A 72,089-nucleotide genomic window follows, 5' to 3' on the forward strand; every position below is an offset into this window, starting at 1 on the left:
GGAGGGAGAACTTAAGCGGAAGAGATGGAGGAGACGGAGACGGTGCGGCGAGATGCAGAGGGTGAAAAGCGAGAGCGAGTAGTATTGGATGCAGGGAGAAAAACATAAAAAAGGCACATGATATGCACATGTTGACCCGTATACTTGTGTGACCCGACCCGTCTCATGGATGGAGATCCGTGAGACGGTCTCACACAAGTTTTTGCCTATTAAAATACTTTTTAAAATAATTTTTTAATATAATCTTCGTTAAGTCAGTAATAACTAGAAAAATATGTCAATTTTGGTTAATAATTAGAAAAATAGGTCATTTTGGTTGAATTGCGTGATTTTGGACAGTTCAACGATATAATTATACATTTTTTTTAATTAAATGGTCAGTTACATTTTCGCATGTAGTTCGATGACTAATTTAAACATTTTTATCTCGTTTCGACCCCAAACTCACACAACTAATCCAGGCATTATGCAGTGCCCTAATTCCCAGACAAGTTATACCATGACTAGGGCACTGCATAATTTGTCCATGGTATAACTAATCCAGGCATTATGCAGAGCCCTAACTCATAAAAGTAAAATGCAAAGTGGAAAGATCATACTTATATCAGCTATTTGAATATAAATTACATATGTTTACACTGTCAAAAAAAAAAATCTGTAAAGAAAAGTAGGAGAAGACAAACAACACCTTTATTGGAACATAACATAAACATGATGAAACTTGAAAGAGCTAAAAAGAAAGAAAAAAACTTTAGGGGAGTTGAGCACTGATTGATTTAAGGCTTTTGCAAAAGAAAGAAAAAGAAACACAGCCCAAATGGCACATCATCTAGTATTCTAGCCATAGTTAATTCACCAGCCCATATAAAAAGCAAGAGAAAAGAGATGCAGATAAATCACAGATAACAATGCATGAAGAGTTTTACTCTATGTTATGCTAACTAGTAGGCTCATAGCAAGGAAATAAATTATCATATAAAACAATATTCAACTACTCACCCCGATCTATACTGCAAAATAGACCCTAATCTATGGTATAATTTTACGGGACCCTAATGAAATCTTGAATACAAACCCATGCATAATCATAATTCATACGGAACATCCCATTATTAATACAAACCTTTATAAACCAAATTGTTAATATGAGCCCAATATTAGTCCAATCTGAAGGTTCCTACACAAAGAGGATATTGTGAGGCCAAGCCTGCTAGGTTTCTGGCGGCAAATTATATGGTGAATGATAAGTGTATTTATGTTCATGACTTCGATCATGCTTCCATTTTATATATAGACTTATTTTGAGTGAAAATACTTTGGTTTTATGCAAAATGTATCTTAATTCATTTGTTTATATCTTTAGGTGCATAAACTGTTGAATGGAAGACAATCGTAACCTTTTAGGACATTTTGAATGATTCTCGAGTCAATAGGAGACAAGGCGAAGTTAAGGATGTTGCTAAAATACTTCAAAAGGAGCTAAAGGGTGATGTCTTCAATAGTCTTGATCACTTGGGCAAACTAAGGCAAAAGTGAAGCAAAAGAGCAAGAAGTTAAAGTTCTCGCACAAATGGACCATTGTTCGGTATTTGGAGTATATCTCAGCCTAGGAATATCCAAATGAAGTAATTTTAACATAATTGGAAAGAAGATTTAAATGGCTATAACTTTTAAGAAAACATCAAAATGTATATCAAAAGGGAAAATGGTCAAAATCAACCTACAAAACGGACCAGTGTCGCAGGAGGATTATGATGAACACGTCGAGAATTATTCTGAACGCGTCGATAAGAGTCAGAATGGCCCCGACTTCACTCTAAATTAGCTCGACGCATCGAGACCATCCAGATCTGCGATTTTTGCTGCTCGAAATTCTCTGTTTTGCCCTCATTCTCCACCCCAACTACATATAACATCATTTTCTCTCAACCCTAAGTTGAGGCTGCGGTTTGGGAAGACAAAGGGAGTGAAGAGAGGTGATTCTTCACACTCCAAAGGAATAAGGAGGGATTCCTACACCTTGGAAGAGTAGAATCATTGCAAAAGCTTGGCAGAAGAATTGGAGGATCAAAAGATACCAACAAGAGAAAAGAGAAGAACTTGGAAGACACATTTGGGAGAATCTCTTCCTCTCTTCTTTACTTTAAGCTACCATCATTATTTTCTTTGTTTATTTTTATCTTTATTAACAATTTTCTTTTGTTTATGGATGTATATGATTTTCAAGGAGGCATTTCACCATTTTACCTTCCTTCCCATGGTTATGAGATGAGTTGGAATATGAACCAGGGAATGGAACAACAGATACCTTTCTCAAATTTTGCCAACTCAAGAAGAATATTTTCAAGAAGGCTCATCTCAAGCATTTATATCACAAACCCCTATGGTGCTCGATCATTTTGTGGTGGGAATCACTTTGTGGAGAATTGCTATATATTCAACTCCACCAATCACGTTCCTCAGCAATCTACTCAAAGATTTTGTGCCAAAATGAGTCAAGCCACTTATCAAGGACCTCAAGTGCATCTGAACTAAATGAGTTAGTTTTTTTTTTTTTTTTTTTTTTTTTGAGTACTACTATACTTTCTCAACCTACTGAAGGTACAAAGAGTCAACAGTTGCATCCACTGAGGCTCGAACCCACTCCCATCATGCATGTGGGAGTGTAAACCACATGGTCTTTGGCTCACATTAGTTAAACAACGAATATGAGTGTTTGGTTAATCAACATTTTGTAACAACTTATTGCTCTAAAACGCTAAAATTCAAAAAGCTGCTCAAAGTAGTTTTTTTATCAGCTTTTTGATAAAGTCATTTTGCATGTAATCAACTATCAGCTATAAATTAGTTAACAACTAATTTACCAAACATCTTTCTACAATCAGCTAATGTTATCAACTAGTCAAACTCACTAACCAAATCAGCTATCAACTAACAACTATATACCAAACACCCCCAAGTCTTTAAAAGAATTAAAAAAAATTAAACAAATTTTAAGAAAATAAAATACACGAGCACTAGGCGCCGATTAATTACCGCCTTGGCGTCGATTTTTGCAACTATTCCTACGGAAAATATAAACGTATAATTTAATTGCACTTTTTTACTTCTTTAAGGGGTTTAGATCAAGTTTCTTTCAGTTAGAGACTTATTAATTACACTATTTACTTGACTTATGGGCTTATTTATATCATTTTTTAATCGTTAAGTAGTGTGTGTATACAGAAAGACACACACGTGTATTATTACTTTACATTACACGTGTGTGTATATGTATAGCCGTATAGGTAAATGGAAGACAGCAAAAATAATCATATGCCGGCATCGACACCATACCGAGACAAAATCCTCGAGTTGCCCTCGATAGGGTGCAAGTGTGCAACCTTTTGTAAAGAAAAATGGAAATAATTCAAAGAATTATTGCTAGTAGTTAGGAAAGGACATTGTTGGTTATGTGACAGGACAGAACTAAGGATGATGTTTGGAAGAACATCATCATCATAAATCATAAGTAATGAACATCATCAAAAAAGCATGCAGCAAAAATATTAAGTTAAGAAAAGCTGGAAGGGGAATCAGCTTGTAGCACATTCAATTCATATTGGTTGTTACAACGTTAGGTAACCAAAAAGTAGGTGAGTGTTATATGCTTCATCTATATCAAAATACTAGCACATTTTTAGCACATTATCACAGTGCGTGCTAATAATTAAAGAATGTGACATGTTAAAGTATGGTGTCATTTGATTAGGATTAGTTTTACACTGGTGTAGGAATACAAATATCGTATACAAAAGAAAAAAGTAACGAGGTAAAATCGTAAAATGAAAATACACACTACATCACGTACTCTTAAAAAATAACACATTTTTAATGCGTGATTTACCTCGTGCACACTCTTGATTAATGATTTTGAGTTTCTCTAGTCACTCAAAAAAATTATACATTAAAAAAAAAAGTATTAAAAGCTTACTTATTATTACCCCTCTCAAATAAAAATGTGAAGCAAACAAAAAAAACATGTAAATTAAAGAAAAAGTTTTTATTTTGTTTAAATTTTGTTTTCTCATAAATACACTGACCAGATCATTATAATTAAGTTGTATTTATGGTAACAAAAGAAACATTTTACATATATCCTACCAATTGTGCGTTTCACCTCAACTGAAAGGTTAAACTGATAGTTGCATTTATGTTTATATATTATATGTTCAACACGTGGACCATGTTGCACACTTATGTTTATATATGACCTTTAGGATGTGTTTAGCTCTGATACCAAATTAAAACATGTGTTGCATCTCAGCTAAAAGTCTAAGTTGATAGTTGGATTACACATATATGTTTATATATTATATATGCTCAACACAACATTGTATTTATTTTACAACGCTATATGTCCCACTTCCAAATACTCCACCCGTGCCATTTTGCTTGTCTGGTTCAGTTAAAGAGGCTTGACTAAGGTTATTTTTAATTTAATTTTTCATAATATTAAGTTTAGTATTAGTATATAAAATTTATATATTTAAAAATTATATTAAAAGTACTATTAAACACACAAAAAAAACCTTCAGAGAAACACAAAAAAATTAAACTTAAAAAATAATTAAAAATTACATACTAAAAAAAAACAATGAAGACACAGTTAATAGTAAACAAGACATACAAAATGGGACATAGAGATTAGAGAGTAGGAAATAACTATGCTTCAACATAGAAAAAGACTAAAAACATAATTAAAATGGCAGAGGATATGATTCATAAGTGCATAACCCATCAATTTTCATCGAAACCATTGGGCAAAAATAAGAAGTAAAATTAAAAATAAAACTTACTAGCCAAGCTAGGCTTGAAGATTAAATAATGTTACATTTCAGTTCAGTTCTGCAACTGCAACTATATATATGTATATATGTTAAACTATATAGGAAGTTTATTTCTGTAAAATTCTCACTTCGTGGAATTTACTATAAAGGTTAGACGGACCAATATATATAATTTTAATTTCCGGCCCGGCCGATTGCAAAAAATGGATGAAAAAACTGCTGCTCGATCGCATATATGGCTACAGTACGCTCATCATGTCTAGACTCGACAGAGATTGGTCCCAGAAATAAGATCCGAGGAAGTTGTTTTCGTCGAGGAAGGCGAGATCGGCGTCGTCGTCAAAGGATGATTGTTGTAGTGGAGCAGATTTCGGCGCCGTGTTTTCCATGTAAATCAAGGCCATGAGATTCGCCTGTTGGCATTGCATTTGGATGTTGACGAGCTCGGCTTGAGCCACGGCGAGCTGCGCTTGGAGCTCGTTCACTTGCTTCTGGAGGTGGCAGATCGCGCCGGCGCTGCCGTACACGGGGTCTCTCAGCCGCGCGTTCGCCTCGTACACCAGGCTGCTCACGGCGTCCGCCCTCTGTGCCTCCGGCAAGTCCTGACATTTTTTTTTTCAAAATCCAATATTTAATTTAATTTATTTATTGACTCATTTTTTTTCATACTAAATGCCATAAGTAGTTGGTGGAAGGTGGTATTAATTAAATTTGATTGGTCTTTCTAATTGTTTGACTAATTCCAATCATGTGGATGCAATGTAGACAAAGGAAATAATTAGTAAAGAAAATATATTTAACCATCTAGTCCTCCACCTAAATATATAGACCACGCAGTCTTACAAAGTCACAAATAGTCAAATTTAAAATTTGTGGTTACTGAGCTAACCTTCAATTAACTCTACTTAGAATTGCTTCCAATTCAAACTATAATCTTAATTAAACTTTGAAGGGGTTGTTTGGTTCAAGTTATCTTACATAACCTTAAAAATGTGAATATTGTAATGTCGCATGTACTCTCTTGTTTAGTTCAAATGAAGAGAACGTGACATCCATAAACGTTATTTTTAGTTCATGTTTTGTAACAGTTATGAAATCACATTCTCTCACATTTTTAAGCTGCTTATGATTCTCGAGAATCACAAGAAAATGTGTACCCCTAGACTTTTACCGGTCAATCACAAGTTAGTAATTAATATTACTAATTGGTATGTATTTCTTTTGCTCTAAAAATATTGTTATATTTGTTTACCTGCAAAATTTTGATGATATTGCTGGCTCCAAAGACACGGTGAGCCGTGGTGAACTTTAGTGGATCGTTGGGAGGAAAATAGGGCTTAAGCACACATTTCTCGGCGCATCTCCGCCTTAGGATCTTACAGGCGGCGCAGGGGCTGACGACCGGAATCGGTGGCGGAGTGGCAGGAGGCGGAGGAGAAGAGGAAGACCGTGAGGAATTGGTGGTGGTCTCACTCGATGACTCCATGAATATAATGCTCTGATCTTCAAGAAGCTAAGTGTACTTGAAGAGGTGAAAATGGAGAAATTTTGACTGGACAGGGTGCTCGAGCATGTTGGCACAAAGGGGTATATATATACACAAGGGCAGTCAAGGGTAGTGTTAGGAAACCTTCTACGGAGACATTTTATCAATTATGACCATTCCATTATTTCCATATTCAAAGGGTTGTCTGACATTTAGTAATATTATATCTATACTTTTATTTTTCTTATTGTTTAAATTGTTATTCTGATTTATTCAAATTTAAAATATATGGATCATAGTTTTTATTCATATTTTTCTTTTTATCATAACATATGATAAGAATTTTACTTCCTAGGAGTTCTATCATTTTTTTATATATAAATAACAATATAATAATCAAATTGGTCTAATTATACTAATTTTAATTAAAAATCTTTTAGCATATGACGTGACCAGGGACAGAGACACAATGCGGGCAGCTGCCCCCTCTCCCACCTCCATCCCCTTTATATATATATTATATGTATAGGCCCATATATATACATAGAATGCGCATAAATATTAAATGTACAAAAATTTAATCAAAAGATAAGTAAGCTTAGATTGTTAGATTTTTGTTACTGTGTGATGGTCATGGGTTCAAAACTTAGGGCATTGATTTTTAAAATTCTAGTTTTTGACTTTTTAAATATTAATAGTGAGATTATAATTGTGATTTATGATATTAATAATTCTAATTTGATTCTTTATATGTAACACTAGGGTTTTCTTTTAAATCTTAATATTGTTGACTAGGGATAAAAAATAAAAAATAAAAAACATTAAAGCGCCGTAAAAATTATTCTAATTGTAGTTGAATTCTTTATATGTAACACTAGTTTTTTTTTTTTTAAATATTAATAGTGAGATGAGTGATTTATAATGTAATTTCTATTTTAAGTATGGTTTTATTTTGAATAATTTTTATCGAGTTTTAATGTGTTTTTATTTATTTATTTTTATCCTTAGTCAACATTACTTATGGCTCGACCACTAAGTATATCATTTTATTTTTATTTTGCCCCCACCGAAGAAGATTTTTGAATCCATCCCTGGACGTGACCATGGGTCCATGAATGATCATGATACACGACAATACATAACAATACTTATGCCAATATAAATCTCCGGCACATATATACGACAACTTTTTAAAGATCATATAAAAGGAAAAAGGTTCAAATTAGCTATCAAACTATACATAAAAATGCAATTGAGCCATCCAACTAAAATAAGTGCAATTAGGTCCTTGAATTGTTCAACATTAGGCAATTGACCAAATTTGACATGCTCATCAAATTATTGTTAACGTGATAGTAATCCTATTAAAAAAGCATTTTTATAATTTTAATAATTTTAAATAAAAAAAACCCGACCCCTCCCATCTTCATCTCCAACCCATTCGTCTCCAGCCTAGAGACAAAGACAGGGAGAGGTATTTTTTTTATTTATTTATTTATTATTATTATTTTTTTTACTTTAATCCAGGAAGATTAATCCAGCAACAATGGATCATTCATCATACAGAAGAAAAGAGTGATTTATGATTGAGGTTAGAAAGGCAAAACATGTTCCCCTTAGATAATGCTCCCTAAATCCCTCGCTAAATAATAATCAATGTTAATTGCTTTATTCAACATATCCCAGTTGTCCTACATGTTCCCTAATGTTAATTTTCCATATTGAAGAATAGAACATTAAAAAAGATACACAAAAACTTGTGTGAGACCGTCTCACCGTGAGAAGAGTCAGGTCAATATGAAAATATAATACTTAAACACACAAATGTAATACTAATTATGAATAAAATATTTGTTACTTATATGAAAAATGTAATACTTTTACATTTTCATTTAAAAGTATTACATCTTTTACTCAAAAGTATTATATTTTCCCTTATAAGTAATAAACACTTGCCAGCATTACTCATTAGGAAAAGTATAATATAATACTTTTGATGGCAAATATAATACTTTTACATCAAAATGTAAAAGTATTACATTTTTTTCACAAAAAAGTATTAGGAAATTTAGAATTAACACTCGGGAGTGTTTTAAGAATAAGGGCCAAATAAATTATTGAACTACATGCAAAACTAAAATTAGATCACTCCACTAAAAAAAATACAATTAAGTTCATAAATAATTCAAAATCATACAATTAAACTTAAAGTGACATGTTGCCTCGATTCATACTAACATGACAATTAAATCAATTTTTAAAAATTACCCTCTCTGTCCCATTTTATCTGTCATATTTACTATTCATTGGTCAAATCAACTCTTTCTTCTTTGGTTATTTTCTTTATTATTTTTTTTACTTATTCTTAAATTTAATTTTTTTTGTGTTTAATAGTACTTTTAGTGTAGTTTTTAAATATATAAATTTTGTATATTAATACTAAACTTAATATTATGAAAAATTAAATTAAAAATCACTTCAGTCAAGGTTCGTTAATCGAACCAGACACATAAAATGTGACGGATGAAGTATTTTTAATTTATTTTAATAATTTTAAATAAAATAAAAATAAAAATGGTCTTCATCTCTGACCAAGACGAAGGTAGAGGAGGGGTAGGATTTTCTCTCCTTTTTTTTAAAAAAAAATTATTTATTTTAAATTATTAAAATACATATAAAAATTATTTTTTTAGATTGATTTAACTGTAACGCTGGTAGGAAGTGAGAAAACACGTTACTTTTGATTTAATTGTATGATTTTGAATTGTTTAGGAACTCAGTTACAATTTTTTTAAGTGAATGACACAATTATAATAGTTTTAATTACTTGTAGTTTGATGGCCTATGTAACTATTATTATGAAGTTTTATTTATTTATTTGGGAGTGACACTTCCAAGATAGATGTTTTCAAGTATTCTGTGTTAGGACTCTATGTATTTGAGTTGTATTATGATTCACTATTCTACTATCCCTGTACCTCTGTCATGTATATATATATTCTCCCTATCTCTGTAAACTATAGTGGTTATCTTTCAATACAACAGTATAGTTACGTTCTCATCTGGTATCAGTTAGCCTAGGTTCCTACATTTTTTATCCAATGGTTGATAATTCTGTGGAATTGTATGAGCGAATTGTTTCGGATGTGGCTGTCTCCTCTGTTACGATCGTGGTGAATTCGTTGTCTACTGTACACCACTTCATCAGTATCAAGTTAACCTATAAGAATTATCTTTTTTGGAGGACGCAGGTGGTGCCCTTCCTTGTTGGTCACGATCTCATAGGGTTCATCAACGGCACTAATCCTTGTCTGGTCGCGACTCTTCCGACTGCCGATGATAATTCGCTGCCATCTCCTAATCTTCAAGATCAGGCCCTACTGTCCATGCTCGTCACTTCCCACTCCGATGAGGTGATGCCGCTCGCCGTTGGGTGTCGCACCAGTCGTGCTTTGTGGGATGTTGTCACCTAGTCGCTGGCTTCGTCTACCTACGCTCGGACTCTCAACCTGATCGGCCAGCTCCAAAGTCTCCGTTCAAGGAGACTCGTCTATTGTGGATTACATCGGGCGCGCCAAGGTGATTGTTGAAGAGCATACCCTTGCCGACTTACCGGTGACCCTCGACGAACAAAACTTATACATTTTTCAGGGGTTGCGATCGGATTTGCGGGCTTTGACAGCTTCTCTTGTTGTTCGTGGGACTGCAGTGATGCTCCAGGAGCTTGCTGATCATCTAGGTGCTCAAGAGTTCATTGCCGCCGAAGATTATGGTGGTGGTGTAGCGTCGGCGGTTTACAGTGTGCAGCGGGGTGGTCGCCGATTTTCGTCATGGTGGTCAGTAGCGAGGTGGGCAGCGTGCTGCTGGTGGTGGATAGCGTGGTCGCGAGTTGTCTGGGTGAGTGCAGGCCGAACGCGGTGCTCGTGGTCGCGGTGGCTCTAGTGGTGGCGGTTGTGTGATCTGCTAGATTTGTGGATGAACGGGGCATTCGTCGGCTGCATGCTATGATCGATTTAATGAGGCAATACCTCCTAGGGCCAATTTGTCCTATAATGACAGTGGTATTCTTGACTCTCAATTGTGGATTCCTAACTCGGGTGTAACAAATCATGTGACTCTTGACACTGTTGTGTTATTCGTTCCTGAGGAGTATGTTGGTATTGGCACGCTGTGTGTTGGTGATGGTATGGGTCTTCCTATTAGCCATGTTGGTCATGCCTCGTTTAGTAACCCCTCTCGTTCTTTTCAGTTGTCTAATATTCTTCATGCCCCTTCACTTTCTACATTTCTTTTATCTATTCAAAAGTTTACAACAGAAAATAATGTGTTTTTTGAGTTTCACTCGTCATTTTTTGTTGTGAAGGATATCCAAACCATGGAATTTCTCCTGCGGGGCAATAGCTCTGGTGGCTTTATATGTTGCCAGTCTCAAGTTCTAGTTCGTCTCCTTCTGCATTTCTTTCAGCTCGCGCCTTTGTCTCTTCGTGGCATAGTCGTCTTGGTCATCCTCATGATCGTGTTCTTAGTACTGTTTTACGTCTTTGTTTAGTTAGTGGATCTAAATCTTCTTTTCGTTGTAATTCGGGTCTATGCAGTGCTTATCAATTGGGCAAATTTGCCCGTTTTCCATTATCTCGTATTGATTCTTCTAGTTCGGATATTTTGGATTTGATATATACTGACATCTGGGGCCCTGCTCCTGTTTTATCTTCTGATGGTTATCGCTATTTTGTTATTTTCGTTGATGATCATTCCCGTTATACTTGGTATTATCCTATGAAACAAAACTCTAATCTCTATGCTATATTTGATAAGTTTCGTGTCATGGTTGAGCGCTCTTTTAATTGTAGGATTAAATCTATTCAATTTGACTTAGGGGCTGAGTATAAGAAGTTGCATACTACTCTTGCTCAGTTAGGGAATTTCCATATACATTCTTGTGCTTACACTCATGAGTAGAATGAGCGAGTTGAGCGCAAACACAGGCACATTGTTGAAACTAGTTTGACTCTCTTGGCTCATGCTTCTGTTCCTTCTAGATTTTGGGATTATTCGTTTGAAATTGCTGTTTATCTCATTAATCGCATGCCATCTCCTACATTGAATAATTCCACTCCTCATTATCTTCTTCATAATTTTCCGCCGTTTTACTCTTTTCTTCGAGACTTTGGGTGTCTCTGTTATCCTCATTTGCGTCCCTATAATCGTCACAAGATGTCTTTTCGGTTGTCTCTGTGTGTCTTCTTAGGTTACCCAAATTCCTTCCGGGGGTATAGGTGCATGGACTTACTGACTAATAAGCTAGGTTTATGTAATGTTTGTTTTGATGAAACTAAGTTTCCTTTTGCACAGCCTGCAGTACATGTGTCTTCATCTCCTCGTCTCATGTTGTGTGCTGAGTTTGTTTTTCATCCGAATTCTATTGTTGCTCCTATGGTGTGCTCTTATCCTCGGAGGCTCGGATTGACGAGCCCAATGCCGCGGTCACAGCAGTTGCCAGACCACGAGGCAGGCCACGTGGAAAATCAGTTCGACCCACTACTCGTACTCATGCTATGGCTACCCGGAGTCGTTCTCAGGCGCCTCCTTTGGTTCTGACTGCTCAGGTGTGTCCCACTGATCCGACTTGCTATACACAAGCAGTTAAACATTTAGAGTGGCGTGATGCGATGGATCAAGAGTTCAATGTGAGAACCAAAGTGGTGAAATTATAATAGTCAAGAGACCATTTTAGGTAAAAATTGCATAGTTAGGGACGAAATGAAGCAATTTTGGTAGTCGGTGACCAAAATGATGAAATCTTAATATTCGAGGGACCATTTTAGACAACAATTGCATAATTAGGGACTAAATTGAATAACTGTAATAGTCAAGAACCAAAATCGTAAAATCCTAATAGTCAAGGGACCAAATTAGGTATTAACTCATAAAAATACCAAAAATAAGGAAAAATATGATCCATTAAAATCTCTATCTTTATATCAAAATTTCAAACCTTGCAAATTTGAAAGTTGTTATTGGCATGAAAATTTTGGGAGTGTTTAGGTGGGAGACGAGGAAAATGCAAATTTCCATTCCATTGTTATTGGAAAACGAGAGGTTGTAGATGAGATGAGATCCATATAAGATAAGAATTATTGAAACGTATGAGGTTTGGGGGAGCAATAGTCAGCTGGTTTGGCACATGCCATTAGAAATGTTAATCAAATCCACACATTTTATCTTACTTTTCTAGTCTTGCCTTAAACTATTCTATTCTTTAGTAGAGTAATTAGGCGTGTACTAAGAAAAATTTACTCTAAAGCAATGTTACTAGTCTAATTAGGCGTCATTATTGACAAGGATTTGATATACAAACAAAAAAATGTATGTGTATTTTCGAATTTACTTGTGAATAATCATGAGTTCCTATTAATTTTCTCTTAATAGAAACAATTACAACGAAAAGTTACCTTAATTAAATTCACGTAAAGAATAAAAATAAGATAATATGAAAGAACAAGATAATATTTGTATTACCGTAATAATTGCTCATTCAGTGCAAGAATTGTGTGTTTGTAAGAAACAATAATGTGTCCCTATCTAGACAATGCTCAATGGATATAATGTGTCCCTATCTAGACAATGCTCAATGGATATATACAAGCTAGTGTCTGTAACGGACGTCTGATGAGCAAGGTCCTATTGATCAATTGTTATACCCTACACCACGGTGCACATAGCAATGTGCACCACGTACGTAAAACGACGTCGTTTCGGTGTTAGTAGACGCGAACGCGAATGACTCAGGGAATTCATTATCTATAATACACAGAACGTTTGCCTAGAATACACATAATATTTGCCCAGAATACACAGAATATTGACACAAAATACACAGATGTTAGTGGACGCGAATGACTCCAGAGAATTCATTATCTATAATACACATAATTATTATATAGAATACACAGAACGTTTGCCTAGAATACACAGAATGTTTGCCCATAATACACAGAATATTGACGCAAAATACACAGAACTCATCCTCCTAACATTCGAATGCACAAACACATCACAACTTGTGTTAATAACATGAATACACATAATATTTACACAAAATACACAGAACTCATCCTCCTAAACATTCGAATGCACAAACACATTACAACATGTGTTACTAACATGAAATCACAACATGTGTTACTAACATGAATACACAGAACGGTTGCCTATAATACACAGAACGGTTGCCTAGAATACACAGAATGATTGCCTGGAATACACAGAATATTAACATAAATACAGAGACCGGCTAAAACGGGAAACGTGATTTCCAAAAAAACCGGACAATTAGTTTACAATGCTCAAAACGACATCGTTTAAGTACGTGGTGCACATTGCTATGTGCACCGTGGTGCACAGTATAATTTGCCCCTATTGATCTAGACGTCCAAATACCACATTGTGATCAAAGTTGTGAAAATAAGAACTGGATATTGTTACATAGGCCAAAGTTTTCTTCATTGATGCGGTGATGAAATTCTTTTTATTCATTAGTTACCATAAATTGACCGACATCGTCTCACAATAAAAAAATTATTTATTAATCATATACGAATCATATATTGCATCATTAGATAAAAAATTTTGGTGATTTTTTTTTACCATGTAGCATGATCCATGATTCACCACCACCACCACTTATTATTATTATTATTATTATTATTATTATTATTATTATTATATAACATATAATATGTACATTTTTAAGAAATTGAATCAAATAAAAAAAATGTAATTTTCTTAACTTTCAACCAAATAAAAAATAATAAAATTTTGACTTTCAGTCAAACACTAAAAATTTAAATAATTTCAAAAGAAATTATTTTCAAGATTGTATTTTTAAAAAATATTTTTCAGATTTCCAAAACGCGAAATTAATTTTAACAAAAAATACCAATACAAATATTGCATTAACCTTATAATAAAATTTGCACAGTTGTATGAAATGTCAACGGGAATATATATAGTACGTCCAAACAGAAAAACACTTATTTCCAACTTTTTTTTTTTCCATTCAACGACACATGAGAGGTACTGTTTTTTTTTTTTTTTTTTCCCAACCTTTCAAGTTTTTTTTTTTTGGTGATCATTTGTCTAATACGAGAAGTATGTTTCATCATCACTCCATCACCCTTTTAGCTTTCGAGCTTTCAAGTTTTTAGTTGGAGCAGTTGGACACTTGGACTCCTGTCAGTTTCCATATTTGGACTTTTATTTATTTCTATTTAATTATTTATTAATTTATTATTATTGGATCTATAAATATGTTAGTCCTTTGCGTGTGGACCTGACGCAAGAAAATGTGGAAACGAAAATTGAAAATCTATTATCAAGAAGTCTGCTAATCTTTTGAATTTCGATCAATGAGTGTTAGGCTTCAACATTTTAATATTAATATCAGAAAGTAAATGATAGGGTTTTAATTTATTAGGCCTCGTGTAGAAATATTCAATCTTTTTAATACCTAATATGCAGTTGTAATTATAATATAATTACATTTTTTAAAAATAATTTTAAAAAGTTGTTTGGATTATATATATTAGACAAACTGATAAATTAGTTTATTCACTCTTGTTGAATCCTTATTTCAATTGAAAACGAATATGATTATAGAGTTACTTTTAGTCTTATAATAACTATTGTGTTATTGCTTCATATAGTTCTTATTTTTAGTTTGGTTACGTTTTGTCCAATGACTTTGTTGACATTAACATATTAGATTATTTGTTACAATTTTTGTTCAATTGGCGTTTAACTTATGAAACAATAATTTCATAATTTCAATATTTGATCAGGTAAAACATGGGGATAATTAAATTTGAGCAGTTGATATGTCCAGATCAATGACTCTAAAAAATTAGTCTTCTAATATACTGTCTTTACATTCTGTTCAAATCCTGAAAAAGCTCAACAATATGCACTAGAAGACACAATAATGTGTACTGAAAGACACGAAATGTTCATTAGTCTTCACGAGATTATTAAACCCATTTCTCGAACTTGTTTCCTTCCCTATTTCACGGGACTTAGCAAAGCGTCCGTTGAACCTATTAAACCAGCATGTTAACAATGTGCACTCGAAGACAAAAATAATAATGCACCCAAAGACAAAAAAAAATGCACTTAACAACAAGCTGGGTCTGTTGAATCAGCCTGTTAAAAATGTGCATTATTGAAGGCACAACAATGTACACTCGAAGGCAAAAACAATGCACTCAATGACCAAAAATACGCATTTACGTCAAAAATTACCAAATTGCCATTGTGTGTGTGTGTGTGTGGGTGTGTTTTTTTTTTTTTTTTTTTTTTTTAATTTCTTCATTATGGACGGTTGATCTGGATTTAATCAATGATTGAAATTTAACCCTATTTTTTTTTACCTAGGGACTCCTTCACAACTGGTCCGTTATATATATATAAATGGGTTCCTGTGTGGTTGGCTTTCTCTAGTGCGGTTGCTTAGGTGCATGAGTTTTCTTCTTAAGGTGCGTAGTTTTTCTTCTTAAGGTGCGTCGTTTGTGTGCTTCAGTGTTGAAACTTAACCTAAAGCTTTAAGTGCGTGGTTTTCTTTTTTAAGGTGTGTGACTTGTATGCTTAAGGTGCTTTAGTGTTGAAACTTAAAGTGAACTATTTTAAAACTTTAAGTGCGTGGTTTGTATTCTTAAAGTGCTTTGTTTGTGTGCTTAAAGTGCGTAGTTTGTGTACTGAATGTGCACCATTTAAAACTTTAGGTGTGTGGTTTGTGTTCTTAGCTTAAGGTGCGTGGTCTGTGTACTTAAGGTGCTTTGTTTATGTGTTTAAGGTGCGTAGTTTGTATATTGAAGGTGCACCATTGAAAAACTTTAGGCGTGTGGTTTGTGTTCTTTCTTAGCTTAAGGTGCGTGTCTTGTGTACTTAAGGTGCGTTATTTTAATGCCCTTACTAAAAATAGAAAAAGTCATGAGAAGGACTAAAAGTGTCCAAAAAACAATAGTCTGAGATGTTGAATGACAAAAACGATAGTCTGGGACTAAATTTGGAATTGTCACCAAAGACAAATGACCTTGGTGGAATTAACTCTAATTATTTGGTAATTACTAATATTGTGCAATTATACTTTTAATTATTGTGTCCCATGTGTGCTATATGAGAGGTTGCAAGTTCGATTTTCCTTGGCAATGTCCTCCTTTTATATTTTGCACCAAGGTTTCTAACAGCTTACGCACAAATGTAGGAATAAATATATTAAGCAGCGATTAAGTAACTAATTGATGTAGTGGCTTAATGGACAAGGGTGTATGTGGTTTAATGAAAGTTTTGAGTTTAATTCTTGTTGGTAACAACTTCTATTCATTTTTTTTTCCAACTTCTATTCATTTTATTCCAAGACAACACACAAACGACAACAGTTAAATAAAATCGTTATCTTTTATAAAAACAAGATGCACATAGACTATTGTCTTTGAGGTGTTCTGTATTAAAATGCGCTTAGTAACAACATACCAATGAGAACGGCTAAATAAAACCGTTGTCTTTTAAAAAAATAAACGTGCGTCTTTGTAGTGATGTGTATTTAAGTGCACTTAAAGACAACACACCAACAACAACAGTTAAATAAAACCATTGTCTAAATAAATAACGGATGCACTGAGACAATGGTTTTAATAAACCGTTATCTTTGAAGTATTGTCTATTCAAGTGTGCTTAAAGACAACACACAAACGACAACAGTTAAATAAAATCGTTGTCTTTAAAAAAAAATCGCGCAAAGACAACGATTTTAAAAAACCGTTGTCTTTATAGTGTTGTGTATTCAAATGCACTTAAAGACAACACGCCAACGACAACGGTTATATAAAACCGTTGTCTTTTATAAAAACAAAATGCACATAGACAACGGCTTTAAAAAAATCATTGTCTTTGAAGTGTTGTGTGTTAAAATGCGCTTAGTAACAACACACCAACGAGAACGTCTAAATAAAATCGTTGTCTTTTAAAAAAATAAACGTGCGTCTTTGTAGTGATGTGTATTTAAGTGCACTTAAAGACAACACACCAACGACAACGGTTAAATTAAACCATTGTCTAAATAAATAACGGATGCACAAAGACAATGGTTTTAATAAACCGTTTATCTTTAAAGTGTTGTCTATTCCAGTGTGCTTAAAGACAACACATAAACGACAACGATTAAATAAAACCGTTATCTTTTTTTAAAAAATAAATAAATAAATAAACGCGCAAAGACAACGATTTTAAAATATTATTGTTCATCAAATGTTTATTCTATTATTGCAGTCAACTCAACCATACTATCAAATGTTGATTCTATTATATATTGCACTCAACTCAACCATACTATTCTATTATTGCACTCAACTCTACTACTAGTACTATGACTGTCTTTGAGGTTTTGATTTACATGTTTTGATCAGACATGAGTTTGAAGCAACTGGTGTTGCAACTCTTTCAAGGCAGAAGGGATTTTACGTCACGAGGAACTCGTGATCATCAATTTCTAGCGGTACTTTAAAACAGTTTCAATAAATGCCTGGAGGTGATCTTATTATGTAAATGTCTATGTCATTATACTTAAATATGCTTAGTAAATTTTGATTTTGATATAGGCTTGTGCCCTGCGAATTCAACCGCGTTAATATCTTAGTGTCAACTTGCATTTATTTTATCTACTGCGCGTGTTATAAATACTTAACATCAAGACCCCAGTCTCTCATAAATCTTGGATTTATCAACTGCCTCTTCACAATATTTGTGCAATGAGTATATAATTTCACTAAAGCATAATCAAGTCTTTAATTAATACATAAAGGAGGGTAATATTCTCAAAATCCTGGATAAATTTGAGAGCTCAAAGCTCTTGCAAGAGCATGAGCCATTAGATTAACATGTCTAACAATGATATACCATATAGAACTAATAAGAGTTGAACATACAATCGCGAAAAACTAATCATGCATAAGAAACATATTCTCCAACATTGTTGAATGTCTTACTTTTTCACCGAGTGTATTATGCTAGGTCGTTTTATATTAAGTCATTAATAACAACATCAACTAATGCATGCATAATGTTTAATAGCATTTCATATATATTGTTGTCATAATATTTGTTTTATATGTTTATAAATTTGTGATCTAGTGGCACCCGGTGTCCCGGTTAACACTCTCACATGGATGATGGGTAGGGATGACAATTTCAATCCGCCCCGCGGATATCCACCCGAATCCACTCCGCATGGGTCGAGTTTTTTTGGGTGATAGTGGGTGGTGGGTCGGGGGTGGGTCTTAAAAATGTAAATCTGCGGTGGGTCGGGTTGGATTCGGGTTTTATGTACAAAACCCGCATAGCACCCCACCCGACCCACCATGTGTGCATACATATATATAATAGTAAAATAAATAGTACTAGTATATAGTTAATTATAAAAGTTTCAATAACTTTGGGTAACTTTTTACTATTTTTATATCTAAACAACTAAATTTATTTTTAAAAATTAACAATTTAATTATTATATTATAATATTTCTATTATTTTATGTGTTAGTATAACTAATGAATTTTGTTGTTTAATTATGTGTAAGTAATTTTGATATTATTTTTTGAAAAAATAATAAGTTGATAAGTGGTGGGTACCCTAGTGGGCACCCGCACCCGGTGGGGGTGGGGATGGATTCTAAAAATGTTCATCCGATGCGGGTTGGGGGTGGGGGTGGGTGGAGAAAATGAAAGGTGCGTCATCCACACCCGACCCATTGCCATCCCTAATGATGGGAGTGGTTTCGAGCCTCAGTGGAGGCGACTCTTTGTGCTTCAGTAGGTTGAGAAAGTAGCTATGAACAGATACTACATTGTAATAGAGTCAGTAGTACTCAAAAAAGTATAAATACTAATTAAACTGTAGATATATTATAGTATACAACTGAATACCATACCGTTTGTAAACAAAGAAATTTGAATATTATAATATTCAAATTTCTGTTCAATATGGGTGTATGTAGGTGCAATATCTCTGGATATATGATTCTCGTGTGAGTGCAATATCTCTGGATATATGATCCTCTGATTCTTCAATTGGATGCCTAAACACTCCATTAAAGGGCCTCCGGATTTCATGTGGCTTGATCTTCAAAGAAGGACTTGTATATATAGCTTGTTCTTCCGGGTTCATATGACTTGATCTTCAATAGGGTTTAGAGCAATATGATTGACATGGAGGAGCTTGGGGCTTTTAAAACACGAGGCTTTTATTATGATTTTTCCAAGATGTTTACATAGAAATAAAAGCTTCTATTTATAGTTGTAGGATAGAAGAGTTTTTTTTTAAGAGTAGGATATAAGAGTTTTGATAAGTTAAAACTCTTTTGATACTATCTAATTAACAAATTAGATAATATCAATATTATCCAAAATATATTTAAATGTACTAATATTGATAAAATATACTAATATTGATAAATAATAATATTTGTCAAATTTTTTGGGTCAACATCGTTTTATATATATATATATATATATATATATATATATATATATATTATATGTAAATTCAAATATTTCAAAAAATTACATGAATCTAAATCAGACGATACCAATAAAATTGTCGTGTAGCAACGATGGAATACTCAAATTATTGAAAGCATAGAGTCCAAACTGTAAGTCATTAATGTCGCAATCTTATACATTGGTTCTCCATGGCCACGGCCATGCTTTTCAGCCGTTGCGACATTTAATTTTGCGATGTATTTTTCTTTCATTCCGATGGGAGTTATCTAGAATCTGGGAATTTATTGAAGCTGATTAGCTAAGCTAGCTGATATTGTTGGTCGCTGACCAAAACCAGTAGCAGTCATCCACATCACTACAAGCTTTCTCATACTGGCTGGAAAACGCATTTATTATTTCAAATCTTTGGAGATCCTTAATTTGACCAAATAATTATTTTCATAAATTCTATATCATGATCTCATTCTTTTTTTCTTTTTTTTTTTTTTGTGTTTGACAATCAAAAACAAAATTCTCTTATTAAATGTTAATGAGAAAAAAAATGAACGAACACAATTGGGTGGGACGCAATTCTAAAGGTAGGGGTCGGTCTGAAAGCCAATTGCCCTAGCTAATGTGTGGGCTGGTTCGTTAACTTTCTAATATAAACACAATCTATCAAATCAAAGTTGGTCATGAGCCTAATGCAAGACCAAACAAAAAGACTTGTAAGAGACGGATTTACATTTTTATTTTTCAGTTCATTGGGGCATTATTGTTGAGCACAAATATAATATATAAACAGCAGTCCAACTATCAGTTTAGACTTTTAATTGAGATGGAGCACATGCTTCAATTATTATCCACTTTAAAATAAACACACATGCATTTTCAATTCCCACCCTTTAATTTTCACATTATCGTCAATAATTTCTTAATCCAGTAATTAAGACGAAAACTCAAATTTAAAGTTGGATAACGTTTAGTTCCTGTAGTATAGTGATTGTTGTCGTATTTGGTTGTTGTTAGTTGCTAATGAGTTAATGCATTGCTAGCTTTTACAGATTGATAATTATAACTGCATTTATAGCTTGTGTAGTTGAGTTACTAAACTTAAAATGTGTATAATTGAATCATTAAATTAAACAAGTAAAAGTTTGTCACAAAAAAATTAAAGAAGTAAAATATATGTAATTGAGAAATTTTTCTAATTTCTCCTAATAAATTCAATTGCATTACTTACATGGTACCTATTTGTATGTATTTCATTAAATTTCAAAATTAAAATAAATAAAGAAGACAATGGTAAAATATAGAAGTAAATTATTTAAAAATGATTAAGTAATAAGAGTTTGAACTTAATAAACATTTTATGTCTTGAGGGACGGAGAAATCAATAGATTAAAATGACAAAATTAGTAAAAAAGACAAGGAAATGTGAGAATACCTAAGGAATGTAAGGGTATCTAACATTCTCTTCAAATAGCTAAAAATCTTAGGTGAGGGCTAAGTTATATTCCATTGAAAAATTACATAACCTAAACCAAATATAAGAATCTTATATTTCTAAGAAAATATAGCATTGCTTATCTTATATAATTTGAACCAAACACCCGGAGTTTTCCTTTCCTCTATTATGCTAGTTGGATGGAAAGATGTTAGCAAATAGTTGTTAGCGAGTTTGACTAACTGCTAGCATTAGCTGATTGTAGAAAGATGTTTGGTAAATTAATTAGTTGTTAGCCGATAGCTGATTATATGCAAAATGACATTTTAAGGGTATAATTTTTTTTTTCAAAATGATGATAAAAAAATTTGCTTTGATCAATTTTTTGAATTTTAGCGTTTTCGAGCAATAAATTGTTACAAAAAGCTGATAACCAAACATTCATATTGACTGTTTAATAAGTCAAAAAGCTAATTGTGGTCAAACAAACTAAAATTGACTGATAAGCTATGTTACTAAACACGACCGATATGTTTTTCAACTCAAATTATACTAGAAGAAATCGAAAGAATGTCACCACTATATATATTTTACTTGTTTAATGTTTCAAGTGCATATATTTTAAGTACAATAATTCCATTGTATAAAAGTTACGAATATAAGTTTAGCAATTTATTTAATCATTTTTTCTTATGATATTATACAATGTCATCAGTTCATACTTCATAGTACATACCAAACCACAAAAAATAATGCACTGCTTATATAATAATGCTTGTAAACTGTCTTAAAAAAAAATGCTTGTAAACCAAATCTTCATCTCTTAAAATAAAAAATACAATAAAATAAAATAAAAATTGTGACCATTAAAATTTAAGATTTTTTTTAAGAGAGAGAAAATGACAGTTTTCTAATGAAGTTTCTAGAGAGAATATTTAACAAATGGTCTTTGATAATTCTATACATGTCTAAGCTGCAACAATTTTCATTGATTGGACTAAATTAGATATAAGTCCCACGCGGGTTTGAGAATTTAAGCACGGCTGAACAAACGTCAAGGTGATGAAAACCAGTTTCCCATGGAGATTGCTGCCTCAGAGCCCTGCTAGTGTTACGGACTCAACCATGTATAAAAATTATATGTCATAAGACATTCAATTAAGGGGTAAAATGCTTATCATATTGATTTTTTCAAATGAGAGAAAATTCGAATTCCTGACCTCTCTTAAAGAACAAGAATGCACGACCACTCACGCTAATCAAGATGATTACAAGTCACTCATTTTGGGATGATCTTATTTACATTCTTAGGGTGTGTTTGGTTGGTGGGTTTAGGCATAAGGTATGGGTATCAAAGTTATTGTTATTGTTTGGTTGAAAGCTTTTGATAATACTCCTCATTAATTGAAAAACTCATACGCTAATGAAATAAGAGTTTCATTCTCCTTTCTCATTTCTTTCCCAATTATTAATAATCATTCATATTCCACCCTACTACCAAACATGCCAAATACTTTCACCAAAACATATTACCATTGCCAAGTATTTGATACCCATACCGATTTTGATTCCCATGTGCGAACCAAACACACCCTTAGTTTATTTATTTATTTAATAATTGAGGATAATTTTGTCAAATGTGGACTTTAATTAACTAAAACTATCAAACACAAACTCATTCTATGTTTACTGCGTACTGTTTTTTATTTTGTTTCTAGAAGATTATACTAAGAATAAATTGTGAGTGGAAAGCATGAGCCATGAGGACAGGAGGTGAAAGTAAAACTCCTGTACAATTTGAGTCATTATGCTTGCCCACCAAACTTTTCCACGAACGACTTTCGTTAAGAAAATTATACTGAGTTGTTACAATTTTCTGTTTCAATAATTTATAAAATATAATTGAAGTGTTTGATTAATAATTCTTAGCTGACAGTTGTTAGCTGATTGAGTTAGTGGGTTTGATTAGTTAATAGCATTAGCTGATTGTAGAAAAATGCTTGTTAAATTAGCTGTTAGCTGATTACATACAAAATGACTTTCTCAAAAAGATGATCAAAAAAGCTACTTTGAGTAGCTTTTTGAATTTTAGCATTTAGAAACAATAAGTTGTTACAAAAAGCTAATTATTCAAACACTCATATTGACTGTTTAATCAAGTCAAACAGCTAATAATGGTCAAAGAAGCCAAAATTGATTGATAAGCTAACTATGTTACCAAATATTGTCAAAATATTTATCATTTTAAATTAATTTTCATATAAAAATACAAATGCAAGTATTAAGTGAAAAAAAAAAAACAAAAATCCATGGGATGGTGGTGGTTAGATAAGTTGTGATATTGATGGGAGTATAATGTATATAGTCAGGTAGATAGCCCTAGTGTCGGTAGGGAACTGGTTAGATGGTTTGCTCCATTCACATCGGTGGGACGAGGTGCTGAACCACCACGCCAACCATATTGGTTATAGTAATGATAATTAGATATATGGGCTTGTCACGGTAAGAATGGTTACTAGAGTATATTTGATAAATGAGTATAACAGTTGAGTACAATCGTAAGCGAGTACAATGATGTTTGGTGTTAGGAAAACAGAGACCCCCCATCCTCCTACAACATGCCTACTATTTATACCACAGGTACAACAACTCTTTTTCTCTGCATGTAACGATCTTCATGATGGTGAGCTTTGAATGTGAAGTGCAATGGAGCCGTTGGTAATAACTTCTCTCCTCAAGTGTAACGGATGGCTGTTTAACATCCTGAGCATGTCTGTCTTCTTGTGGTTCGGGTCAGGTGCTGCATGCCCAATTATCCTGTCACCAGCCCCTCTGGCCTACTCCCTAGTTTACGAGCGTAGCCGAGTCAACTAGGGAGTAATAATAGTGCAGAAGCCAGATGAATAAATTTTTAGTGCAGCCAAAAAGGTCGCCTTCCAGGAGAAGGCAACCGGAAATAAATGATCTGTAATAACAGGTCCTTTACTGGTTCTTGAGCTTCATTGCCTCAATTTGACATGAGAGATTGATTATAATTGTCATTAAAATAAATTTTTGCAATTTTGTAAAAACGCTAGTCTAAATACTTAGTCTAAAAATGTTAGTCTAAATAAATATTACTTTTGGTTTGAATTTTTCTAAGTCTTTTTAGTTCTCTTTCGAGTAGCATTGTCATTATATTGTCTTCACCTTCAGTACTTTTTTTCCTTTTTTTTTATTTGTTCGTAATGTGTTATGTGCAATTGGGTTACTGTCATATTATGCAATAACCCGTGCAAGGAGGCCTATTATGTATGCATATGTGAGGCATACCCTAGGATGAAATCTATATTGATGTTATATATCCAAGTCTAGGATGAATTTAATATTTACAAATATTGGGTTTAAATGCGCCTGAAACAACGTTCTTTACAAACGAGATAGAGGCGCAAGAATATACTACGGTCATCTTCCTTACTCTACAACTAATTAATTATCCTTGTCGTAAATGATTTTGTATTTGTAGATTTTTTAACTCTATCATTTAGAACTACCCATTTACTATATAACATGCTCATTTATGTTATTCATTCTTTTTACAAGCTTGCAATAATCAAATACATTTGCCTGATGTTAGTGAATGCACTATTACGTGGTTCTCCATTCAAATCGACTCTTCACAAATTACGGTATAAGAATCTAATTTTTGTGTTATATATTTAAATTGTTTAATACATTCAAAACAATTCGCCGATCCCGATCTTACCTATACTGTACTATATATTTTTTTTCAGCGTATGAAAATTCCTGATTGTATGCATCGTCATCTAATGCAACATTTTACAACAAAAATAATTTTGTTGCATTACACTGAGGCAATAGAAGTTTCAGTCGAAAATATGCACTTTACATCAGACATTTGTGATTTCATGATTGAAAATCATTTATTTCCTAGAGACATTGTGGTTTTCGACATCGGGGTTTTTTCAAGTTTTAAACTTTATTCTATAAGAGCTCCTCCTACAAGCCGCGGAGAATTAATATGGCCCATCCGTCAGCCATCGTCTAATTGAAATCGGTAACATAACACTATATTTCATACAATTATATGTTTATTTATTTTTAACTACATATATTAATCGTAATTTCTTTAAATATTAGGACAAATAAATATGGGCGCAAGATCTTCAATACCACCAAGATTTGAGTTTGAGCAACTAGAGCGATGTAGTTCTTTGTATACAGATTTCTGTACATTTGGAGCAGTAAGCACATTATATACATTTACTAACCGATTCCAACGATATCATTAGTTACCAACATCTTCTTACTCAACTGTAGCATGATCGATTGTGTGAGTTTCTCAACGACGCCAATGTCTTAGACGGACGACCGCTTCAAATTATAGTCGAGGATAGAAAGCTACAACTCTACTTCGATCAAACATTCTACATTGAATAGTGGGAGCAAATAACTAATCATTTTGAGATTAAAGTGGATGATGAGGTTGTATGCTTCAATATAGATGGCAACGTATGTCTGTCGATCTCCCTTCTTCTCTATCGAAGCCTCTGCATTTTTTTTTCTTCAGCCGACGCCTTGTTTATTTTCCCAGCCGTGTATATTCTTGAAGGCCAATTAGATGGCTTAGGTTTCGGCCCCCTCCTTTTTTCGGGCCAAACAATAATAACAATTTAATAATGGTCCATTTGACATTTCTTTTCAAGTATGGACATCAGTTATAAAATATTTTTTGGACCTATTTTTTTTAGCCCTTATATATTCATTATTTTGGGTCTATTATTCCTCCCAAATTATATTACATCAAGGATTTCTGTGGAATAATAAAATACTTCAAATTTTTTCTTGAAGCCCAGGCTCCTTAATTGAAAATTAGGCCTATTATTGTTGTTAGGCTCAATTAACATATCAAGGTGATAAGATTATTTTGCTAGATCCATTAATTTGGGCCTCTTAGATTATTTAAGGTATTTGGATTAACCTCAAATCTACGCCTACTCATATATTTAAGGGAAAATTGAAATTTATGCCCCTCCATAATATGTCAATTATCAATGTCACCTTGAATTATTGTGGTGTAAATATTGCCCATCAATTTTCAAAAACGGTACATATATTGCCCCTCCCGTGGTGGAAATACTGCCCCTCCTTCGTTACGGGAGAGGCAATATATATATGTACCGTTTTTTAAAATTGAGGGGCAACATTTACACCACTAATAATTCAGGGGTGACATTGATACTTGGCATATTATGGAGGGGCAAAAATTACAATTTTCCCTATATTTAATTGTTATGATTGTGCAATTTGTTTACTTTATATGAGTTCATATGCACATTATATTCAATTAGCATAATATATAGTTTGATTATTATGCGACTTCTAAATTATTCTTTAGAAGTAGATCCTAGTTTTTTAGCCAACTGTAGTATATACAGATCTTTTTTAAGAAAAATATAGATCTTGGCTGCTATCACCAAGTGTGGATTCACCTAGCTTGGTTTTAACGAGGGCAATTACTTGGATGTCCACGGATGATGAGGCCTTGGAAGCTAAAAACCCTACTTTTTCATCGCCACCATTTGAACCATGACCTAAAATGAATATCTTCTTGAAAAGGACCCCGATACCTTATAAATATCTCTGAAGGATAGTTTTGACTAGCAAAAATCAACTGGTCATTTCTAAAGCACAATTTAATTGACTTAGAGCTTTCATGATTTTTAGTCAGTGACTAAATCTAAATCAACTATACACAAAGTTGTGTCACAAACACTACAAAAAATGCAGAAATAACGACAGATTTGGCGACGGATTCCGTTGCTAATTTAACGACGGAATAGCGACGGATTTACTTATTTTTAAAAAGAGAAAATTGTAATTTATGTCCCTCCAAATATGTCAATTATCAATGTCACCACTGAATTATTAGTGGTGTAAATGTTGCTTCTCAATTTTTAAAATGATACATATATTGCCCCTACCAAGTGTAAATGTTGCCCCTCAATTTTCAAAATGATACATATATTGCCCCTCCCTTACGGTATGAGAGGGGAAATATATGTACATTTAAAAAATTGAGGGGCAACATTTACACCACTAATAATTTAGGGGTGACATTGATAATTGACATATTATGGAGGGGCATAAATTACAATTTTCCATTTAAAAAAATTGAAAGTTAGCGACGGATTTTGTCAAAAAATTTGCACTCTTTCTTTAAAAGCAAAATAAACCTGGGAATAATGATCTATAGACAGATTTTAGGATCCGTCGCTAATATAGTAAAATCCGTGGCTAGAGCATTATTCCCGGATTTATTTTGCTTCTAAAAAACAAAGCGCAAAATTTTTTAATAAAATATAGCGACCGCCACCGCTGCTCGCCTGGACGACCGAACGCAGTTGCCTGCTCCGACGTGCCTACGGTCATCGCTTCGCCGTCGCTCCGCCGATGCTTGGTATACCCCTCCCGTTTCAGCTTCTTCTTTCACTTTTTTTTTTGTTTTTTTTTTTCAATAATTTATAATTTATTCATTATTCATTATTCATTATTCATTATTCATTATTCACTTGTTTAAATCCATATTACATACTATCAAACAACACTCTATATTATTTTCAATAGATTGTGTAGTAGTGAAATTAACTAAGAAAACACTATGTTCCCTGGTTTTTTCTTGCAAACTATTTACGTAAGTTGGTTTAAAAATGTCCAAAAAATTGTTGAAACCATCTAAATACATCAAAAAATTAAAATTAAGTGCTAGAGAATCATTTTTTTAAAAAAAATTAGGGGGAAAACCGCCTTTGGTAAGTTTCTCCTTTTTTTTCTTTTTTTTCTTTTTTTTTCTGTGGTAAGTTTCTCCTAGATCTCGAAAAAATACGCGACTTTTTGTCCAAAACGGATAACCGAGTCAAAAGTTATGGTTTTTCAAAGTTTCTACATGTTGTTGTCGTTGTAGACTAGCTTTTACATTTTTTGATTTTGTTCTTTTGGATTTTGAGTATGTGAAGGAGTTGGTAGGCAGCTGTTTTGCTATGCCATGAATGGTTTTGCTCCTGGGGAAGACAGTGAAGTGATTTTATAGTAAGTTGCAGTTATTTTTTGCTTTGGATCATTCCTTCTTGGGGGTTCATTTATTTGACTGTATATGTTCCTTTGAAATAGCCCTCAAGCAAATTCCCAGCAGAGTTTCTTCTTCACTGGCTGGAAATCTACTGAAAATTCCATCTCTTAATGATACCATAACTGGAAAAGCAGTTGTTTCGTTGGGAGCTTTGAAATGGCAGTGTATATTTTGCTATTCTTGACCTGAACGAGCAGATGGCTCTTGATTAAATTGTCAATTAATTCTTTCTTCTAAATATGGTGCTTGAGTGCTTAATTAGATCACATAAGTTGAAGGCTTATGTGATGGTTCACCAGATCATAAAGAAAAAGATAATGATATGATTAGAAACCATACCCGTGCTCTTCATACCGCTTCAATGGTATCTGCATATATAGTACACCACAATGGGCTGTAGAGATAGTATTGCATTGCTCTTGTTTCTTTAACTGATTAGTAGCATTCTGAATCTCAAAATTTATTGTTTCTGATCTTTGGCAGTCTTCATGCTTTGCCTTTGTTATCTCAGAATGATTTATTTCTGAGTAAATGATGAAAAGATAAAGAGACTAGAGAATTAGATATGGCTTTAGTATGTTTTAATGTTTAGCATAACTTTCTGTATTAGTTATAAGTATAGTGATACTGTAAAATACGAACACCAAGTAAAACTGGAAAATACGATCTCTTATTACCTCAAGGATCCAAACCCGGTTACAAGTCAAGTAGGAGCTCAAAGGACTCGGCAGGTTTGCAGTGGGTTTCCCTACTGTCCGAGAGCTCTCTTTAAGTCTTAGTCAAGAATTGGCCAAAAGATCCTCTCTCTCCTCATAAATGCGCTATTTATAAGGGGAAAAAGCGCGGTTGCCGGGCCTCCGGCATGACGGGAACGTGGCGCGCATGCGCCCGCCTCACTCCGCGCTCAAGCGGGAAGGAGTACGTGGCAGCCGTTGGCACGCCACGTTGTGGACGAAACGGGGATACTGTTCGACTCGTGACGTCCGACCTTACAGCGATCCTCCCGACCAGCCGGCCGCCCGACCTTAAAGCCTCCCGACTGATTCTGGAGTGTATCCGACCGGTCCTGAGTATATTCACTATCATATAGGAACTGATGCCAGATTATGATTTAACGTACGGTTCCTTTTTGTGTTTTGACAGCTAATGAAATATGCGATAGAATTGCTGATTATCATAGAATAATTTTGAACTAACATTTTAATAATCACAAGACTGATCCCATGGCTGAGTTCCCATCTTTCTGACAGAAGCATACTTATTAAATGATAACAGTATACTTCAAGTGACAACTAACATTAGCTATGCATCTGGCTCATGAACTATAGACAAAGATCTAACTAGAAAATTTAGTCCAAAAACGCAAAATATGCATGTTGTTATCTTTTTATATATTTAGAGCTTGATCTACCATACGCATGTTACAGGGAATGGTAAGTATCACTACCTCGGCAATCATGCCACGCAAAATCTGTTGTGCAAGAAGTATGTTTTCTGTTACAAACTTGTTTACAAGACCTTGCCCTCTTGTTATTACCCCCTCCCCATGCTGCAAATTCATAATGCATATCCAGGTAACTATGCACTAGTGCCTGAAACCAGGACCGTCCCATTAAAAATAAGGACCCTGTCTAATAATATAATTTGGATCTTCACTAGTTTTGTTTTGAGATGTAATCTAATTAAATATAATAGAGTAAAATTATAATCTAAATATAATAGAGTAAAACAAAAAATACAAAATAATAATAGAAACAATAATATAGGGGAAGATAGATTTATTTTAACATTTAGATTCCCTATAATGATACAAAGATATCTACTTATAAAAGTAAGAAACATAATTCAGAAAGACCTATGACATATAAAAATAGAAGTCTACAAGATCTAGAAAATCTATAAAAGGTAATTGAGTCCAAATCCGTATAGACTTAAATTATTGTATTCTATGACAAAAGTGAAAAAGTAATTAAATTTTTTTTTTGTCTAAATATAATGCATAAAATTCAACAAAAAAAATACATTTCAAAATTTAATTTAAAATTAGTGACATTTCCGTGCATATTTAAAAACAAATTTATTCATCCAGATTTTGATGTCAATTACTTCTAAAATTTTATTTTCACTTACAATTAAAACCAATATATAGATTTTAAAAAAATATTTATCAAGTATAAAAATATTGAAATATATAAAAAATAATTTAAAAAAAAAAAAAAACTAGGCCCCCAAAAATTGGGGGCCCTGTGCGGTCGCCTTGGCCCGACATGGCCAGGGCCGGCCCTGCCTAAAACACACATAATGTTGTCCTGTCGTGTAATGCCAAAGGGAGACGAGGAAGAGGTCACGATATGCATAATAGGTCACGGTGGCAATAATAATCTCTCAAAATCAGAATAAAAAGTACAGTGATCCAACTTATCGAAGATAATCACATTCATACAATCATAACTTTGGCCAGCAGCAAGTTATGCTTCACGTATGGGTGTAAAAGGCACTACTCACGTGCGTGTCACGCCCTGAAGCATTTTGTTAAAACATAAATGAACATTACAATGTTGAATCCAACCAAGTAGCCTTGCCTGAAGCAAATGCTCTTGTTATTCAACATTCGTTTAAAGATGTTCCCTTTTTGGGTGATCTTTATAAGAACCTCTAACTTCTTCCTGCCATTATTGATAAAGTTTCCTTGGTGGGTTTCGGAAGAGCTGCCCTTTTTAAAAACATTAACTTCCTGTCATTACAAGACTCATTACCATTTTACTCATTTACTCTTGAACAATTGAATAAAAAATAAGAGAGAAAAATAAAAAAAATAAAAAATAAAAGGTCATTGTCCATGCATTAAATACAAAATTTTAATAAATATATACATATGTGTGTGTATGTATTATATATTTATTTGTTTTTTTAATTAATTAACTATTAGTTTATTTATTTTGATTCCAATTCATATTCCTCACCCTCTCTCATCCACATAAGCTTGTTTTTTCAAAAGAGTTCTACTATATGTACTCTCAAATCTTACTCCCTAAATTTGCTCTCTGATGTGACGGACACTAATAAGCTATTTTTTTAATGTGGGTCTCAATACAAATGTTTATATCAAAATTTTGTTTGTGGAATATAAAATGAGAGTACACATAGTATTTTCCTTCTAAAAAACAACAAAAAAATATATTGGTGATACTCTTAGAAAAATACTACATAGACTCCGAATTCTTACTCCAACTTTTACTCCATCCTACAAATCCTTGATGTATATATTTTTTTTTGGAATCCGATTCAAATAATGAAAATATTATATTTTTGATTGCCACATCCTAGAGTAAAAATAATGGAGTAGAATTTGAGAGTACATATAATAGAAGTGGTTGCTCTTATTATCTTGCTTAGTTTGTAGAATATTCGGTGCCTGGCATAATGCCACCTGTTTATTATATGGATGAACACTGTTTGTTCGGTGATAAGGTGCTAAACAATGAAGACAAATGGAATCTGAAAGTGAGATATAGTAGGAAAATGGACTCTTATATCAACTCTATATGAGGTGTATTTTATTTAAAGAATTTCCTATTCAATTATTATATGCATAATATTCTCATATATATTTAATTTCGAAATAAGTGTTTAATTAGCTCATTAAATCTAACAAATTGTGTAATTAGATTCTCTAACCCCCAAAAAAAATCCTTCAATCAAATCTCCTAAACCAACAAAACTGTGGGATTAAATTATAATATTGTCTATTCAACAGGTTAATTACTCTTGGTGTGATACTAAGGCTCTATTTGGCAGAGCTTATTTAGGAGTTTATAACTTATTTTAAGCTACTAATAAGTTATAAGTTCTGTTTGGTGATGTTCTCAAAATAAGCTAGTAGCTTAAAATAAGAGCTTATTTTGAAAAGCTACTTTCAATAGCTTTTCAAAAATAAGCTGGTAGCTTCTTAACTTTTTTCCATTTTTATCCTTATTATTTTAAATAAATGACATCTTTTATCCCTCCCAATTAAAACCTTTTTGACCTTTTCTTATCAATATGTTTGGTTGTAATTTCAATTTGATATTTGTGTTTGAACATTAACTTTTTTATGAACTAATTTTATGAATTATAAACATTTTGTTTTACTTATGTTCTTACTTTATATTTTATTAAAATATATTGATTTCATTATTTTATATTTTAACATGTGAACAAACTTATTTGAATTTAAAATTATTTAAATTTTATGAAAATGTCTTTTTTAGTCTTTTTACATTTATTAGCTTATCAGAAAACTACTTTTACCAAACGCTTTTAAGCATAACAGCTGTTCAAATTTCAACTTCGGGCTTATAACTTTTCAGCTAAACATAACCTAAGTATGTTAACAATGCAAGTTACTTGAATTAAATGTGCACAGATATTTTATTTTCAAATGTTTAATTTTTAAAAAAATAGCGATAGTTCTTTTAATTATTCTTTTAAAAATTATACATCGATCCGCGTAAGCATTGAGACATCGTATCTTAGTTTAATCTATGTCATATCAACTACATTGCAGTATGATGATACTTCTGTATCATTCTAAATAAGTGGTTATAAGATTGAACTTTGGTGATAGGAAGTTTAATTCATTTAGATAATTTTATCTAAACTAGTATTTTTGCTTGTGCGTTGCACGGAATGGATTTGCTAAAATATTTTTAAAATATTTGGATCGATATACAATTATATAAATTATAACATCAAATATTATATAGCGCAATTGATGAAATTTGTTGGACCGATTATGTTTTCTGATGTTTTCCTTACTGAATTAGAGCAAATAATTGTCAAGTTACCTGTGCGATGCACAGATAAATTTTTTATAATATATTTAGATAATAAAAATAAAGATAAAATTATAAAAAATTGTAATATCGAACATGTACATTTATTTGATTATAAGATTAGTGCAAAAGTATTACTCAATTAATTGAATAATATATGACTTGTTTGTCTACAATTATCTTTAAAAGATCAATATGTAATATGACTTATGTAATTATATTATTACTAAAATAAATATGGGAAAAATTAGAAATAATGTAATTATAATTATTATAAAAATAAATTCAACAACCAATGTTTAGTTTAATAATTATTAGACAATTATTAATAGTCAATTCCACTAATATACGTGTAATTATAGTTTTATAACTTAAGTATATTCATTTTCATTGTATTGCATTTAGTTTTTTCTTCCTCCTCAATATTTGAATGAATTAATTGTAATTATTATAAATAATCTAACAACCCTTTATTTAATATTTTTAAGTTTAAATAATTTAAAGTTTTCAAAAGGAAAGTGTAATTAACTTTTTTAAAAGTTTTTTAAAAATATTTTTCAGTCAATTAGTAAAGTGAGGATTTTGTTTTTTATATATAGTAGTCTTATTACGATAGAATTGTAGTATGATAGGAATTGTAATGTAGAATTGCGATACAATAAAAATTATAATGTAGAATTGTACAACGAATAGGAAAATATTAAATAATTTAATTGCACCATTTATTAAACTTTAAAAAAAAAGTGAAATTTACATGGTACAACAAAACACTTATAAATAATATAACTAATTGTGATTTATTATGGTGGGGAAAAAGAAAGAATCTTAAAAATATTTCTAATTTGCGTCAACGATTTTCCATTCAAACTCTCCCAAACAAGAAAACAAACCGTCCGTCCGCGGACGTGAAGTCAAACAAAGCCCCCCCAACCCACCCCCACCCCACCTCGAGCCCGCCCACTTTGAGAAGTCATCACGCTTTTCCTCCTTCCTCCATTGCTGAATTGCCCTGCAATTTCCTTCTCTTCTTCTTCTTCTTCTATCCCAATAATTTCCTTTTCTGCTTCGTAGCTTATTTCTTCATCAAACAAGCTTTACAAACTCCGTCTTTGGTCGGATTCTCATCGTTCTCTCGATTCGCCCATCACAAGCTTCTGCAACAATGGTTGTCCTTAAAGAATTGTATCCTTCTTTTCCCCCCTGATTTTTTGGACGTATAATTATGCCTTTTTTTTTGCACGTAAATATGTTGTATACCGGTTTTGCTATATTTGAATTACGCGTTGTTTCTTCTCAATTTTACCTTTTCTGGATATCTGCAAAAGATACAACTTTGAAGAAATCGATAGAATTGATTTTTATTCCGTTTGCTGCTTCGTTTATTGCGGAGAAAATTTGGGATGATTAGTTCAATGTTGCGGTAGACCTGGGTTTTAAATTTTCGATCAATATTGTTTATTTTATTTTAATTTTTTTGCTTCATTGCAATGAACAATTGTTATACCATGTACCAGGGTCCACCTCGCATTGTGCCCCTTGTTCTAAAAAGACATTCAGATTATGTGTTGCACTAAATATATTATGTATAAATTATGTGATTATTACAATTGATATATTCTGTAGTGAACATATCATGCACCTTCAATTTATTTATATAATCCGTTGTTAACTGCATGCATATGACTTTGGTCCATGGTATAATTTGCCTACAATGAACTGAGAAAAAAGGCTGGTGGGTTTATTTCCTCAGGCTCTATTTTGTGTGTAGTAGTGTTATTTGTTGTTAATATAAATTAGCTTTGTTTGGTTTCTCGGAATTTTCCTTGACCTGTTTCCCTCTTTTGCTGGGACTTGATTGAAGTCGAATTGTCATGCCTTTGTCAATAGAAGAGGTAATGCAAGCTAGCATTTTTCTAAGACCCAGTTTGATTTCTATTGATTTTGTTTGTTTGTATGTATGTGTATATATGTTGTGACTAGTTTCTTTGCAATGGAAATGCAGTATCATATAGCTCAGATGTTTATGGTCATGAAAATGCAACAACAGAATACCACAGGCAATGAAGGGGTGGAGATTCTGGAGAACAGACCGTTTGAGGATGACGGATTTGGTCAAGGCCAATACACGTCCAAAATTTATAGATTGCAGAGGTAATTTCATATGTAGTTGAGTTGAATATTTAGTTTGTTATGAATATGAGATAAAAAGAAGCTCTATTTTTCGAAGATTGATTTGAATGAGTGGTATGTGTTGCATTGTTATGTTGTAACTTGTAAGTAGTCATGTCTCTGTACAATTTAATGTGCAATGCAAAAGCTAGATTGTGAAAACTTCTTTCAGGGTTTCCGGCTATAGCATTTAGATATTCTGATGCAGCCGTTTTTATGGAATTTCTTTTTGATGTCCAAGCAGGACTTTTATATAAGTCAATTTGATCGTTTCTATGTGAAATTGGATAATGTGACTAAAGCTTTCTGACCATCTAACTTTAGAACTCAAGTTTTCAATTTGGTTTTCTGCAGCAAAGCTCCTACTTGGCTGACTAAACTTGCGCCCGAAGATGCACTGGTGATGCAAGAAGAAGCTTGGAATGCATATCCTATGTGCAAGTCAGGTTTATATTCTTACTTAGGAATATGCATTCACGAGGAATGCTTATTTTCAGCTAGCTTCCAGTTTTCATTCTTAAACACTTCTAACGATTTTTTGGTTGTTGTATGGAACTCAACATCATGCAGTTATAAAGGTATTTTATGTTTTGACGTTTGTTTCTCATTCATGGGTATTTCTAGTTAGACAAGTATTGGGTTCTTAGCTGCTTGACTTTTTGCAGTGTCCATATTTCACAAGATTCCTTCTTACGATTGATACTATTCATAAAGCTGACAACGGCCAATCTGAAAATGTGAGTTTGAATTCAACGAACAATAATAGAGCTTCACTGTTACCTTCTATTTCATGGTTGGATTAAAGCATACTTGAAGAATCTGTGATCCAAAAATCATTATTCTTTTGTTTTGTTGTTTTCGTAAGAGTATCAATGAAACTTTGAACAATGTAGGTGCATGGACTCAGTGAAGCACAACTAGCTGCCAGGGAGGTGGAAATTATTGATATTGCTTCAGGTGTAACTGATTATTGGAGTTACATAATCGGGAGAAACGACATTGATTTGTCCAAGTTCCAGTCAGCAAGAACTGGACGGGGACCTCTCTTAGAGGGTTGGAAGGTTTGTATCTCCTGTTAGAATTGCATGGCTACTTCTGTGCTCGTACTAAAGTGGTATTGAGTCCTAGATGGTACATGAACTCAAGTGACATTTGACACATTTGCATACAATTTCGTTTGGATCTGAATCTAAAATGCGCCTTTAGCATCTTCTGGTGTCTTCTCTTTCCAAGATGATGGATTTCAATTCTTTGCATTGCCTCTTAAATCATATATGCGTTTGAGTTTTATGTATAAATCTTATATGAAAAACTCAGTATATGAACGGAAATAGATGCTAGCTGGTGCCGAGTGCTGTTCATATTGGCATCCCGTTTCCTGTAATTTCTATTGGTTTCTATAGTTCTATTAGGCCCCATAAATACGAATACTCTACTGTGTTAAGCCTTATGACCCTAATACGTTTTGTGATATTTCTTCCCAAATAGAATCTGTTTCTTCTTGTTTCAAGCAATATAAACTTTATAGGCTCTGTTAACATTCCCTGCATAATATGCACAGAGCATTGCTATTAAATTGTAGAGTAATCTGCATGCTTGTTTGGATCGACAATTTTATTTCCAAAGCATAAAGTCATATGAGATTACTTACACTATAGGCATCCCTTGCAGGACAATTGTGCTCCAGTGATGACAGCTTATAAATTGGTGACAGTAGACGCTCCATACTGGGGCTTTGGAGGCAAACTTGAAAGAGCTCTGGTTGCAGTATGTATCTTCAACTATTAACAGTTTATAGATTTGAAACGGATTTAATGGCCTTGATGGAACATAATTCGGTTAGAATGACAACTGTTTAAACATTCGAGAACATTAGAATGACCCCTCTCCTTCTGAGAGTATGCTGCCCGCAAGATCCATATGCCTAACGTGCTTTTATGGATTGTTCGAGCCTTATGTTGGAATCATTGATCAACGCTTTTTCCTTTCACAATGCTGAGGCTATAATCATTCCTTCTTCCCCATAAGCAAGCAGAATGTGTAATTTCTTTCTCCTCTTTGGTGTAGGGTGAAGGGGCGCTTTTCATGGAAAGCCATCGGAATATTTTTGCGTGGATCGACGACTGGTATGGGATGACAGTGGAGATGATGCGCGAGCTAGAGCAACAAAGCGACCTCTCTTTAAATAAGGTAAAGCAAACTATGTAGCATATATAACTGGCTTTCAAAGTTTGGTAATTTGTAAAGAGCTTTACCACTTAAACATGGAACTGGGAAAACCTCGCCCTTCTGAATTCTGATGTGGTTGAACCATTCTATCATGCAAACAGAAACTCGGTCGGTACCATTCAAATGACAAGATGATGGCTCAAGAATAATGTCCAGTTGATGCTGAAAATCAACCACTGAATCCCATCTTCATAAAGATGAGGTAACCATCAGAATTCATCCTCACTTGAATCTATGAGGTGAGTAGGTGACTAATCATTGTTCTTGAAAACATATGGTGGATGAAAACCATCTGTGATAGTTTAGCTTAGAATCAAGATTTTTAAAAGCCAGAAGTTATTATTTTTATTGTATTACTGTAATTCATTACTTTAAGGTTAGCAATGGCCCATGAAAAAGCTGTACCATGGTGCAAATATCTGCCTTTTTGTATAGGCTTTACACTGCATATTTTCCCCTTTGCTAAAGTGCTTTTATTGTAAAGTTTAAGGAAAAACATTTTTTCTGTAAGTAAAATATATGTTTTGTTCATTACATCCTCTATATTGCTCAGAATTGAGATTCTTGGGACTTAATAACCACAAAATTTCAAGTTCAACTCCCAATGAGAATTGTTTATTAGCTTTCTTAGTTTAGGCTGATCAATTATGAGTAACCTTGGTTGGTTTACTTCGTCGTGGTCCTTTGCCCGCTAAGATTAAAAAAACGGACACTTCACCCATTACAACGGCAGACTTTTGCGTAAATCAAAGAAGTGAGATTTCTTATAGAAAATGGAAAGGGTGAAATTCCTGAAGGCATTACAAAATCACTTGATATATTGAAGTAAAAGAAAACCAGGAAATCATCTGCAAAAGGGCACCATGCAAGATTTAGTGATTTACAGTCTCCAGAAGAAGGATAAGGCATATAGACATAGCTTTCATCTAAAAAGAGTAGAATAAGCAAAATACATAATAATGTTGGATGTTTTCCCACACATTTTGAGCAAACTCTTAAAATTGTATCCTGCTAGGGTGTTCCTTCTCCATCCTGGTTTCGCCATAAGACTCGTCGTTGTCCATGCGCTTGTTGTGCCTAAACGCTGCACAGGCCACGACGTACATTATCACCAGGAAGATTAATATGACAATGTTGATCACGGACACCTTCCTCCAGCTCTTTTTCAGGCTGCCCAGTACACCCGCTTTGCAAGAGTTGCAGTTGTAGCACAGTAGCTGTTGATCGTTGCTCCATCGAACACAGTCCTGGTCAGCTGTGGGTAATCCCCCGTCTATGCTCCATAACGTCTCGTTCATGTAAACGTAGTTACATGCCGTGGGGGGTTTGCAACATCCCGACTACACAAAATATTTTAAGGCCTCGTTAGTAAAATGGCACGATTCCAAAATCCGGAAAACATAGAGATGTGGTCTAAATGGGAACGGCGACTTAAGCTTCGAAATTTTCCATAAAATCAAGAATTCAAGGTTGTCATTTTCTTCCTTAATATCTAAACAACTATTGAGGAAAAACTAAAGTTGATATCAAATGTTGGCATTTTGATATCAATTATTGGGGGCCCCAATTATTGGAGCTCGTGGCTTGTGCTAGGCTTCTACTTTTTCTCTGGCTCCTACAACCACTACTTATGTTTTCAAACCACAATAAAGTAAGGCTGTGAGGGAAGCGATTTGTTGTCTAAAGCCAGTTCCACGTATGGAGGCAAGCAAGGTTAAGGGCATCGAGCCTAATCTACCCTAAGATAGAACCACATGGCATTACCAAAATTAGATTACCAAATACATATCCTTACGAACAAACAGACATCATATTACATCGAGATCTCTTGTGCAGGATGGGATCACTCCATAGGAAACGAAAACCAGATAATTTTCCAGAAAGAAGGCTCCTAAATTGGATAAACTAAGCAGCCACCTAACCGGATTTTTGTCCTCGACTCAGACAGACAGCTTGTCCAAGAAACTAGAATCTCGAGGACCCATCTGCCACTCTGCCAGGTTAATATGTAAATACTATATGCATTTTCTTATAGTTACAAGACAAAGAACCATTTGTGTCAGAAGGGTAAAGGAATCAAGAATCTTGAAAGCTTGGTAAAACACAACAGGGCTTGTAAATCCCAGATTTTTAAGTGAATGAATCATGACAGCCAATGAAAAACTAAGGCAAAACACCAAAGTAAGAAAAAATATTCCGTCCAAGTTCTCAAAAGGCCCAAACTTTATAAAAATCAGTATCTACTTTAAAATTTTGGACACATGATTTGTACTCCTTATTAAAGGACAACAAATAGTTGCCACATTGTCTCCTCTTTAGACAATAATAACTTGACAACAAAAGATGATCATGACACCTTTTCTCATTTCGTATTTTTCCTCGTCCTTTGTTCTTCCCCCACGGCCCCCATAATCACACCAGAAAAATGTCATCTTTTGTTCTTTTTTTTTTTGTTAATAACCCAACTTTACCCTCGCCAGATTATATTATGGATCCCATGAGCCCACCTCAAACCCGAGCAATAGTTATACCATGAACCCGGGTCCACTTTGCATTCAAAATACACAATTTACATATTGAATGTTCACAATTTAAAACGTGAAAATTCAGTATGTAAATTGTAAGCATTTAGTTATGAACATTCAGTATATAAATTATGAACCTTCAGTATGTAAATGGTATATTTTGAATCCAGGTCCACAGAATAATTTGTGGAACCCAGAAGGTAAATCCAGTCAATCTACTTCAAGATTCAATACCAAACTATATATTTTTCAGCACAAAGAGCCCAACTCAAAGCCCCATTGTTTTTGGCAGGAATGAATCCCAAACTTTCGCTCTGTAAGCAAGTTTTAACTTCTTAATATATTGTAAAGAAAACTATTAAAAAAAAAAAGGAAAAAAAAAAAGAGTAAAGCTTTAAGCTTTTAAAGGCTCAATTTTTAGTTCTTTGCTCCTCAAGAACAGATCTGAAGGACCTAAGCTGCATTCCCGGATCATATTTCAATCTTGGGTTCTAATAAATCAAGCATATTTCAACGTATAACTGATAGAACTAATCAAATTTATCCATTTCGAGATAACATGGATTGAATCGAAATGTTTTTTTTTTTTTTTACCAAAATTAAGGAAAAAAAAAAAAAAAGAACATTGGGTCATACCTCAATAGGACTAAGGTGTCTGCGGTAAAACATATCCGCAGTTTCCGGGGCGCCATTAACGAACTTTCTCATCTTCCCACAGACATGAGAATCCCTGACACAAGAACCGATCTTCGACCAGTAGCTCTGAGTTGTAACCCTCTCCTCCAGCCAGCCGGAGTAATCCTGGAGATAATACTCCATGTAAGCCCGGTTAAATACGGGTTGACCCGACCCCTTATCCGTGACGGCGTAAGCGAAGATGACGAACCCAATAAGCGCGGCTATGATGAAGAACATAGCCCAGAGATAAAGGTACATGAGGAAGGTGTTTCTGTAACACGCGCCAGCGAACCCGGCGAGTGAAACCACCATGATGGCCACGCCTATGACTATGATGGGCCACTGAAGAAACTTCATGCAGTCCGTACTGTTGGCTCGGCTGCTCAGCCATATCCCGCCGCCCAGAATCGGGATTGAGGCCAGGAAGGTCAAGAAGTTCATCAGACCTATCAAATGGTTGCTGGTTCTCATGGCTTTTTGCGCTTTTTTTTTTTTTTTTTTAGTTTGCCAGTGTTGCCGGAGGTGAAGACGGCGGCGATGGGCGGTGAGGGTTGAGGGGAAAGGAGTGGGGAGAGAGGGGAAAATGGGTTAATCAGTTAAAGGACAGGCAGTAGTGCTGAGTGAGTGACAAGACTAGTGGTGACAAGGATGATATTATTAGTTTGAGACTGGATATATGAATATAATGGAACAAATTTTCTAAATTATTTGATGTGATTTTATTTCTAATGATTAAATAAATTAATAATTTAACATAAAAATTTTATGACGTTTTTCACGATTTAAATTTGTATAAGAGCATCTTTTTTTTTTGAAAATGTATAAGAGCAACCTTAGTAGTGAGGTTATTTGACGATTTTTGAGAAGTGGTTGTAAGTGTGATTATGAAAGAAAATATGGGAAGGGAAGGAAAAAAATAATATAAATATGATTTTTTTTAAATAATAAATGTTAGGTGCGCCCGAGTGGGCGCCAAACGCGCACAGCAGGAAATCCTTTTCTTAGCTTTGCATTGTTCCAAAATGTCTCCCTTGGAGATGATTCCCAACTTTCTCTTTCCCCATTTCTCTTTCTTCCATGTCATACAATACTATTCCAATAACCCACAATTATCCATTGATGGTGATGCTTTAAGGGCATCCTTAATAGTGTGAATTTTTTAGGAGGAATTAAAAAAGAGAAAATGGAGAGAAAAAACAAAGCTGAATTAGAAAGAAAAAAAAAAGAAGTAATTAACGCTCTTCACGTGCCGACGACAGGCAAGCTCCATCCCATTAGTTGGGCCCCACAAACTAACAAAATCACAAATTAGGACGTAGACATACTTAAGTTCAATAATCTCCAAGGTCAACCTCATTTGTTCCCAAATTTTTAAAATATTGGTTAAATTGACTACTCAATTCTACTCATCCAAATGGTTGGTGAACTTTCTTTGCATGAATTCATAGTTGTGTATTTTTGACTTACTCACGCCTTATTGAATTTTGTGATGAAATCTGCATCTATGCTCATGATTTTGTTCTCTTCTTGGAGTTCCGTCAACTCTACTTCCTTTGCTTCATTTTGAGCTTTTAACATTTGAAGCTCATAATTTTTTTGGAGTTGAGCTTGACTTTGTTTGAACATTTGTGCGATCTTTTCATTATGTTCTGTAACTTTGGTAAAATATTCACGGCATTCTGCAAATGCTTGTTTGTTTGCTTCTTTTTTTTTTTTTTCCTTCTTACGCCCGGTAAGACGTTCATTGTTCAAGCCTCGAGTTTCAAAATCATCGTCTAAATTCAAGCAAAAAGATGATGAACATATTGACTTATCGCCCTGTGACTCTGATTCTTCTGGCAGGATAATTAGGCATCAGCATCCGATCCGAATTATCAGTACTGACCCGAAGGTAGTGAACGAACGTGAAAGAGGCCGTTACACATTAAAGAGGAGGAGCCACTCCAACGGCTCCTCAGTATTAATATCCACTTACTGAAGAACATTGAAGAGGTCACTTACTGCGCATTGAAGTGAAAGCAAAGAGTCATTGCACTCAAGCATATAAAAAGACACTCACACTCATAGAGTAGGGGACGCAACATTACTAAGACAAACACTACTAGACTAAACTCACTATTGTACTCACCATTGTACTTTGACACTGAGATTAATAATACAAAGATACTGGTAACATTTTTACCGTCCTTGGTGCTTTCATTGAGAGCCGAGATCAGATCTCATGCAAACTTCACAGATCACAAAATACCCAGCTCATCTTATCCGATGGCGCGATCCGAATCTAGCAGCTCTCATGGTTCTCGTCAAGTGAACAATGATCACCTCTCGGGTGATCTTCGTGAGCAGCTCAATAGTAACCGCGTGGGAGATCGTCGCGAGGGTGATCTTCGCAGCCAGATCAACAACAATCATCGCTGAGAGGGTGATCTCCGTAGCCAACTCAACAACAACCACGATGGGGGCTGCGCTCCCCTCCCAATGAACGCTGCTCCTATCTAAGCTGTGGATCACTTCCAAGCAGCATCGCAAGTCATTCAACAGGCGGCGGCGATGATGACCCAACTAGTAGCAGGAATGCAAGGCCAGGCCCCACCACTGCCACCACCTCCTCCAGATTGAGAGTAGAGGCCAAATCTCAGGCAAAGCTCTACATATTACAAAAGAAGGCTACCCCGGTGCCTTCCAGGACAGGGCGTCCGCCTCCTCATCAGCAGCGTTTGCCTCATCTTTATCCAGTGGCGTCCTGCTCATCAAGTGGAATCGCATCCTCATTGGCGTCGCCTCCTCAAGTGGCGTCACCTCCTCAAGCGGCGTCGACTCCTCAAGCGGCATTGCCTCCTTCTCAAGCGCCGTCACCTCCTCAAGCGTCGTCACCTCCTCAAGTGGCATCACCTCCTCAAGCAGCGTCACCTTCTCAAGCAGCGTCACCTCCTCAAGTGCCGTCACCTCCTCAAGTGTCGTCACCTCTCAAATTCCGTGAAAATAAAATAAAATAAAACTTTACTCCCTTAGGGCCGGCACGAGATCCGATATCGCTAGCTACCTGACGGGAGGGTGTTTTCTGGGTAAAGCTTAAGGATGTGCTACGAAAACACCACACTCTATTCTCTTATGGCCGACACGAGATCCGATATCGCTAGCTACCTGACAGAAGAGTATTTTTCTGCGTCAAGCCGAAGGCTTGATTTAAAAAACACCACACTTTAGTCCCTTAGGTCTTGCACGAGATCCGATCTCGCTAGCTACCTGACGGGAAAGCTGACCTTTGACCGAGCCTACGGCTGGTCGCGCACAGAATGCCCAAAAACAAAAACAAAAAACACAAAAAAAACATCAAAAATCATGGCCGAGGCCTGACCTCGGCCAAAATTGGTCGAGGCTGACCTCGGCCAAAAATAGGCTGAGGCCTGACCTCGGCCGAAATTGGTCGAGGCTAACCTCGGCCAAAAATTGGTCGAGGCTGACCTTAGTCAAAAATTGGCCGAGGCCTGACCTCGGCTGAAAATTGCTCAAGGCTGACCTCGGCCAAAAATTGGCCGAGGCCTCGCCCTCGCCTCGGCTACAATTCTCTTACCGTTAGAAAAAAAATCAATTTTTACATACGTCATTACTCTCAAACCACCTCAACCACTCTCGTTGGCTAAGGAGTGGGGGGACTAGTGACAAGATAATTGAGCATCAGCACCCTACCCGAATTATCAGCACTGACCCGAAGGTAGTTAACGGGCGTGAAAGAGGTCGTTACACATTAAAGAGGAGGAGTCACTCCAATGGCTCCTCAGTATTAATATCCACTTACTGAAGAACATTAAAGAGGTCACTTACTACGCATTGAAGTGGAAGCAATGAGTCGTTGTAGTCAAGCATATAAAAAGACACTCACACTCATAGAGTAGGGGACGCAACATTACTAAGACAAACACTACTAGACTAAACTCACTATTGTACTCACCATTGTACTTTGACACTGAGATTAATAATATAAAGATACCGGTAACATTTTTACCGTCACCTTCACTGTTAGAACTTCGCTTTGGACTTTCAATACTTGGTTCTCTGCTCGAGGGGCCTTTAAATTTCTCCAAGTCTTTAACAATAGGTCATACATAATCAAATTTAAAACATTTTTTTTAATTTGGCATCTTGTGCCAATACTTCTTTTACTCTATCAAGCTTTTATAAACCACAATTAAAGTGAAAAAAATAAATTTTAGTGCAGCATTTGGTGTAATGAATTGGAGATGAAAAAAATTTGATATAAAAATATGTTGAGAATATTATATTTGATATAAAATTTAATTAAAAAAAAATTGGTACAGTGCCTTAGAGATGGCCTTACACCAATTTTTATCAAATTATTTACGAAATGGCTTCAAAAGCTAATTAATGCCAAAACAAATTTAAAGCAACCACTCACCAACCGTAATATATGCTTTGGTATGTTTCACATGGATGACTGTGTGCGGCGTGTGCCCACCTTTTCTTAACCACTACACCCTTATTTTTCCGGTTTTTAAAATAAAATTAAAAATGTTATCGGAAGAAAAACAGGCATATTAAAATGGGAATGCATGCTTCATATAAAAAGTGTAAATTAATCTTATTTATTCATCTATATTGATTAGACTTTGAAATTAAGAAAAAAAAATATTGTGATATTTTCGTAATTATAGTGATGCATTTGAAAACACTTGATAGTGCAATTAGGAAATTAATAGTGCACTCACATGAGTGCGCTATTATAGATTATGAGTGCAGTGTTAGCTATTCGCGAATGTGCTATTGCAATTACGTAAATATTTCTTTTTTTTTTTTTTTAAATTTTTAACTCTTGATCAACTTATATCGGTTGATGAGATTAATACACACTTTTTACATGGAACTTGTGTTCTCATATAATCATTCCTCTAAATATATTGACAATCATTATATTGTGGGACTAGGGTGATAGAGTCGATCATGCACATTTTGGACCTTGGTCCAAATTATGTACTTACAATGAACATATTATGTATATTCAGTTTATTTACATATAGTTCATATATTATGAGCATAGAACATGTATATATTTTGTTAACCGAATATACATAATATATTAATTGTATGTACATAATTTGAACCATGGTCCACAATGTGTGTGATTAATTTGATCCACAATATAATTTGCGATATATTGGGAAACAATTCTTATCCCGTGGACCCTGGTTCTGTACGTGGTCGTTTTCGAACGACGACATATTTAATTTTGACTGTGACCATTTGGTTGTCCAATTCACGTTACAATATATATATATATATATATATATATATATATATATATATATATATATATATATATATATATATCGTAAAGTATGTATATGTGTGTTATGTTGTGAGTTTTTGTATTTTGTGTTATGAAATTATGTACCTTAATAAGATATTGATTTTTTCGTACTTTCTTATCAATTAAATTTCCAAAAAAAAATGTTTCCAAATAATATGTTTGATGGAAATAACTTTAGGGAGAAAATTAATTAATTTGGTGTTGCTTTGGAAATATAACAATTAAATTACTTGAAAAATTCATTATCATGTTTGGTTTGTTTAAACTTCTCTAGAAAAATTTTTATAATCTCTAATATATCATTGGTACATACAAACATTAAAAAACACATAACAAATAATCAAGAGTTTAATAAATTACTTGTAAATTAATTAATCATATGCCAAAAAATCTCCATATCATCAAATTAATTTTTTTTGAGTACTATAGACTCCGTTACCTACTGGGGTTCGAACCTGAGACCTCTCATTTGAGAAGCCACAGTTATGTCGTTCGCCCACAAGGCTTTTGGCATGTCATCAAATTAATTAAGTATCAAAAAATTAAACTTAAGTTAATCAAGTTATATATGACTTTATGGTCAAGTGGCATGTAGTGACTCTCCGAGGTTATGAGATGAGAGACAAATTTTTTATATTTATAAGAAACTTTAACTTGATGCAAAAAAAAAAAAAACAAATAAATAAATAAAATAGAAAAGAAGATATTGCATCAAACATGAGAATAATTTTTCTACTTTTTAAATTTTCAGGTGGCTACCAAACGCCTAATAATATGAATTAGGTACTTGGAGCAAATTAGTAGATGTGTAACACAACATATTGTGTGTCTTATGTTATGAATTTATGTTTTGTGTTGTGAAATTCTATACTTATAGAACATAAAGGGGGTGTTTGGTTATTGGCTTATAAGCCAAATTTTAGCTTATTTGACCAAGTTTAGATGTTTGACCAACCAATAAGTTATTTTGAAGTGTTTGGTAATGGCTTATTGGCCTTGGCTTATTGGGCTAATAAGCTGAAAATTGAAAAGCTAATGAATGTAGCTTTTTGTATTAGCTTGTTGGGAACAATGGGTATATTGACTATTTTATCCTTTGAAATCAATGTGATTTACTTTTAAATGGGTGGTGTGTTTGTTATTTTATAATAATAATAATAATAATAATAATAATAATAATAATAATAATAATAATAAAACGGGTGATGGGTTTGTTATTTTTAATAATAATAATAGAAAATAAATACGTAATAAAAATTGTTTTAGAATACTCGTATAATTTAATAAGAGTTAAATAAACAAAAATAATTAACTTATGCCCTTAAAAAAGTATAGATGATATCCAAATTTTATAATTATTTATTAATAAGAGTTTATCTTCTTGTTATATTTAAAGGTTGAAATAATACAATACACTCATACCCTTAAATGTCATTTTACATTCAATCAGCTACAGCTAATTTATCAAACAGTTTTTTTATAACCAGCCAAATGTGTATGTGTTGTAAAATTATTTATGTACCTTAAGAAGTTTTTTTTTTTTTTTGAATACTACGAACTTTATTAGAATGAAGTATCTGTTCATAACTACTCAAATGTGTATGTGTTGTAAAATTATTTATGTACCTTAAGAATCTGTTCATAACTACTTTCTCAATCTATTGAAGCACAAGAGTCAATACTGACTCCACTGAAGCTCAAACCCACCACCTCTTGTATAAAGGGAAGGGTTTGATGCTATTGGACCACAAGGTCCTTGGCATGTACCTTAAGAAGTTAATAGTATGAATTCTATATTTGGAATAGACTAGTAGCCGTGTAGAAATATGAAAAATGAAAAAACCGCAAAATTCGTTAAAATTTAAAGATAGAAAGGGCGTCATTTCTATACAGGATCCACATTATAAATTGCCATTGGGAAATGGGTATCCAAATGATCAAATATCAAAAGGGCTGTTCGGCCCAAATTAAAATCTGAAAAGCCCATTTCTGTTTACGGCTGAAATTATTTCTTAAATGAGTTGTAATGGACTATTCTCCTTTCTCAGTTTGTAGTTGTTATACCATGGACCCAGGTCCACCTTGCAAGGTGGATCTGGGTCTACATTCACATACACTATACTCTATATTCACAATTTGTAAATTTCACATTCACACATTACAGGATTATATGTTTAGTAACTATACTCTACATTCACATACACTATACTCTACATTCACAATTTGTAAACTCCACATTCACACATTCAAAACTTTATATTCACAGGTCCTATACTCCACATTCACAACTTGAGAACTTCACATTCACACATTACAGGGCTACAAGTTGCTAGAACTTCTTAACTCTATTACAGATTCACACATGCATAACTCTACATTCACGATTTCTATACTCCATATTCACAATTTGAAACCTCCACATTCACACATTTCTGGGCAACTCTACATTCACACTATGAAACCTCTACATTCACACATTTTTGGACAACTCTATATTCAGCAATATGCTTACTTATTTTTATTTTTATTTTTTTTTTAAAAAAAAAAACAAAAACGACGTAGTTTTGGACCCAGGTCCACCTTGCAAGGTGGACCTGGGTCCACAGCATAATTTGCCTTCAATATGTTACAAGTTGAAACAATAATCACGTAATTTACGGTTGAAACTATAGTTCAATCTTATACCCAATCGTTATATCATGCACCACGGTGCACAGAGCAATGTGCACCCAAAACGACGTCATTTCGAAGTTAGTGGACGGGGACGTGAATGACTCCAAGGAATTCATTATCTACAATACACATAATCATTATCTAGAATACACAGAATGTTTGCCTAGAATATACAGAATATTGACACAAAATACACAGAACTCATCCTCCTAACATTCGAATGCATAAACACATCACAACTTGTGTTAATAACATGAATACACAGAATATTGACACAAAAATACACAGAACTCATCCTCCTAAATATTCGAATGCACAAACACATCACAACATGTGTTACTAACATGAATACACAGAACGGTTGCCTAGAATACATAGAATGATTGCCTGGAATACACAGAACGATTACCTAGAATACACAGAATATTAACATAAATACACAGACCGGCCGAAGTGAAAAACGTGATTTCCAAAAAATGGGACAATTAGTTTACCATGCTCAAAACGACGTCGTTTACGTACGTGGTGCACATTGCTGTGTGCACCGTGGTGCACGGTATAATTTGCCCTCTCATACCGCTGGCATTTGTTATGGATTTTATGATGGAATAATGCTACATTTTTTAAGGCATTTCTTTTGCCGAATGCGAAATTATCTTATAGGATAGAATTACCTCCACAAAGACAATATGAAATTACAAGAATGTATAACCATTTCAACTTTATAATTATAACTTCAAATTTTTATTTTAGTAAAATAAATTTAAATAATTGAATAAAATAATTTTTGAATTAAAAAATAAATTAAACTCAGAAATTTAAAAAATTAAAATTTAAAAAAAAAAAACTAAAAAAATATAATAACAAAATATTTTGACCTCAACGGCAAATGACCATTGAGGTCAAAATTTTTAATCAAAACAATAGCCTCAATTGAAACTGTTTTTTTCCTCCTAAATATGAAAAAGAGGGTGGGGGACAGTCCCTCACTCTCTGTGCCTAAAACTGGCATGCGCTATCCACGCAGCTTTCAATTGTGTTAGACATGTTTTGAAGAGAACAGTATCTCCGGAACATGTTTTTTCTCTCCTTCAAACCCTAAGTAGAGAAAAATGTATTTTTATGTTAGTTTGGTTGGATGGAAAATGTTTTTCATTGTACTTTTCTTCAAAAGGGAAGGAAAATAAATTCTTAGCTAGAGATTGATATTTTGTTTTTCAAAGGATCTGGGAAGAAAGTATTAAACAATTGAACTATTTTGCCATCATCAAAATTTATTAATTACACATGTATATAATTTATTATCACTATTCTTGTTAAGGGCATATTGATCTTTATATGCATAATTTCTTACTATTCCAAATCTAACCAAACAATGGAATCCATATTCTTAGTAAAAAAAATTTTCCACAAAACAAACAATGAAATCTATTTTCCTGGTAATTTGTTTTCCATGCATGGAATTTGAATTCCATTTCCTTCAAATATTTCTCCAACGAACTAAGCGGGCTATAATTCCTTTTTTTTTTCTCTCCCTCTTTCTCTTTTCATTGGAGGTGATCTAAGGATGTCTAAGTTATTATGTGAAATGAGACAATAAAAAAAAAAAAAAAAACCAAAGCCTATTTAGTGGCAAATTATACGATAGATCTGGGTTCACCTTGCAAAATGGACCCGAGTCCCTGGCATAACAATCGCTATTTAGTCTCAAGTTTACCACCTCATGCATCTAATAAAAAAGCCTACTTTCTTGTGATATAACAAATTAATAAATTAAGTCAATTGTATAGTATATATTTACTATTCATTCCACAATCAAATTCTTATTTCTTTAATTATTTTATTTAATATTTTTAAATTTACTTTTTGGTACTTTATATATATATATATATATATATATATAATTAAATTGTAAATAACTTTCATAAATTCTTATTAGTTGAACCAAACTCATAAAATGAAATATATGAAGTATTATATTAATTTAGTAAGATAATGAATATTATGTAATAGTTTTTGAGTTCTACTCAAAAACTATTACATAATATTCATTATCTTATGTAATAGTTTTGGCATGTGAAAATAATTTTTTTATATTTAGAATAATAGTTGAATAGGTCTTTAAATTAAAAAAAATGTAACCAAACATTTAGAATTTTATATAGTAGATGGACAAAGTAAAATCAATGGCATTAAATCATACATTAACAAATATACCGAGTTAAGTCATGAGTTAAATATTTATTATTATTATTATTATTATTATTATTATTATTAGTGGATCTCTTCGTCATGACCGGAGGCTTGCAAGTGTTTGGTTGTCTTTCCTTTTCCAGGCCGATTTTTTGATTTGTGTGGCCCTGTGCTGGTATATAAGTGATACCCTATCAAAGTATATAAATAAACTGCGAATTGAAGAAAAGTAATTTCGTGTAAATATTACGGAGTAGAATTTTTTATTTGAATAATACTAAGTAGAATTTATTATTTGAATAATACTAAGTAGAATTTAGATCAGTCATGAAAATCTAATTTTGAGTCAATATAATTACAAATACATATACTAACTATTGGGTCAGGACCGGACTAGGGGCCCCCAAAATTTTGGGGTCCTGTGCTGTTGCACATCTTGCACGCCCTAAAATGCGGCCCGCGCTTCTCTATTGGGCAGATCTACTAGAGGACACATTAGATGTTCTAAGACAAATTGAGAATAGTTTACACTCATTGCGGTGGATAAATTTTTATTTTTTTTTTTATAAATTTCTTTTCAAATAATCTCATCATGTTGATATTTTTAAAGTATTATATTACTGAATTGGCCTGCCTGGTTGCCTCCTGTACAGTATAAAATGGCAGCATTTTCTTCTCCTGCCATCACACATCAGAAGAAAAGAGTACAGTGTACAGGTATGGATAGAGAATTGGCAATGTCCCATGTGCTTTATTGAGAAAGACATGACAAAGGTTGGAACTTTCTGTGATGGAACATCAAATCGACAATCTGAAAATGATATATATAAAAGCATCTTTAATTGTGTAATTTTTAGCACAATTTTTTAAGTGCTTATTAAGAAAGAAAACATGAAAGAAATAAGAAGTAAAAAAAAAAAAAAAATAGCAGCACAGTGGGCCCACCGCGCGTGGCGCGTACGCAGTCCTGGTGCGCCAAGGAGCTACTTTATTTTTTGATGGGTTATTATGCCTGAAAAAAAATAAAATCAATATGCTTGCAGGAGCACCTTAAACCTTATTTCTCTCCTCTCTCATATCCACATCAGTCTTGAAATATGCAAAAATCATCTAAAATCTTCTTATTGCGGATGCTTGTACCACGCTGAATATTATCCTAGCTAGTTTATGACTAGCTTGATAGCTACTATTTGGCATGATATACCCTCCATTTTCTATTTTATGTTTTTTACTTCCTTTCTAAAAGAAAAAAAAAAAAAAAGATTAACCCTTCTAATTTTATAAATTTAAACCATAAATTTAAGTGATCATCATTGCTCCTCCTCTAGAACAGATAGAGATGATAAATCTTAGGATGTGCTTTAACTAGTTTATAGACGACCCTAAATATTTGTATACTAATGTCCACAATAACATAAAATCCTTACCTCTCAATTTGTTTTTCTTTGGTAGAATTCTATCCCTACATTTTAATCAAACAAATTTAATTTTATGATTCAAAAGTCCTCCCGAAATCTTATTTGAATTCCTTTCAGTTTTCTCTAATAAAATCACCAAATCTTATATGAACTATTTTTATATACAGTAAAATAAGTTTTTTTTTTAATAAAGTAAGAAACTACCCTAATTACATAAATCTTGCCCACGTTGATAAATGTCGAAAAAAACTTCATGAAAATTTTGCAATTTGATAAATTAATAGGCGTAATGAATTGTCATTTTTTTTTTGAAAGTAAACGTAGCTATTCCATTAATTCATAACATAAAACGTTTACATCAACGATCAATGAAATGGTAAACCATTCCTTACAGTCAGACATAGAAACAACTTTTCTAACTATGCTATAGAAAACTTGAATCGCAGATTGTTTCATAACTAGGAAGCTATGTTCCTTCAAGGAGCTTAAAGCTTCATAAAAAATCTGGGTCTTCGTCATCATTCTTTTTTGCTCGCCCAGGATAAAATCAACACTTGCCGAAACCAAACTAAACGATTTATGCTAATGAAAATGAAAAGCTCGTGAAAGTAACGAGATGAAAAATGCTCGTGAAAGTAACGAGAGGAAAACACAATAATAGAGAAAATAAAAAGTAGGTAAAGTCAAAGTAGGGTTGGGAGTTCGAGACTACCAACACAAACCCAATACCTACCTACTATTATTTTATTCAAAGGGAAAGAAAACGGAAGACGAAGATCTATGGCGTTGGTCGGAGGCGGACGGACCTGCGACAGTGGCCGGGGCGGAAGAAGAGCGAGAGCAAACGTAGAAGGTGACCAAAACCGCCGGCTCAAAGCTCCATTAGAGCTCCGGCCGGAGGCCGGCGGTGGAAGTCGAAGTTGAGCAGCAGAGAAAGGCGTTTGGTTTTAGAGAGAAAAGGATGCATCATTTGTAATGAATTGTCATTCAATATTCAAAGTTGGAATATTTATGGTACCACTTATGTTACAAAGGTGAAGTTCATTAGCTGGTCAATTAATGAGAGGAGCCATTCTAAAGGAAAATGGGACAGGCTAATTAAGCAAGATTAAGTATGATTTTACTAATTATAAAAACTCCCCATTTGTCGAGAAAGGAAGATATAAAATTCATTTACTTATACATTTATCCAATTTCAGAAATAGAGAACGATGAAATGAAAATTTAAATAAACCAGGCCTAATAATCTTCTAGACAATCTAATCTAAGAATATAACAAACAAAGAACAACCTCAACCAAACCACAAAGTCTATTAACCTGACATGGTGTTTAACAGCACCCTCAAATAATTGTTGCCGATTTTTCTGTCACTCAAAAAAAGAAATATAACAAACAAAATACTATCATTCTTTTCTTGAAAAGACACACAACTTTGTAATTGATCAATTAATTAACATCTTCATCATCCTACATGAGTGGGGTGTTGATTAGCCCATGCCAAGAAGAATAAGGGCCAAACCCATTCTCATTCCAGCTTTGTCTGCTTGAGCTAATTACATCACTGTTGCCCACCATGTTGGCACCTTCTTCCCCACCCTGCAGCCATGGAAATCCCCAGTTTAGCCTGCTCTCACCTTCATCTCTTCCATAACACACCTCTTGCTTCACCCCACCGCTACAGATCCGATCTTGATATGATGAATTCCCCATCATTTCCCCATTCCCACCATTCCATTCCACACTATTACTCTGCTCACTCCCAATCCCATAGCACAGACTATGGAACAGCCCGTTTGTCCCCGGAGTTTGCAGAAACCCAACGCCCAAATGGCCCAATAACCCATAGCTTTCAAGAACATCGCAGGGATTAACGTTGTTGGTGGGATTATTATTGCAGATGATTGGTCTGTCATAAGGCAGGGTGGTGGTGAGGGAGGGCATTAAGGGGGTAGAGGTGAGTGAAGAGAATAATGGGTCTTGGGTAGTTCGAGGGCGGGAAGAGGATCGCTTGTTTTTCCGGCAGCCGCCGCCGACGGGGACGTTGCGGAGGGTGCCGCCTTTGGTCCAGTAGCGGCGGCAGGACTTGCAGAAGTAGCGGGGCTGAGATAGGCTGTAGTTGTTGTAGTAGCAGAACTTTGTGTTGGTGGAATCGCACCTTGGGCATTTCAATGATTGTTCGTCTGCAGATGGCTTCGCCTTCTTCTCTTGCTGCTCTGCTTTTGTGCAACCCAACATGCTCTCCAGTGTCTGTGATGATGATGCCATTTCAATTCCCTGCAAATCCCAAACAAACCCACATTTATTAGACCACCTCAAATCTTTCTTTTATTTTGAGCGATAGAGTAAACTTAGCATCTACTATTTGAAGGTATGCACTATCTTATGACCTTAATTTGCAAAAAAATAAGTAAATCAAGTCAGCTAATTTAGGTTGTCCTTAACTAATCAGCAAGTTCAAACTATCCGATGAGGATGTAAATAACAGTACTGTGTAACTCTAACCAGCCAAAAAATCACAATAAAGTAGATTATCAACATTTGACTGACTGAAATAAAAGAAATATTTTTTTTTTCTTCATTTGTAACAATGGTATGTAGAATCAAATCAAAGAAAGGGATTGAAGGAGTGAAGAATATATACCTGAAAGCTTTGAAGGATTGGGTTCCAGAAGAGATGTGATTATATATGAAGATGAATATCTCAGGTGAAGGGGGTTAATGACGCTCTTGCAGACTTATTGCAGTCTCAGGTTCCAAGCTGATACATATATATATATATATATATATTTATAATATATGCAGACAGAGAGAGATTCTTCTTCCTTCTTCCCTTGTTCTGTCTGTCTGTCTCTCTCTCTCTCTATATCGCATGAGAGGGAGAATGGTGAGTGCGTATAATGATTACAAAATATAGGTGTACCGGGATGCGTGCATACATATATCTCTCTTGGATTTTTCACCCTCTATAGGTGGCCTACATACTATACATCAACGGATCATTTCATTCTTCTGGATAGGATATCTATGATAGATGATCAGCAGAATGGTGATGGGAATGAGACCCAGTATAGTACAGTACTTCTGCTGTGATGGGAATCTAACGCCACACAATGCAACTATTCCCACATCCAAACAATAATTTAGGTCTAATTCTAGTTACGTGATTAAAGGCCTAACCAACATTATTTAGTCTACTACTCTACTCTTCAATATTCCATCCAATAAACATACACTCATTATTGACTTTATCACATAATGAGATAAATACAAGGTTAGATGATTGTTTTGGTAGCTAGGTGTAGATCATGCTAAAGAATTGTCCTAATTCTTGAGTAATACTACATAGATTCGCATTTTGTAGTCTATTTTTATACTCTATATCTATATTATATGTCATTTTTTTTTTGAATATTGTACTATATGTCATTATTTGATTTACTCATATATATAGGTGTATATGGTTCATGGTTTCTGTTCAGTTTTTTTTTTTTTTTTTTTTTATCATTCAATGGAAATTAAACACTTGGTGTAAGTTATACTTTATGAAAATCCACCTACCATTTTTCTAAATCGTCCCTTACTTTGTCGCAACCCGACTGAATATGAATGATTTCCACCATGGCAAGCATGTTAGATGCTGGCTTGTTTGGTAACATAGTAACTATCAGTCAATTTTGACTTATTTGCCCATTATCAACCGAGACTACTATTAACTGTTTGATTTGGTTAAACAATCAGTATGAGTGTAATTTTGAAAAAGAATTCTTCCAGATGACAAGAGTGGCACCATGAGAAGGAGGGATATTCCGGTCATGATAAGCTGGTTTTGTGCTGGGTATCACCCCCATCCTATCCCAAAAAAGGGAGAGAAAGAGAATATGTATATAGGATAATGGGATTAGGGTTTAGAATTAAAGAAAATGATCATAAGCTATGTATGTGGGACACAAGCACTTGACAAGAGTGAATGCCGAGGATAACGGCTTCATAATACTATATTTCAACTATTCCATCAAGTGGCGTCCCCATCAAGTAATTTAAATAGCAAATAAAAATCACATGCAATCAACTAATTAATTGCTGATGATAAGATACCAATCAAACGCAAATTTTGGGTGCCCAATTACGGTTGACAACCTCCATCGCTTTATCCTAAAGGTACTATTATATTCACTCTATTATTGTGATTTAAATTTATAATCTCTCAATTAAGAGAGTCACAATTATGCTGCTTGACAATAAGATCTTTGACAGTGTGCTTTCGGGGCTGCTATTACCCAACATTTCTAACAGCAAATGTCATACTAGTAAGATGTTATCATGCAGTGTCATTTATATATAACTAATTAATGAATATATAATGATACAGCAATGGTCATATCATTAACAGACAATGATAGATCCCTCTTGTCCCATTATTACACCTTGGGATCCTATGCCACCGGGCATCAGAGCGGCCACTGCCTTCTCTCACACGACAAAATAATGCTGCGACTGTACTGCAAATTTCTTGAAAGAGAAAGCTTACCTATCATCTCCACCACCATCGTTTTCATGTTTTGTTTGTTTACTTTCATTCTAACTTGGAAACAGCATATTTGATTACCAAATTTTCCATCACTATTTTCAATTTGTCATTGTATGTGAAGCAATCTATGTGCTCTGATCTATTACGGGTTTAAAATTTAAACTAGTACAGTGATTTAAAACGAAAAAGACTAATTTTATTATTGGAATTAGATTTTTTTTAATGTTGAGATTGGAATGATTAAAATAGTGGAGATAATATTAAAAGGATTGGACAACTTATGTGATTGCAAAATTTTCTATCACTGTTTTCGGTTTGTCAGTGTGCACAAAATCTATATGCTCTCTTAGGCGTTTAGAATTTAAACTCGTGATTTAATTAAGAAGAAAAAGACTAACTTTACCATTAGAATTAGATTTTTTTATAAAAAAAAAAAAGAACTGTTGAGATTGAAATGATTAAAAGAGTGTGATGAATAATATTAAAAAGATTGGGCAACTTATATTATTGTCCACTAGTTCGATCAAATTCTTGTGGTTAGATACTTAGATCTAGTAACATATTACCCTAATACATTAATCATAGTTTATTTGAACATTCTGATTGGAACATTATGGGCTTGGATAATCCCCTATGGGAACAGCAATTGTGGGAGATTTTACAAGGAAATAGAATAGTAATTAATTTATTCCGTACGAATACAATTATCATCCCTGAAATAGTAATGAAAATTCATTTTCTCATATTTGTCACATAACATTGGTCTAGTGAATGAAAAACACCATTTAAGACTTACTTTCTGTGATAGGGGTGGGGTTCTGTCACAAATATTGGGATTTTGGTTTGGGATGAGCTTTATGCGTAAAAGTATATAATTTAGTATTAAGTTCTGAAATTATATTGACTCGATTTATTTTTTCATAAGTCTAGAATATAACTATATAAGTTTATAAGGTCCAAAATATTATTAGGTGAAATTAAAATATTTGAATTATTGGAAAAAAAATTAGTAATGGAAACACAACTTTTGGTGTGGGGTGGGGTGGGCTACAACAGGAGACCAAGTCACCAAGGTACATGATGCATGCCTAATTGCCTTGGGATCAGCAGGAGAGATGAAGTGATCATTTGACTGGTCAAAGTTTCACGCAATTCTCGTTCAAACAAGACACTGACACAAAGTGAAAGTGGGGTTGGTTTCATACAAGGTTTTAGGAAGGTGAGCCATGAAAAACGACAGCCACACAGTATTATATTGTTGTAGTGGCAGACTGGCAGTCTGCTTGGCATGTCTGTGAAGGAAAGAATGTCTCTATTGATCATAGATTCCACCGGTTTTATTTCATACATGCATACTTAATTGTCTGCTTTAGTTTTGATTCCTTTGTGGAATGGAATGGAATGTTATTGGATTCTGAGACTGACTCAGATCAAGCCTTGATTTGCCTCGTGCTTTCCGCTGCTTATTTACAAAAATTATTGCGTGGATAAGAGAGAGATTGTGAAGTATAACGCACCAGCTTAGCTTCTTTTGAGGCCAAAAACCATATAGAGTGGGATTTGTTTGTACTAGGGATAGTAATGAATCCAATAATAATGGATAGATAGATATTCCACTTCAATAATTGATAATTGAATTTGAAACAGATTTGAGTAATTTTAAATATATTCATATTAGGCTGAAGAGGAGATCAATAATGAATGTCCGGGTTGAGTAAGATTGTTTGAATCTAATTTAGTGTCCTATTGGGTAATTTGATGTGTCTTTCTTATGTTGGTTATATTGTTAGCGATATTGTCGTGCTATTCTGAACACTTTAGGTGCTTGTCGTATTATTAACATTAGTCCGTCAGCGAACCAGCTTGCTCACACTCTTGCTAAAGCAGTTGATTCTCATGCTGGTCCTTGCTCATGGGAGGGTGAACCTCCGACTTTTGTTCATGCATACTTTCTTGAGTTAATGCAGTTTGTTTGGTGTTTGCTTTCAAAAAATATATATATTCATATTAATGAATGAATAAACGGGCAAGTACTATTTTTGTTGTCATCTCTAGTTGTACGAAGTATGGTGGTATATATGTATTCTTGTATAGTTTCTTTTAAGGAGATAATGTGGTAAGATTTTTCAAAATTATATTAATATTGTCATCTTTGTTATACTATTCAAGTTCAAAATTCAGTTCAGCGCCTCAACTTAACATCATTTGTTAGGGAGGTTATAAGACAATTTTACTTGCCCGATAATTGAATATCATATCCTCGTCATTATTTCCCGACCTAGTTATTTATGGACTTCTCAACCTTATTATCAATAGGATGGCTTCTTGACCTGGAGATCATACGATTTCTTGGCGATCACAACTAGACAAGTCAATTCATCGTCATTTCACCAACAATCACGTCAATAGCTTACATGCATTAGTTGTGAACGACCTAAGTTCCCAATCAATGATGTCACATCAACTATGTCAGCAACTTATTGTGATCATTATATCGCATTGTCACTTAGTATAAATAGAACATCCTAACTATTGTTTGGGGACTGAATTCTCACGACTTGTATTGTACCAACCGGAGCTTTTCGAACTCGAAGGAACCCTTACACTAAGTGGGATAAACCAAAACCCATATACTTATATCGATTTACACCATCAATCATCATTCTTTATAAATTGTCGATGTTGTTCCTTTTATAATGCATTAATTTTGTTAAACACAAACAAATTAAGGGTGTGTTTGGTTGGGGGGTTTAGGCATAAGGTATGGGTATCAAAGTGATTGTTAGTGTTTGGTTGATAGGTTTTGTGAATGCTACTATGGTTTTGAAATACCCCATTAATGGCAAAACCCATACCCTTATTAAATAAGGGTTTTATCTCCCTTCATCATTTCTTCCCCAACTATTAATAATCATTCACATTCCACCCAACTACCAAACATGCTAAATACTTTTACCAAAATCCATTACCCTTACCAAGTATTTGATATCCATTCCGATTCCGATTCCCATGTGCGAACCAAACACACCCTAAGAATAGTCACTTATTAGGCACCATAAATGGACAAAGTAACAAAGATCAGAACAAAAGGAGGACGTACACGGTAGAAAATAATCATGAAAAAAAATACTCATTTTTGGTCCCCATAGTTGCACTTTGCCTATTCTCTTACCACTTCATCAGTACTAGCATTAAAGTCGGGAGTTAATGAAATTGAGATTAATGGCAAGCAATTTTGTGAAAAGGATAGAGAAAGGAAAAACTTTCTTTTTCTAGTTTTCTCTTAGATACTACCTATTAAATCAGTAAGTTAAATTCTTACAAACAGAAAAAATCTAATACAAATATGTTAATACGTGTGTATTTATTAGAGATATATATTCTTATAAAAAGTGGTATAATAAATAATTCTTTATTACATAAGTAAGAGAAAAGTAAATTTATAAGAATTTTTTCAAATTGGCCACTAAACGAAACTTGAAAGTGCAATTAGGCAACTGAACAAAAAAAAAAAAAAACAATTACTCACCTCAACACTCCAAATGTATGTAATTTTACATGATAGCAAGTTAACACTCCATCCAGCAGGTTGCATATTGACGTGGAGGATGACTTGACATTTTTTTTTTATTTCCTTTATTTTCCTTTCCTTCAATTTGTCTTATTCTGTACAGAACAACTAACCATAAGATAAGTCTAGTACGAGTTGCAATATTCCCTAGCGTCAAGATCATCTCTCCATGTGAAACTGCGAACTGATGAACTTTTTTTTCTTTGAAAATTCGAACGGATGAAAATACAAATTGATATATAAACTGTTAGGGATTTCAGGCGTGGTTTGAAAATTTTATAATTGATTTGCAAATAACTTATTGAAGCTTAGTTGTTTAATGGAAAATTTTGATTGAAGCTTAGTTGATTTGGAAATTTCATACCTTATTAGTTTGCCTTGTACACGGTGGAAAAGAAAGGAAATAAAAAAAAATGTCAAGTCATTGTCCACGTCAACATGCAACCTGTTGGATGGAGTGTTAACCTGCTATCAGGTAAAATTGCATACATTTGGGGTGTTGAGGAGAGTAATTGCACTTTTTTTATTCAATAGTCTAATTGTACTTTCAGGTTTAGTTCAGTGGTCAATTTAGACCTTATTCCTATAATAAATCAACCTATATATGTTTTTGGGAAAAAGATACAAATAAGTCATCGAACAATTTGAGAATTAGCAATTAAGCCACTGAACTCAAAAAATGTCCAAATTAATCCACGAACTTAGAAAAAAGTTGCAAGTAACATTTTTAATAGGTTACTATCCAGTTGCTGTTGATTTGGATTGCCACATGTAATCATATTTTGATAATAGTGAAAGTAAAGTGATAAATTTTAATTATCATATTTGAATAATATAATGAAATTTAAAAAATGAGTAAATACCAATTTTGGTCCCACGACTATTAGCAAAACGATAATTTTGGTCCACATGTTTAATTTCTACCAGTTTTGGTTCAACGATTATGGTTTTAGTACCAATTTTCATCCACGACTATTATTTTAGTGTCAAAATTCTTCGCGTTGGTCATCCATCTGTTTAAAACATGCAAAAACCTAAAATTGTTAAAGGTATTTTCGTTATTTTCAACTTAATATCCCAATTTGAGCGTGGATAAATGGATTTAAGTCCTAAGATCGATCAAAATTCGTAGTTTTTCTCCTCATTTTACCTTAATTTGAGGAGGAGAACTGTGAATTGTGATTGATCTTAGGGCTTAAATCTCTTTATTCATGCTCAATTCGGATATTGAGTTAAAAATGATGAAAATACCCTTAAAATTTTTAGATTTTGGCATGTTTTAAACGAATGGGTGACTGGCGCGATGAATTTTGGCATTAAAATAGTAGTCGTGGGACCAAAATTAGTACTAAAACAATAGTCGTGAGACAAAAATTGATAGAAATTAAACATGTGGATCAAAATTATCACTTTGCTAATAGTAGTGGGACCAAAATTGATATTTGCTCTTTAAAAATTATATATTTTTTGTTTAAGGGAAAATGTGCAAATAAGTCATCGAACTATTTGAGAATTAGCAATTAGGCCACTGAACACAAAAAAGCTCCAAATTAATTCACGAGCTTAGAAAAAAAGTTGCAATTAACATTTTTAACAGGTTACTATCCGGTTGATGTTGATTTTGATTACTACATGTAATCATATTTTGATAATAGTGAAAGTATTACGCAAGAGTTAAAGTGAAAATTTTAAATTATCATATTTGAATTATATAATGAAATTTAAAAAATTATATTTTTTTGTTTAATAATAATGTACACAAGTTTCATAAAATTTTAATTATATTGTTAACTTTATCCAAGTTATTGGATTAATTTAGATTTTTTTTTTAGTTTAATGGCTTAATTATATTGTTGTTTTCTAAATATTTTGATGGTCTATTTATACCTAGTCTCAAAATATGATTACACGGGGCAATCCAAATCAACAGCAATTGGATAGTAACCTGCTAAAAATGTTAATTGCAACTTTTTTTCGAGTTCGTGGATTAATTTGGAGTTTTTTTAGTTCAATGGCTTAATTGCTAATTCTTAAATAGTTTGATGGCCTATTTGTACCTTTTCTTTATGTTTTTTTTTTAAAAATTATTTTGATTATGATTCCGATTTTTGTCCCTTATCAAATAAAAAAGTCTATTGTTATTAAATCCATTTTAATTATTATATATTTAATTTTGTTTTCAATTTTAATTATGATACTCGAGCATCCTCAATAATTGTATTTTTGAAAAGCTTTTGCAAGTGTGATTAGAAAAGAGAAGATGAGAGGGGAGAGAAAAAGAGAAAAAAAAAACAAAAAAAATATAAAAGAGAAAGGTGATTTTTTTTAAAAGAAGTTGAAAAGCGTCATTAACGCGCTTGGTTGGGCGCTGTGTTGCAAACTTGCAATGCACGCGACCCGAGCACAAAATTTAGAGATTTTGATTGGTCTGACAAGTTTGATAAAAAAACAATGCCTTGTAATAGAGAGTTTTTTTTTTCTCTTTCTCTCTTTCTACTCCACTTTTTCTCCTCCACATAAACTTGTTTCTCAAAAATCACACCAAAATTACAAAAGAAAACTTCTATTGGTAATGCTCTTAATAATTAAGTGCCCATAAAATTAGACTAGGTGCCCTAAGTTCAATTGGTTCATTGAAAGAAATTATTGGTAATCATATTATTGACACGTCACACGTATATATGTTGACTAATCATGAGTGTTTGGTGAAGTTTGTCTGTGGGATTATCGCTCACAATTGGAATCTTTTTCAAAGCAAATAACACGAGCAATTCTTTTTTCTTATAAAGTAGGGAATTAGTTGTTTGGTAACAGACAATATGTGCTATTCTAGTTAATTGATGGATCGAAGGTGGATGTTTTAGTTCACTTTTAAACTATGTTTGGATGAGAAATGAGTAGAGGGTGAGTGAGTGAGTGACTAAAATAGAGAGAAAATATTATTTTTTAAAATACTCAAAAGTGAGCTTATGATATGATTATTGTTTTTTTTTTCCTTTTTTGAATACAAGCCAAACAAACTTATATTGAAAACCCAACAAGTCATACTGTCAGAGCATAGATACTACATTGTAATTGAGTCAATAGTACTAAAAAACAAAACAAAAACAAAAACAAAAAAAAAAAAAAAAAAAAAAANAAAAAAAAAAAAAAAAAAAAAAAAAAAAAAAAAAAAAAAAAAAAAAAAAAAAAACAAGTCAGAGCACAGAGTACAACAGAAGAAATAAAACGTGGAATACAATCAGAAAAATCATTTAGCCCTATAGCGAGATTATTTAGCAACTCCTTTACTAGAACGTGAGCCACCATATGATATGATTATTGTTTATGAGCTTATGATATGATTATTGTTTATGAGAGTTCATATATAATAGAGCAACTCCGTTTAAATTGGTTAAACAATTAGTTTGGTAATCATGATGTTTCAAGTTTGACACTCCATGAGAGTTGTCTATTGACATTATGTGCTTGAACCTGTCAACTATTGACAACCTAAGTTGGTTTACAAGTACACCTTCGATTAAAAATATTACTTTGAGATTACTCATTATCTTATTAAAATATAGAGTTCAAAATTTGTGAACATAAAATTTTACAATTATAAATATAAATTCTAAAATTATGAAAATCAACCTGGGACCTGAGTCCTTGGCATAACAACCGTAATTTGCCTATGACCCATGCCTGCGTCCACTTATTATCTTCGAACTTGCATTTTGGCCCATAATAGCATAGCATATATTAGAACAAGCCCAATTGTTTGTTTTGGAGCATATAGCTTGTACCCATAGTGATTATACATCAAAAGGGAGAAATGACATTATTGTGAAAAGTAAAAGTAGAATTATTATTTTATTTATTATTGAATTCATTTTTTTAAATAAAATTGAGAAAGAATACTTGTATTTATCTTAGACTGTTGACTTATTTTTCAACAACTACTCACCTTAATAAAAAAAATATCACGCACCTTAAGTAAAACAATCACGCACCTTAAGCACATCAACCACACACCTTAAGTTTCAAGAACTACTCACCTTAAACACAACACAGTGACACACGCACCTTAAGCGCAAAATCCACGCACCTTAAGTACAAAACTCACACACCTTAAGCACAAAAAGCACGAACCTTAAGAAAGAAAATCACGCACCTTAAAATTTGATCTAGATGCAAAAATTACCAAATTGTCAACACATTTTTTGTTTTATAATTTTGGTAATCATGAACGTTGATTTAAGCAAGATCCATGACTCAGATTTAACCGTACCACCGCACTGTTGTGTGTGTGTGTATATATATATATATATATATATATATATATATATATATATATATATATATATATATATATATATATATATATATTTGTCTTAAATTGTTATAAGATTAGAAATTTATATATTATACATGCTTTAATAAAAAAAAATTAGAACTTTGTTTTTCCAAAAAAAATGTTTAATTTTTCACGCTAATTTTTATTAAGTTATAGAAAGTTTATATTGACTAAAGTTTATTTGCACCCCCACATGGGAGGGGGTGGGTTCGAGCTACAGTGGAGGCGATATTGGCTCTTTCGGCTTCATTTGGTTGAGAAAGTAGCTATGAACATATACTACATTGTAACGGAGTCAATAGTACTCAAAACAAGTTTATTTGCAATAAAAAAAATAAAAAATAAAAAATGAAGTTCTAAAAGAACTACAATGAACTAATAGTGATATTATATTGGTTTCTTAAAAAAACGCTCTATGAGTGTTAATTTAAAATAGTAAACATGTCACCCGTGTTGGAATAGTTTTTGTAATCCAAAATAAATTGTAATGGTCTTATTAATAAATATTAATATCACAAAATAAATTGCAATAGTCTTATTAATCTATATCTATACTATATATAAAAGTAAAATCCTTCTCACAAATTTTCCCGCTCAAATTTTTGTTAATATTAATTACTTAATTTATTTGTAAAATAATTAATAATTCTTAATTGGTAAAAAGATGTTACATGAAAATTAATTAATATCTATTAACTGGTAATATTGTTTCAAATAAGTCTACACCAATAAGGAAATAATCATTTATTTTATTTTTTGTAAATTCACGTTAATAACATCAATAATATGTTATTAATACGCGCACATCAAGTTCCAATAAATTATTAGGTACGATAATTATAATATTTTAAAATATGCTAGGGGATCATGACCAAACAATTGATATAAAACAATAAATGTAGAATATAGCCATTCTTAGATGCTTTCTATTAAAAATACCAATAAATAAAATAGGATATGATATGAAAATCAATTTTGAGGAAATATATTTAATATTTAATAATTTTATAATATTCAATATTTAATAAATTTAGTATACAGTAATAAATTAATTAATCTATATATTCTATTAATTTTATTCTATTATATTAAAATTAATTCTACTCTCTTTTTATTAATCTATACTATATATAAAAGTAAAATCCTCCTCCCAAATTTTTTCCGATCAAATTTTTGTTAATATTAATTACTTAATTTATCTGTAAAATAATTAATAAATCTTAATTGGTAAAAAAATGTTACATGAAAATTAATTAATATCTATTAATTGGTAATATTGTTTCCCATAAGTCTACACCAATAAGGAAATAATCATTTATTTTATTTTTTTGAAAATTCACGTTAATAACATCAATAATACGTTATTAACACACGCATATCCAGTTTCAATAAATTATTAGGTGTAATAATTATAATGTTTTAAAAATATACTCGAGGATCACGACCAAGCAATTGATATATATATGAACAATAAATGTAGAATATATTCATTCTTAAATGGTGTCTGTTAAAAATATCAATAAATAAAATAGGATTATGAATGAAATCAATTTTGAGGAAATATATTTAATATTTAAAAATTGTATAATATTTAATATTTAATAAATTTAGTATATAGTAATAAATTAATTAATATATATATTCTATTAATTTTAATCTATTATATTAAAATTCTCTTATTATTAATCTATACTATATATAAAAGTAAAATCCTCCTCCCAAATTTTCCCGCTCAAACTTTTGTTAATATTAATTGCATAATTTATTGGTAAAATAATTAATAAATCTAATTAGTAAAAAAATTTATATGAAAATTAAATAATATCTATTAATTGGTAATATTGTTTCAAATAAGTCTACATCAATAAGGAAATAACCATTTATTTTATTCTTTGCAATTCATGTTAATAACATCAATAATACGCTATTAACACGCACACATCCAGTTCCAATAAATTATTAGGTGCAATAATTATAATATTTTAAAATATGCTAGGAGATTACGACTAAACAATTGATATATGAACAATGTAGAATATATTCATTCTTAAATGTTGTACATTAAAAATAACAATAAATAAAATAGGATACGAAATGAAAATCAATTTTGAGGAAATATATTTAATATTTAATAATTGTATAATATTTAATATTTAATAAATTTAGTATAGAGTAATAAATTAATTAATCTATATATTTTATTAATTTTATTCTATTATATTAAAAATAATTCTATTCTCTTTTCACTAATCTATACTTCTATACTATATATAAAAGTAAAATCCTTCTCCCAAATTTTCCCGTGCAAATTTTTGTTGATATTAATTACTTAATTTATTGGTAAAATAATTAATAAATATTAATTGGTAAAAAAATGTTATATGAAAATTAAATAGTATATATTAATTGGTAATATTGTTTCAAATAAGTCTACACCAATAAGGAAATAATCATTAATTTATTTTATTTTTTACAAATTCACATTAATAACATCAATAATACGTTATTAACAGACGCACATCCAGTTCCAATAAATTATTGGGTGTAATAATTATAATATTTTAGAAATATGCTCGGGGATCACGACCATGCAATTGATATATGAACAATAAATGTAGAATATATTCATTCTTAAATGGAGTCTATTAAAAATATCAATAAATAAAATAGGATAAGGAATGAAAATTAATTTTGAGGAAATATATCTAATATTCAATAATTGTATAATATTTAATATATTTAGTATACAGTAATAAATTAATTAATCTATATATTCTATTAAAATTAATTCTATTCTCTCATTATTAATCTATACTCTATATAAAAGTAAAATCATCCTTCCAAATTTTCAAGACTGGGTGCATATATATATGCACGTTGGCTATTAATTATGCAATTATTTGCTCAAATTGAACCAATTATAAATCAAAAAACATAATCGATCAAACTAAATTCTTCAATTGCACTATTTAATATCCGATGTTATAATTTACGTAATTGGATATCAATCTAAATATTCTTAACATATTATAGCAAATCCATTTCGTGCAACGCACGTGCGAAAATACTAGTAAATATTTATATCAATATTGAATCGTTATTAATGTGAATGAATATTTGGCACGCTACATTTCATTCTGCAATGTTGGTTAAGATATCTTATTTAACTATTTCAAATTAAATGTTACTTTTTTATTGCTTCTTTTTTAAATGTCTATAATAATGCTAATTTTGTGTACAATTATTAATCAACTGACGAATTTTTATTAAAGACTGAAATTACATCGAATGACATATTTACATCATTTGTTAAATATTATATACTTTGAAATCATTCATTAACATTAAAGGTCGGGTCACCTGTGATGTTTATGAGAAATATTGACTACACTCTTGACATTTGCAATGGTACTCGATTGGTTGTAACGAAATCAACTGACCATGTTATAGAAACATGCACATTGGCAAGGACAAATGCTGACACCAATGTACTAATAGCTAGAATGACTATCACTTCATCAGACCCAAGACTGCCATTCAAGTTTAACAGAAGACAATTTCCATTGATGTTTTTCTATGCAATAACTATCAACAAAAGTCAAGGTCAAACACTATCGAATGTTGGCTTGCTATTATAGAAACAAGTTTTCGTTTATTGTCAATTGTATGTGGCATGTGATTGCATCAAGAGTGAGTAATCTTGACGGGTTCAAAATCTTAATTTGTGGTGAACCCGAAAGATTTTGTACTTCTACTACTAATTTAGTTATACAGAGGTTTTTAATAAATTGTAATTTATATTTTCAATAATAACATAGAATCGAACATTAAGTTTTGTTAGTAATTATAACACACATTTTCGTAAACTATATTATATTATTATTCTCTTTCTTTTATTATTATTATTATTATTATTATTATTATTATTATTTGAAATGAAGGAAAGGGAAAACCTCAGCCAGGACAAAGCCCAGCTTAATTAACAGGAAAGAACACACCAACAACACCTCTATCATTTACAAGATCCCCCAAATATATGAACTGGAGGCCATACAAATTCAATCAAATCACAGTCGCGGTTGATTGCTACCTTTACTAAAACATCAGCTAATACATTATCCTCCATGGGGCAGTAAGAGATACACATCATCTAATTCTCTTTCTTTTATTATAAATGTTATAACAATATTTTATATTTAATTATATAAGTTTAGACTGTGCATCGCACATGACAATATCTAGTTATTGTGAATAGTAAAAGTAGAATTATTATTTTATTTACTATTGAATTCTCTTTTTTTTTTTTAATTGAGAAAGAATACTTGTATTTATCTTTTACCTATAATAATAATAATAATATATTAATAGTGAATATTTTTTTTTGTGTTTTTAGTTTTTTTTTTTTTAAAATGGTGATTCTATTAGACTAAGGGTCTGTTTGGAAAGCAGGAAAATGACTTCTGGAAAATGAGTCATTTTCCGGAAAGCAGTTTCATTTCCAGTGTTTGGATATATTATGAAAAACTGTCTTTGTGTGTTTGGTTCATTTTCTGTAAAATGGATAGAATTGTATAATTAAACATTGTAATTGTTTTATTTAAAACATAAAAAATTATAATAGTTATTAAAATAATGGTATTTAATAAAAAATAGAATTTATATAAAAAATAAAAAAAAATTAAAAAAATGTAGCAAAGGTTTTCGGCGGTTTCCCCACCTCCTTGGTCCATGGTCATGGGTGATATGGCTTGGTTTTGGTCAAGAACATGTGAAACAGTTATTCTGTCGATTCCGTAAAATGACTTATGGAAAAAAAATTCCGTAAGTTATTTTCCGGAAAAATGAACTGATTTTCCTTGGTCAACGCCACATTTTCTGGACGTTGCCAAACACAGAAAACTCGGAAAACATTTTCCGGAAGTCATTTTACGGGTTACCAAACACACCCTAAGTAAATGTTTGTTGAGTTTGTTCCTAGTCTTTAGCCTTGAGTATAGTTGTTAATGTAGAGTCATTATCTGTAAACTGTCTGTGAAGGCTAAACGTTTGTAGTAGTGGAAAGTTATTTAAGTTTAGTGGTTAGTGGGTGAGAAATTATAATGTGAACACGAGTCTAAAATACATAATTTATATACTGAATGTTCACAATTTTTTATATGTATAACTATTGTAAGTGGGTTAACACCCTTGGGGTTTAATATTCATGGTGAACCCTCACGTAGTATCTGTTCATAGCTACTTTCTCAACCTACTGAAGCACAACGAGTCAATAGTTGACTCCACTGAGGTTCAAACCCACTCCCATCATCCATGTGAGAGTGTTAATTGGGACACCGGATGCCACTTAACCACAAGGTCTTTGGCAATAGGAAAAAACAATTTGTGAAGATTATAGTTTATTTGTGGAGTCTCCCTTTCTATCATGATTTTTAAAAACAATACTCCATAAGTCCATAATATACAAAAGAAACTATGCAAAGTTATTTGTGAAACTTATTTTAAGAAAATTTACGCTAATTTTTAATATATATATATATAGTTAATTCCATCAAAGGTCCATTGTCTTTAGTGGCAATTCCAAATTTAGTCCCAGACTATTGTTTTTGCCAGACTATTAGTTTTTGAACGCTTTTAGTCATTCTCATGACTTTTCCTATTTTTAGTAAGGGCATTTTTGTCTCTTCATATTTTCTTTTGTTATTTTTTCTGGTTTCAACCGGTTTAATTGGTTTAGGAATTTACTAAACATCGATTGAAAAATCTGGTTACCAAAAATCAGAGGTTACCTAACGTCCTAAGCCAATTAAATTGGAATTGGTTGAAATCGGAGAAATAACAAAAGAAAAATATGAAAAGATAAAAATGCCCTTACTAAAAATAGAAAAAGTCATGAGAAGGACTAAAAGTATCCAAGAAATAATAGTCACGGATGTTAAATGACAAAAACGATAGTCTTAGACTAAATTTGGAATTGCTACCAAAGACAGGCAAATTATTGCATGGACCATGGTCCAGTGTGGACCAAAAATAAAAAGTACATTATTTTTGTTCTGAAGGTACATTATTTTTATACTGTAGGTACATTATTTGATAGTATATATCAAATAATGTACCTTCAGTACAAAAATAATGTACCCTAAAATAATGTACCTACAGTACAAAAATCATGTACCTTCAGTACAAAAATAATGTACTTTTTATTTTTTGTCTACACAACTGTGTGGACCATGGTCCATGCAATAATAGTTGCCAAAGACAATGGACCTCTGGTGGAACTCTATATATATACAAACATTATCCAATATCTTTACCATTGTGATACCAATCCAAATCCAATCTAAAAGCAAATTATGCTAAGGTGGACATGGGTCCAAAATTATGTCGTTTTTGTCTCTTTTTTTTTTTTTTTTTTTTTTTTAATTAGTAAACATATTGCTGAATATAGAGTTGTCCAAAAATGTGTGAATGTAGAGGTTTCAAAGTGTGAATGTAGAGTATATAAATCATGAATGTAGAGTATAGATTGTGTGAATGTAGAGTTGCTCATAAATGTGTGAATGTGGAGGTTTCAAATTGTGAATATGGAGTATAGAAATCGTGAATGTAGAGTTATGCATGTGTGAATTTGTAATAGAGTTAAGAAGTTCTAGCAACTTGTAGCCCTGTAATGTGTGAATGTGGAGTTCTCAAGTTGTGAATGTGTAGTATGGGACCTGTGAATATAGAGTTTTGACTGTCTGAATGCATAACAGTGGTAATATAATTACTAAACATATAATCTTGTAATGTGTGAATGTAGAGTTTACAAATTGTGAATGTAGAGTATAGTGTATGTGAATGTAGACCCAGGTTCACCGCAAGGTGAACCTGGGTCCACGGCATAACAACCCCAATCTAAATCGCATTCACAAAGTGTAATCCAAAATTCTTTAATATGATTCACCCTTTATTAAATAAAAAAATATTCATAATTTAGTTTTTTAAGACGGAGAACATAATGTAATCCATTATTATTATATTGTGGGAACCGGGAAGTATCGAAAGATCCTTGAACACACTGTGCGCACGCATAAACCACTCTCATGCAAAGTTGCGGTTATTGAAAACAATGGCGGCTACTACAGCAACGGTGGCAGCGGCCGTGGCCGCAAGGTCATCTTCGAGCCTTCGTTTCGATCTCGAACCAGCCTCTAACTCTAAGCCATTTCTGC

General features: G+C 32.8%; 5 protein-coding genes and 1 long non-coding RNA gene across 7 annotated transcripts in view; 3 read left to right on the forward strand and 3 right to left on the reverse strand.

Moving 5' to 3' along the window:
- Positions 1-4,738: 4,738 nt before the first annotated feature.
- LOC116004899 (LOB domain-containing protein 1-like) lies at positions 4,739-6,376 on the reverse strand. The gene is made up of 2 exons (XM_031245099.1): positions 6,082-6,376; positions 4,739-5,431 (listed from the first exon to the last, which is right to left on the reverse strand). The coding sequence occupies exons 1-2, from the start codon at positions 6,313-6,315 to the stop codon at positions 5,069-5,071; spliced, it is 597 nt and encodes a 198-aa protein (XP_031100959.1). The 5' UTR covers positions 6,316-6,376; the 3' UTR covers positions 4,739-5,068.
- A 21,190-nt stretch (positions 6,377-27,566) lies between these two features.
- On the forward strand, positions 27,567-28,892 carry LOC116003493. The gene is made up of 3 exons (XR_004094663.1): positions 27,567-27,748; positions 28,305-28,377; positions 28,459-28,892. It is a non-coding gene; the product is annotated as an uncharacterized LOC116003493 (long non-coding RNA).
- A 5,284-nt stretch (positions 28,893-34,176) lies between these two features.
- LOC116003639 (phosphatidylinositol transfer protein 1-like) lies at positions 34,177-38,163 on the forward strand. 2 transcript variants are annotated; one of them, XM_031243540.1, is made up of 10 exons: positions 34,177-34,413; positions 35,080-35,123; positions 35,234-35,382; positions 35,755-35,846; positions 35,971-35,978; positions 36,066-36,137; positions 36,294-36,461; positions 37,072-37,167; positions 37,468-37,590; positions 37,731-38,163. In XM_031243540.1, exons 2-10 carry the CDS (start codon positions 35,103-35,105, stop codon positions 37,776-37,778), a joined length of 777 nt encoding a protein of 258 aa, XP_031099400.1. In that variant the 5' UTR covers positions 34,177-34,413; positions 35,080-35,102; the 3' UTR covers positions 37,779-38,163. The 2 variants fall into 2 exon arrangements, with proteins under 2 accessions (XP_031099400.1, XP_031099399.1); XM_031243539.1 differs by having other exon boundaries at positions 35,093-35,123.
- A 226-nt stretch (positions 38,164-38,389) lies between these two features.
- Positions 38,390-41,464, reverse strand: LOC116005371 (tetraspanin-3-like). The gene is made up of 2 exons (XM_031245654.1): positions 40,791-41,464; positions 38,390-38,969 (listed from the first exon to the last, which is right to left on the reverse strand). The coding sequence occupies exons 1-2, from the start codon at positions 41,301-41,303 to the stop codon at positions 38,625-38,627; spliced, it is 858 nt and encodes a 285-aa protein (XP_031101514.1). The 5' UTR covers positions 41,304-41,464; the 3' UTR covers positions 38,390-38,624.
- Positions 41,465-53,601: 12,137 nt separating this feature from the next.
- LOC116003831 (dof zinc finger protein DOF3.2-like) lies at positions 53,602-55,321 on the reverse strand. The gene is made up of 2 exons (XM_031243770.1): positions 55,085-55,321; positions 53,602-54,717 (listed from the first exon to the last, which is right to left on the reverse strand). The coding sequence occupies exon 2, from the start codon at positions 54,706-54,708 to the stop codon at positions 53,911-53,913; it is 798 nt and encodes a 265-aa protein (XP_031099630.1). The 5' UTR covers positions 54,709-54,717; positions 55,085-55,321; the 3' UTR covers positions 53,602-53,910.
- A 16,591-nt stretch (positions 55,322-71,912) lies between these two features.
- Positions 71,913-72,089, forward strand: part of LOC116003751 (arogenate dehydratase/prephenate dehydratase 2, chloroplastic-like) — a 3,734-nt gene continuing 3,557 nt past the window's right edge. Inside the window, exon 1 of the mRNA XM_031243669.1 lies at positions 71,913-72,089. This exon is cut by the window's right edge and continues 198 nt beyond it. Coding sequence (XP_031099529.1) covers positions 71,987-72,089 — 103 coding nt within the window. The 5' untranslated portion in view covers positions 71,913-71,986.

The sequence above is a fragment of the Ipomoea triloba genome, chromosome 14 (genome assembly GCF_003576645.1).
Source record: "Ipomoea triloba cultivar NCNSP0323 chromosome 14, ASM357664v1".
Taxonomy (NCBI): Eukaryota; Viridiplantae; Streptophyta; class Magnoliopsida; order Solanales; family Convolvulaceae; genus Ipomoea; species Ipomoea triloba.

Bases quoted from the DNA above. Each gene is read 5' to 3' on its own strand.
- LOC116004899 (XM_031245099.1), bottom strand. From the start codon at position 6,315: ATGGAGTCATCGAGTGAGACCACCACCAATTCCTCACGGTCTTCCTCT. The intron at 5,432-6,081 runs GTAAACAAATAT...AAAAAATGTCAG, and splicing joins ATATCATCAAAATTTTGCAG to GACTTGCCGGAGGCACAGAG.
- LOC116005371 (XM_031245654.1), bottom strand. From the start codon at position 41,303: ATGAGAACCAGCAACCATTTGATAGGTCTGATGAACTTCTTGACCTTC. The intron at 38,970-40,790 runs GTATGACCCAAT...TATTTTGTGTAG, and splicing joins GACACCTTAGTCCTATTGAG to TCGGGATGTTGCAAACCCCC.
- LOC116003831 (XM_031243770.1), bottom strand. From the start codon at position 54,708: ATGGCATCATCATCACAGACACTGGAGAGCATGTTGGGTTGCACAAAA.
- LOC116003639 (XM_031243539.1), top strand. From the start codon at position 34,394: ATGGTTGTCCTTAAAGAATT. The intron at 35,124-35,233 runs GTAATGCAAGCT...ATGGAAATGCAG, and splicing joins TGCCTTTGTCAATAGAAGAG to TATCATATAGCTCAGATGTT. The intron at 35,383-35,754 runs GTAATTTCATAT...GGTTTTCTGCAG, and splicing joins AAAATTTATAGATTGCAGAG to CAAAGCTCCTACTTGGCTGA.